The sequence below is a fragment of the Onychomys torridus genome, chromosome 13 (genome assembly GCF_903995425.1).
Source record: "Onychomys torridus chromosome 13, mOncTor1.1, whole genome shotgun sequence".
NCBI classification, from domain to species: Eukaryota; Metazoa; Chordata; class Mammalia; order Rodentia; family Cricetidae; genus Onychomys; species Onychomys torridus.
In genome coordinates, this window is record NC_050455.1 from 14,395,472 (window position 1) to 14,467,560 (window position 72,089).

At 42.3% G+C, this 72,089-nt stretch overlaps 1 protein-coding gene across 2 annotated transcripts; it reads right to left on the minus strand.

Moving 5' to 3' along the window:
- Window positions 1-3,305: 3,305 nt before the first annotated feature.
- Rprd1a (regulation of nuclear pre-mRNA domain containing 1A) lies at window positions 3,306-58,929 on the minus strand. 2 transcript variants are annotated; one of them, XM_036204573.1, is made up of 7 exons: window positions 58,630-58,929; window positions 31,392-31,521; window positions 26,503-26,609; window positions 26,324-26,421; window positions 24,915-25,041; window positions 24,635-24,810; window positions 3,306-6,686 (listed from the first exon to the last, which is right to left on the minus strand). In XM_036204573.1, the coding sequence occupies exons 1-7, from the start codon at window positions 58,778-58,780 to the stop codon at window positions 6,537-6,539; spliced, it is 939 nt and encodes a 312-aa protein (XP_036060466.1). In that variant the 5' UTR covers window positions 58,781-58,929; the 3' UTR covers window positions 3,306-6,536. The 2 variants fall into 2 exon arrangements, with proteins under 2 accessions (XP_036060466.1, XP_036060468.1); XM_036204575.1 differs by lacking the exon at window positions 3,306-6,686 and adding an exon at window positions 23,284-23,498 and having other exon boundaries at window positions 24,631-24,810.
- Between the last annotated feature and the right edge of the window lie 13,160 nt (window positions 58,930-72,089).

Genomic DNA, 72,089 nt, shown 5'->3' on the forward strand with positions numbered 1-72,089 from the left:
TACTATTTAAAAATGGTTTAATTCTGGCACTGCACCATATTATTAAAGTGCTGGTTAGGAGAAAAAACATGTTAATGAACCACTAAGCCCAGTCACTGGAAGTTAGCTTTCTATCAGTTCGTAGTGGGGAATTAGATGACTGGAAAGACACTGTTTTATACTACTGACTTAAAATTTTACTGCAACTATACTTGCAGTAACTTATCTTTTAATGGGCATAAAAGGAAGCAGAGTAAAGTGCTGACGACTGCAGTGTCTTCCTTAATGCTAGTGAAGAAAGTCAGACTAGCACCTCAAACAGTAAGAATGCTAAGCATTTGTTGCTAACTTGGGCATCTAGGCCAAGACAGGACATGGTCATGAAGCTTACCTGAGGTCCCACAACACTCAAATATCAGCTAAAAAACAAGATGAAAAGTGTTAACTGCAGCTCAAATCTGAAAACCACAACCAAAATCCAACTCCTCTATTTATGGCAATATAGTGAATATAGTGAAATCATACAACAAATAGCAGTGTGAGTGATCTAATAGCTTGATCCCAGCAAAAATTTTGCTGAACATGGTGATGCATGCCTATAATCCCTAAACTGTTAATTCAAGGCCAGCCTGAACTGTATAGTGAGGCACTGCCAACAAGCAATAGTAAAAAGAGATCACTGATAGGAGACAAAGGATGACAGTACTGTTTGGGGAAAGCCATATATTAATGTATGACTCTCAAATTCCCCCTCAACTGTACTTCCATAAGGGAAAGTTTTATTCATGGAACAAAGAAACTAGAATACAGCTTGGTGGTAGAGTGAGTGACCATGATGGGCAAGGTACTGGGTTCCACCTTCAACAGCACACACACAGAAGACAGAATTACCTGAATATAACAGTATTCCCAGATGTGTCTGGATTAGCTAATGGTTCTGAATCACATAATTATTAAAATTAATTCAAAATTTTAGTTTTGTATTTTTCCATGAAGCACAGAATTCAAATGTGATAATTCTAAAATTTGTTCCATACCCCACTTTGGCAAGAATTTTCAGCAGCTAGAGACATGGCTCAGCAACTAAGGTGTACTGCTCTTGCTGTGTTCTGAGCACCAACTTCAGACAATTCACACTGCCTCTAACTCCAGCTCTAGGGGTATCCAAAACCTCTGACCTGCAGGTACACGTATACGTACGTGTACACACACACACACACACACACACACACACACACACACGTACGTATGTACGTACATACACACACACAAGATAAAAGAACAAAATATTCTTTTAAAAAATGTTTCTTTAAAAAAATCTTAATTATCTAGGATTTGTTTAAGAAGTACATGTCCCTAACCTTGGATACTGTAACTCTGTAAACCTGGGACCAATAATTTTCGATAAGAACAAGTTCCTGACCAAAGCTAATGGCTCTGATCTAATACACCCCTGGCTTAGAAAAATAAAATTTTGAAAACTGTGTTATTCCATTCCTACTGGTTTTTAGACATTCTGAAGACACCGGTGCAGCTGAGTAATAATCTCTGTGCCTCAAAAGACGCTCCACCAAACATCACTTGAAATCCTTTCCATCAGCAATTCATTCTAGCTGCTGTTCTGGTACACACCTATAATTCCACCCCCCACCCCACCACCTACACACACACAAATTTCAAGTGCCTTTTCAACTTCTCTAACTTGGGAGGGAGTAAAGGAATGTGTATAGTCTCATGTAATCTAAGGTTTAAAGGTGGGGGAAAAAAGGAAATAAACAGAGCAGGTCCAGCAATTAATAATTGGAACTGAGGAGGCAGAAGAAGGAACAGTGAATAGAAAAGGGAAGAGACAAGACAGCACCAGCTAAAAGCAGAATGAACAGGTTAAAGAGTGCAGTCAAGGGGCTGGATAGATGGCTCAGAGGTTAAGAGCACTGACTGTTCTTCCAGAGGTCCTGAATTAAATTCCCAGCAACCACATGGTGGTTCACAACCATCAAGAATGAGATCTGGTGCCCTCTTCTGGACTGCAGAGATACGTGCTGTATACATAATAAATAAATAAATCTAAAAAAAAAAAAAATTTAAAAAAAAAAAAAAGGGCAGTCCAAATCAACACCAGCAGGCCGAGGCCGGGAGACCCCACCCCAGGCCAGCCTACGTTTTTTGGGAAAGCCTATCAGACCAAAAAAAAAAAAAAAAAAAAGCAAAGGCGAAAAGGCGGCAGCAGGGCAAAGCTGGTCTGGGGAACTGAGGGTTACATATTCATCAGGGAAGTGTAAACATGAAGGAGAACTGAGAAGGTTCAGTCGGCATGCAGGCCCTTGGGAGACACTGGGCCTGCCTCTTTGCAGTCTCCTGCATCCTGAGACAATCTGTAGCTACAGAGGAAACCTACACTCTAAAAGAGTAATGCAAATGGGAAGCACATGAATTCAGATGAAGTGGCCAAACGTCATCTAGGAATGGGGGACTGGATGAGGATTGCATCTCCCAAACTTTCCAGATTGCAAGACTCATGACGTTTTGACCTTTTTCAGTATGTGTCCAAGTGGTGTCTGTGTTAGGTCATCTAACCAAGGTCTTAGGCTTCTTCACAAGCATTCTACACCTGAACTACGTTCTCAGCCACAACTGAGGCTTATCAAACTCTAGCCAACAAAGATGTCTAGTATTTCCCAATTTCACTTTAAGCTTCAGGTATTAATTGGATGTGTCCACCTGAAAGCACTTAGCCAATGCTAGGTATGTAACAGGTATCTATTCTCTGCCCCCAAGGAACTATGGAATGAACTGTAAAACCTGTACTTCATTATTGCCCATAATCGCTTAAGTATTTTAGTGGAGGTGGGGGTAATACGTGCCCAAGCTGAGGCTAGACTAGGATGCTGGGTTTCTTCCTGTTTTTCTCTGCCCCATTGCCTTGAGATAGAGTCTCACACTAACCCTGAAGCTATCCTGGCTATTGTACCTGGCCAGGGAGCTTGTAGGCATGCCTAGCTTTTAATACAGGTGCTGGGGAATCAAACTCAGATCCTCATGTTCATACTGCAAGGGTTCTTACCCACTGCGCTGTTTCCCCAGGCCCTGCTTAACTACTTGAGGTAAGAATCCGGGGCTCAGCCATCTGAAGTTTACTAAATGCCATGATGATACTGATCATCCTACATACAAGTCTAGACTACTGGCCAAGTACAGAAACCCCTTTTGGTAGTTTCTGCTTCCCTGACACTTCCAGGTCTTTGCCAACTCTCTCTCCTTAGTCCCATGCCTTCCTGTCCTTTACCCAGTGAATCAAGATTCACAAAAAAAGCACACACAAAAACTCTTCAAAAAGAACATAAAACTTTATTAAGATCTTATACTGTCATCAGATACAGCAAAGGAAAGGGTTTGTAAAAGACAGGGAGAATCCTCTTCCCGTGTGCTCCTGCCACCTCAGACTGGATGGCAGCAAAAGCTCTGTAGAAATAAATCCAGTAATCGACACAACATTCCCTTTCTATACAGAGAGCTGAGTTCACCATTAACAGCTTTGTAGAGCACAACCGGGAAGCCAGGCTCATCTTAGGAGTAACTGCTACCCAGCCAGGAAAGCAGGGCTTTGTGACTTCACATCCTGTCCATCAGAGTGGGAATTCAGGAAGGCCTCCTGCCTCCCAGTCACTGTCCTCCTGTCCAGACTTCTCAGACAGTCCATGACCACACCCGGTGACACTGCTCAGACAGTGGCAGCAGACAACATTCTCTGAACTCTGAAAATCATGATGGCTAGCTCATCTAGCTTTTGTTGATTCTGGGGATTTCTTATGGAGAAGCCCTGACTCAACGCTGTGGAGCGCTATCACACAGCTGCAGGGTGGTTTTCCTCAGGGAAGGCTGGCGCAGAGCACAGCTCGTTTCCAGGCTCCCATCTCCCCCTGTGGTTCTTTTACTTACTGTAGTGTTGCAGGAGCAGAGGGGCACCAGGAAATCTGCTCAAATTGCCACTGCAGACAGCTCTCTGCACTGTTTGTGGAGAGAAGAGGAACGGTGTCCATTCCCAGCACAGGACCTTGCTGCCAATGTGACACACTTTCCCCTGAGGACCAGGACAGGCTGCTCTCACACTCCTAATGTGCCTCAGGTACACAGTGGAGAAAATGCCCATGATTTAGAGTTTTGTATTTTATACCCCTCACCAAAGCCAGGTTCTGTTTCAGGCGGGGTCTCACCATGAAACTAACGGCACGGATCTCACTCTGGAGAATAAGCTGGCCTCAAACTCAGAGATCCCAAGTCTGCCTCCCAAGTACTGTCATTAAAGGTGTGCACCAGCACACCCAGCTTAGACTCTGTTCTAAGGCTTACCATGTTAACTGCTGTAAGGCTGGAAAACTTACTTCTAGAACAGACTGTACAGTTTGTATTCTGTTGGTGAGCTAACCAACAACTGAGGTTTGTGGAATTCGGGTTTTGAGTACTAGCATTTATCAACGATCTCATCAGGCTCTTTAAAAAAATAATACATTTTATCATAAATATTTAGATCAGATACTGGCATCAAAAGAGTATCTAAGTCTGTCTTCATGGTGAAAATATTTCAGCAAACTTCTAAAAGATTTTATATCTTCCCAAGAGTACACCATTTATAAATCAGTTTTAAATGGAAAAAAGTATCTATCTTAGATGGATAAATCACCATGTCAGCAAATCATAAATAAGTTCAAGATACTGAAAATAAGTTAACACACAAAACTTTTGCTTTCAAAAACATCAACAACAAAAAACTAACTTACTTGGCATACTTTCAAACCAGGCATAAGCAGGGTGTGTAATGTGCATCTGTCCACCCTCTGCTGCATCTTTTCTTCGATCCCTACACCTAGGGAAAAGACAGCAGCACTGGCAGACACCCAACTGTGAGCGTCTGGCTGTTACATGCACATAAGCTTGTGACAGACAAATGGTGCTCAGGATGTGCCATGAGCCACTCCTCAGCCACCGTACAAGTTAAGTACATCCGTGGTCAAGTGGATTTGGCTCCCAGCTGAGCTTCAGTGGTGTGCACAGAGAACCTGCCATAGGTTCTATGAGGAAATGTGTCCTAACTCCCAAAAGTTGTCTAAAGCACTGGAAGACAGGACATGCAGGGGATGGATGATGCCATACATGTAACTGTTTTGGAGAGAGGTCAGATTGTTAAAAGCACTGTTTCCCAACCTACTGGCTATTAAAGATAAATTATCTGTCATTCCTTCACATGTAAATTCATTTCAACTATAGTTTCTAATGCTGAGTAAGAAACAGAGTAGCCATTCAGAGAAGCAAGATATAATTGGCCTGTGGAATTTAAAAGGTGTTCTATTAACTAACTAGTTTGACTCTGATTACAATGAGAAATGCAAAACAATGAAGGAGAAAAATAGTCCCCCTCTGTCATTATCAAATACAAACCTGCAGGTTCACAATGTAACTTAAAAGAAAGCTGGAGAGCATGCACCTGCTCTAACACACCAGGATGGAGTAAAGGTACATTTGCTTTGTATTTACATCTGTAAACATACAAGTATAAAATTCACCAGATCTACCCTGTAGTATAGCACTGCTTAATTCCCAAATGTACAGTTATTAAAAAACCTAAAGGAAATAAAATGTTCCAGGCTACTTAAATGAATATTATGGATACTGAGTTCTTGAGCTACTCAAGCTAAGTGCTATTTTACATTATATGGACAAGGGAATAAGCATGTCACTGTCTGACGTTTCCTTTACTCCCCACGGCTGGTGTTTTGTTAAAGGGATCAATGATATAAGATGACTGACCTCACAGAAGCAGTCAGCTGTGCTCTTGGCCTCTTGGTAGGACGTCAACACTTAAAACATTCTCAAAATCATGAAATGCACTTAGTTCTACAGTGTAATCAAGGGAGTCTATTTAACAGGCCTTTTGTTCTGGACTGGCATTTGAGATGGAATTACTCTATAGGGGAAATGCTCCATAGGCTTTAATTTGACCCTCCACGTGGCATCCATGTCTAGTGTTCTTACTGACCTCTAGGGAATAAAAAACTCAAAGGCATGAGGACACACAGAACCACTATTTGGGTGGTAAGAAGGGTAAAGGTGAGGTTGAAACGTTTAGCTTCTTCTATAATCAAGTCCTAACGATACCATAATACAGTCTCATATCAGCTCATGATCAGTTCTTCTCATTAGGAATTAGATAGTGTACAGTGATTAGATACTGAAAAAATAAAGAAAAACAATTGAAAATACATGAAAAAATAGAAACAGAACAAGACCTTGGATCAAAAAACCAAACTTACAAAAAGATCTTTTGAAAATAATCACTATTTTAAGCTCATTAATACACAGAAATCACTTGGTTTTAACTAAGTCATGTTAACTCACTAATAAAATAGTAAACAAACCAACGCTTAAACCATTTTATAATTCCTTGTCATTTCTTGTGTTAGTACCATTCTTTCAACAATGTACAAAAATAACTCTACAGGACTATTCACCTAACCTGTCTCCATGTCTGGCAAAGTCCTGGCCTTGGAGGAGACTGGCCATCAATCTTCACTGTAGATGTCTCCAGCAAAGGGGAGGTGCATGTGACTGCCAGTGACATTGGGCAGTCGAGACAAATCTGGCAGGCTCTGGATCCGGGCTCTGAGTTCTTTGCGAACCAGGGAAACTCTGGCTAGTTTGCGCTTATATTCCTGCAACAACAAATCACTCTTGTTAGACTTCCTGTTGAAAGGGCAGTCTAGTTTTCAACTGATTCTCTGCAGAGAATGTATTATTCAGTTAATGCCAAATAAAAGATCACTCCACTGTTTCAGTCAAAAGAGCTCCAGAGGTAGTGGAGGGGTTGAATAAAGGTGTATTATATCCAGGCATGAAAATATCAGAATGAAACACAGTGCTTTATATTAAAAAATACATATTTCCTTAAACTGAAATTTCAAAGTGTTTTCTGTGACTGCTGGCAATAAACCACTGCAGCATTATCAGTAACTGGGACTTTGTCTCCAATACAAACCAGCTGCTTCATAACACATTATAGTTCTGTTGGTGATGGTAGGTTTGAGATGGGTTCCTGTAACCAAAGCTGGCCTTGATCCAGTATGTGGTTTGTGTCTGCGAGTCTGCTGCCTCCACCTCCTGAGTGCTGGGGTGACAGTCAAGCACCGCCACACTCAGTTTCTGTGGGGCTGGAGACAGAACTCGGCGGGGTTTGGCACATACTAGGCCAGCACTCTACCAGGGAGCACACTCCCAGCCCCTACAGTCTTTTCTTACTATCTCCACTTATTACTACTTTAAGATTAAGGTCATGACTATATCCCCACTGTTACTAATAAATGACAATTATTATACACACTTTGAAATTCTGATAGCCGCATTTGAATGGAACTTACATTTGTAATGGTATGCATTTTCTTTCATGTATTTCAAAACATTTAACTTCAATTCGGTTACACAGATCACCAAACTGGGCACCAAAAGCACAAAAACAGGTTTTAAATGGCTGGCAACCAGTAACCCAAGGAATGAGACTAAAAGTCAATCAAGATCATCTCTGGTTTAGCAGAAAAAGAAAACTATAGAAAAAGCTTTTTCTTACTCTAGAAGAATGCTAGAGATCCTCGGTTAAATCCCCCAAGAGCGCAGGTGGAAATCCCCACGTTTTTTTTAGGCAACAGAGATGAGGCCTGAGGTGGGAGCAAAACCCTTCTTCAGTGTACCTCACTCAGTGCTGGCTGCACACCTCTATCTCCTTAGGCATTTCTAAGGAGGACCCACTTGACTGTTTTAAAAGAGAACTATTGGCCCAAATACTCATCGGTATCTGAGAATATCTGGAAAAGTGTCCAGATCCTATGGATTTTGTAAAAGCCTCCCAAATGATGCTAGCAGCCAGAATTGTGAGCCACTTCTCTATATTTTTGATGCCTAAAACAGTATCAATGATGGAGCAGTCTTCGTACTTCTAAGCCTCTTCTACAGAAGTAGAATTACCTGGCAGGGCGGAGGAGGATCTAAGAGAACTCAGCACATTAGCTGCAAAACACCAGATAGCCACGAACATGAGAATTATCAACAGCCTCACCTTTCCAACCAAATATGATGTCAAGCTGCACTAACAGACTTTTCAAGGACCCTACAGTCTCAAAGGTTGACTCCTTTCTTGCCAGGGACACAGTCTTAGAATACTCAAGGTGTACCTCACCATGGTAGCTGAGTGGTAAACACAATACATTTAGAAGCAGGAGAATAGATTTCTAACTACGCACTTCTAAACATCAATTTTGGAGGTAGCTGAGGGTGTACTTGAGTGTACTTGCTTGCTTTGCATGTACAAAGCCCTGGGTTCACTCATTAGTAATAGGAAAAACACTGTATTTGAAAGAGGGGAGATGTATAATGTACTACTAGAACATCTTGCTGTTTCTGATATAATTTCACTATGTAGCCTAGGCTCCAACCCCCAGAGTGACCTTAACCAAAGGAAAACTTGACTCCTTTTCTCTGCAAATTTTACTCTTTTCCATTTTATCTAATTTTTTTTATCAGGTAGCCAGTTTTAAATACTGAAGTACAGCTAGGTATAGTGGCACCTTTAATCCCTGTGCCCAGGAGGCAGTAGCAGGTGATCTCTGTGAATTCAAGACCAACCTAGCGCACACAGTGAGTTCTAGGCCTGCCAGAGTGACAAAGTAAGAACACTGTTTCAAATAACAAATAAAATTTTAAAAGTATAGCATAACACTATAGACTAGAGCCTATGCTTCAAATAGGATCTGTGTGTGAAAACAAAGGTAAGAATTAGAGGGCAATAATGGTGACATTCTTGTATTTGACATTCTGTGGGTTTTGTAACCCTGTGCATTTAAATTGTTAATGAAAACTGAAAATAACCTCAACCTAACTAGTATAACCAGTTTTTTGTTTTTTTTTTTTTTAATGTGCCATTAAATTACTCTACGGCCTTAGTCTCACACTATTCTGATCTCCACACATGCAACATGGCACAAAAATAGGTGTATACACAGAAGACATTTAGCTTTGAAAAGATACGGGCTTTTTCAGAACCCTAGGCAACTTCCTCACATTTTCCTAATTTTAAATCTCTATCTATCAAACTTTGTGTCATCCTTTATGTCTTTCTCAAAAACAGCACATACCACTATTCACTTCATATAGCTAAACTAACTCACTTAAAAAAAAAAAACAAAAAAAAAAACAAAAACAAAAAAAACTCCACTGAAAGAAATAAACCCTAAGTAATCATGTGTGTTACCCTGAGTTACAACCCCCATAGTAAGAGGACCAGGACTGACACCTCAGATGGCCTATAGCTTGGGAACTAATCCTAACCTTGGTCTTTTGTCTCCAGCAGTTTGCTTATTCACAAAGACCCACATTTCGCATCCCTGCTTACTGATCTCTGGTTCACTTGCCAGTCTCATCCCCACAACCCTCAAGTGCACGGTCTTCTCAGTTCCTGTTCAATACACGTTCACTTGCACTGGTTCAACCCATACCCTCCATCCTTAAAAATCCTACCCATAAACCAGGTGTGCTGCACACCTTTAATCCCAGCAAAGAGTCCGAGGCAGCAGGATCTCTGCATTTGAGACCAGCCTGGTCTATTTGGAGTTCTGGGATAGGCAGAGCTACAGGGACCCTGTCTCAAACAAACCAAGTGCTGAGGGGCTGCAAGATGGCTGACTCAGCCGTTAAAGGCTAGGCCCAAAGGGGGGCGGGTAACTCACCCATATATTATAGAGCTATTTCACTATCTAGAAAATTCCTTTGACCATCTTTCCACCTATGCACTAAGATAGGTCTGGCATCTTCAACAGCAGGAGCCTTCATCTTGCCATGCTTTATCACTGAGTTAAGGTTCAGATTTAGAAGTTTCTAGCATGCCAAAGGCCTGGGCTCAAGCCTAGCACCAAAGGTGGTAACAGGGAAAATACCCATCCCTTTAGTGATGTGATCAACCTTGTAACAAGTGAGTTGGGACTTCAAACTAGACCTCTGTAGTCTACGCTTACTATATCTTGAATATCACAGACAACTTTATAAACTCCATCTTGACCAAATACCACCACCAACACTGTTTACTCTACCCTCAGCTGACTTCCTATGTTTTGTGCTCACTTTTCAAAGCTCATTCTTTCTAACTCTAAATATTGCAGGACTGTTTCCAAGCTTCATTATCTGTACAGGGAGGACAGATCTCCTAAGGTAACTTTTCTCATGTTAACAGCAGAGCACCTAGTCATGAAGCCAGGAGATAAACTACTGCCTCCTTAGACTTCTACCTGGATGACCTCCAACAATGGCTACCTCTGATTATCCAAGTCTCCATGCCTTCTTTAGAAAGGACATCTAGTTTTACAGATCCATGATGCTTAAATAACCTTGAACCTTCAAATCATGATTTGCTATGTTATTATCATTCTGCTGTAGCATCCGAATTAGCTCGAAATAAGCAACTAGATTCACAGTAGTTCTCAACCTACCTAATACTGGACTCTTTGCTGTGGTGACCCCCAAGCATAAAATTATTTTCACTGCTACTTCATAGTTGTAATTTTGCTATTGTTGTGAATCGTAATGTAAATATCTGTTTTTCTGTGAAAGGGTCATTTATTCCCTGGGTTGAGAACCACTGAGCTAGAAAAATAAACTGCACAGGCTGGGTGTGGTCATGCAAACTATAATCCCAGCACTTGGAAGGCACAGGCAAAGTAGCCTAAAGTTCAAAACTAACCTAGTCTATATAGTGAGTACCAGGCCAGCCTGGGCTACAGAGACCCTGTCTTAAGAGGGAAAAAAATTGTTATTTTAGGCCTCATATACTTCTAAAACTCGTATTGATTTAAAGGGGTTTTTTGTTGTTTTGTTTTTCAAGACAGGGTAGGGTTTCTCCGTGTAGCCTAGGCTGCTCTGGAACTCGCTCTGTAGACCAGGCTATCCTCAAACTCACAGAAGTCCACCTGTCTCTGTCTCCCGACTACTAGGATTAAAGGCATGTGCTACCACTGCCTGGCTGATTTAAATGTTTTTAAACCTGTACCTTTACTCTTTTCTTAAAGATGCTCCTCTCCTGCCCTCCCTCTCCATAGACAATTGTGACAAAAACAAACAAAAAACCCACAAGGGAACTGAGTGTGGTGCATGCCTGGACTTTCAGTACTTGGTAGGAATGAGGAAGGATTGTAAATTGAAGCCAGCCTGAACTGTGATATCTGGTCTCAAAACCTAACTAAATAAAATACATATTTTTCTTTTCTTTTTTTTTTTCAACCAGTTTTCTTTTAATTGTTTTCCCCCCCTAGAGCTAAGGACCAAACTTGCCGCTCTATCACTGAGCTAAATCTCCAACCCCATATTTTTCTTAAAAACACAAATGAAAAACTTGCCAAAACAAAGGTGGGGAATTTCCACTGCATCCCCACACGCCAAGGCTCGGCAATGAGAAGGACCTGCTAATTAACATGTTATTAATGCCCAACCACTTCCTGGGTATAGAATACTATACCAAACCAGGAACCCCAAGGCTGATTCCTGTGAGCTGCTTTTGTGACTTCAGCAGATTTCAGGACGCTATGAAAACAGGCTTAGATAAGTCACTCCCTCTCTTTGCAACAGCTATCCCCAGGGCTCTCTAAGTCTAACATGACTAGGCAATATTCAACATCAACATCTGTACTCTTTCAGAACAGTGACATCCTAGCACCACCGTCATCAAAGACTTTCTCTCCACAAAAATTCTTAAGATGGAGAAAATGGAATATTATTTCCATAGAATTCCACAAGTTGCATCTACATAAATATCCAAGTAGTTCATCTTTGTAAATTTCTGTGAATGTATCATTAAGCTGGTATCTGATCACTTAAATTCTGCTATGAACTCAAGATATTTCATCTAGCACACTAGAACCCAAACCAAAAATATCAGTCATTATTCTAAACACTCCATTTAATCTCTAATGTAGAGACTACATGTTATACATGATGAAGCTAAGGCACAACCATTAAGAACTTTCACTCAAAGTTGACAGAAAAACAAAAAACAGAGGCTCAAACCTATATAGACTGGTTCAGTCCCTGTGCTTGCCCAATATGCCAACATGTTTCTTGAGTCCTGGGATTAATTTGATGGGTATTCTGAATGTTAGCCAACTGAAAATCACCTACAGGGTCACTGAAAAAGGGTTGGCAGTCATGACTCCCAACTCAAGACCCAAGGAGACAATGGTGACTTGGACTGACAGCTTGTCATTAAACACCTCTGGCTTTTCCAGTAGTAGTCACCATTTTCTCCAATGTAGACATTAAACACCCCTGGCTTTTCCAGTAGTACAGAGTCACCATTTTCTCCGATGTAGACATTAAGTAACAGGAAAAGAGTAAATGAGGTGGCCAGGGGCTAGTTCACCCAGAAATGATGCCCAGCACTCTAGGAAACTCAATCTGCTGGGAAGATTCAGGTAGAGGAACAAGGTGCTGCCAAGTCAGGAGCTGATAGACAGCATACAACACTGAGGACTTCTTCAGTAATCAGGCAACCTCAAAAGCAAGATGCAACTTAAAGAACCTGCTTCTACCCATACTGATGGCTGAATGAAGCTGACACAATCAGCTTGAAGTTTTACTTTTGTGTCTCTCTTTAATCTCTTCCTTAGTACACTTTCTGGTTGCTATTTTATCACATTACCTTGGGGTTTTAAAATGTCATATAATGACACCTAAATGGGATGTCTCCTAGAACTTTGTTTCACAGCTTTTAACAAAGATGCCATAAAGAGAAGTCTGAGCTCGTGTTTGGAATAAAAATTTTGTATAGTGGTCTACACTACATCCCTGTTGTATCCTCTACAGGCTGATACCCTGAGATAAATAAGCTGTCCTTAGAGTGTTATACAGATTTCACCGAACCCAAATTTCCCCCAGTCCTTGTCACTTAATCCTATCACTTCATCACCTCTAAAAGGATACCACTACTTTCATTGCTTTCAAATGTCTGACATAAAACCCCAGGTTAGTAGGTCTTGACACTTTTTACCATAGCTTGCCTGCAAATATTAGGCATCATTACTGACTGAATTCCCTTTCCACTTTCTTGCCTGCACAACTCTGGTAAGTTTATTTTAGTTCTTTGTTGCACTGCAGGTGTTTTGTGATGTGAGCATGAGCATGATTTGCCTAGGTTTAGACTGCATTTTGTTTCCTTAATCTTGCCTTCTAGTTTCCCCAGATCAGGAGTTTGGTTTCTACCACTCATTCTGGAAATTGCTAGTCATTGTGGCTTCACATTTCTTCTGTTTCTCTCTTCTGGTATTCCAGGCACAAAACAAGACTGTCTCAATTCTTGGATGTATTATTTATGGGTTTCACTTCTGTGTCTTCCTGTTCATTTCCTACTATGTTTGTTTAGGAAATTGTCACTGGCCTCTCATAAGCTCACCAATTACCCATGGCTATCCTCTACTGAGTTAGGTGCCTGTCAAAAGCACTAGGTGAATTTTTGTTTTTTGTTTTTCTTTAGGACATTTTTTACCTCTTACATTGCCTGCCCAATATGGCATGGTGTCTGCTTTACCCATTAGACCCTAGTGTATCAATCATTTGTTAAATTCCTGGCCTGTGGTCATTTAAACAACAGTCACAGGTTAAGTTTGGTTCTAATGCTTGCTTTGTCTCTCTGGGCTGCCTTTCAGTGATCAGTGTGTTTTGTTGTTTTTTAAATTGATGTTGAAACAATGTATTGGGCAACACTGAAGCAGATATGCTTGGGTGTGAAGTACTATGTTAATCCCATGAGAATTAGGCTGTTTAAGGTAGAAGGAGATGTTAAGTGTCAGACCAAAAACACCAACAATAGTACTGCTCCTGGTTGTGCCCATGGAAGTAAACCAAATTCTTCTCTTCCCATAGTCTCCAAAGCACCTCAAGACAAGTACCCACACACATGCCTTCAGTCCCCAGCTCTCTCCTACTCTAAGGAACTGTTTGCACTCCCTCTGGTGCCCTGGCACTGGCTCCTCTTGCCTCCAGATGAACTGTGAACAGACAGTTCAGTCCTGTTGCTTAGGTAGTATCCCACTGTTTACTAGTTTAGCTCAATACCATCCTAGCTACATCACCTAGCTCATAGCTATATCTGATCAGTGATTTCCCCTACTTGATATTACCTAGTAAATAGCAAATCTTAACCATGGGTCAAGCTAATTGATCTGGGGTGTTTTCAGAGGCAGCTCTAAGCAATTTACTGTGGAAGCAAACATGCATATATGCATTTTTCAAAACTGTTGGGGGAAAACAAAACAAAACAAAACAAAACCTACCTATCTCCTCGTCCTAAGCAAAAACCTACCTACCTATCTCCTCTTCCTAATTATTTGATAATATGCTTTTGATGTTGCTTGGGTACATATTTTTTTTAATCCAGAAAAACTAAACACAATGTTATTTTCACAAGAGTTCATTAACTAAAATATTCTTTAGAATTAAAACACTGTCACACAATAAACACTAAATTTCTATCACAACCAGCCTCTACTTAGTTCTGCACTGTGACGTAGAAATTCTGGTTATTCCTATAAACTTCCAAGTATGTTATCCTATGTTGGAGCAAGACTCACAGAAGCTTCATGAGTGAAACAGACTTTGTTCCACAGCAGTTAGGGGCTCCTCACCATGACCTAAAACATGAGACTTTGGGGCTGTTCTACAGAGACTGACTATATGCCAATAAGCCTGATCAAATTCTATCTATGAGATTACATCACTCTACACACCATCAGGCTGGCCTTAAATGTCTAACCATTACTCACTGTTCAAGAGGTTCACGCTTTATCTCAGCCAGCTCTGGCATACCTCCCCATGAGTTACTTACTGGTCAAGAGAGCTCCTCAAGCACCACAGCTACTGTCATCAGTCTTGAATGCCTACTAGAACCAGACCAGAAAGCCTATTGCTGAAGACACCACACACTTCTGTTTATACAACAGAAGAAAACTGCGCTGTTAATTGTTGTTACTGTTTCGTTCCCTTGCCTCGGCCTAGTTCTACTACCGACCTTCAAATTTTCCTGTCCACGCCCCACTTCCACACAAAGTTCATGTACTGCAGTATGTATATCCAACGGCTTCTTGTTCCTGTCAACTGCATTCTACAATCCACGTCTCGGTTTTGTGCAGCAGGCTCTATGGAGTAATTCAGTGCTGACTCTTGTGAAGGACAGAAAGCAGACACCAGGAGTGGCAGGTGTTAGCCCAGTCACACTTTCAGCTGCTGACACTGTGTGCCACACCACAGGAAAATAAGATGTGATACTCCCGAACTGGATGAAATTCAGCAACAAAAAATTCCAGTGATACAAAAGCAAGGTTTCTTGGATTCAAAAAGAATCAAGAAATGATTTCTGCACATCTTTTGTTTGGCAGACTTGAGAATCAGCATGCCTAGCAATATCAGCACCCAGAAATATTTAATCCATTAAAAACTAAATCCTTCCAAACTTGACCTTCTTTAGCTCCAAGGGCTAACATTTAAACTACATTTTCTAGATTTTATAATTTACTTATTATGAGTATATAAATTTTATACCTTGAATACTAAAGGACTTTTAAGCCAAACTGTAAAGAAATTTTTAATTAACACCCCCCTAACCCAACCCTGTGTAACACAAACGTTGGTACACTGTATTTCTTAGAAGCTGTCTCATACAGCTCAGGCTGGCTTCCAACTCACTAAGCATGACCTGGAGCTTCTGATCCTCCTGCCCCGACCCCATAAAAGTGCTGGTACTACTCAAAGCTCCATGCATGCTAGGCACCACTCTACCAACTAAGCTACACCCCCATCCTAATCATTCACCCACCCATCCATCCAGAAGGAGATATGCATGTACAAGGACACAAGTATAGAGGTCATAGGATAACTTGAAGGAGTCAGCTCTTGCTTTCTTCCACATCAGCTGTGAGGATCAAACTCAGGTCAAGCTTGGAAGCAAGTGCCTTCATCTGCTGAGTCATCTCACTGGTCTCCCAATACTTTGTTTTATACATTTTTTTAGTAAGTTTTTTCCTTAATGTATTCTGTACATACACTTGTGGAGATTAGAGGACAACTTGTAAGAGTCAGTTCTCTCCTTTCTACCTTGTGGGTCCCAGGAACTGAACTCAGGTCAGACTTGGCAGCAAGCACCTTATGAACTAAGTCATCTTGACAGCTCTTTCTAAACACTTTTACAACTGTATCTTGTTCACCTGTAAAGCACTACCACAACACTTTAAATTTAAATTACAATCTCAACCTAGTGCCTCACTTTGTTGCACCATGACCTTAGGTCATAGCCATTATGACTTTGATGCTGTTGCTTATATTCTTTCTTGCCTTGTCTACAATTCCTCAATACTCCTCCTTTGATTAAAAAAAAAAAAAAAAAAACAGATTTCTCATACATCGCACCTATAGTACAGGTCATATGATAGACACCAACTAGTTAGGGCATGTTCAAGAGTTAACTCTACTGTGACCATTTTTCCTCTCCACACACCCCTATCTTACCCACTCTTTTTTGTTTGTTTGTTTGGTTGGTTGGTTTTTCAAGACAGGGTTTCTCTGTGTAGCTTTGCACCTTTCCTGGAACTCGCTTTGGAGACTAGGTTGGCCTCGAACTCACAGAGATCCGCCTGCCTCTGCCTCCTGAGTGCTGGGATTAAAGGCGTGTGCCATCACCACTTGTCCATCTTACCCACTCTTATAGTGCTAAGATAGCAGTGGACCAGTCCCAGGGCCTCATGCATGTTAGGCAAGTACTCTACCACTGTGCTACAAACAACTCAGTGCCCAGTTAATTGCTGCCAAGGAAGACACAGATTCTTCAGTGTGAGAAGGGAAAGAGGATAACAGGGATGAGTATGATCAAAATAATTGTATACATGTATGAAATTGTCATGATAAAACTCTAACAAAAAACTTTTTTAAAAAGTGTCTGCTTAGAAGAAAAAAAATGCCATAAGTTGTGTCATAAAAAAGATTTGTTTTTATTGGAATTCATTTGAATGTTTTCTAAAGACTAGAAATGAAAGATTCATTATATATTTTGCAAATTTACTTTGCTTAAATCATCCTCAGATTTTTTTTTTCCTTAAAGACTATAACTTGTCTACCAACCAAATACTTTAAAGGGTTGAATTCTCTAATTCTTCAATCCATAGATTAGGAAAGTAAAATTGGTACTTAGGAACAGAAGCAGATGGATCAAGGCCAGCCTGGTATACATAGTGAGTTCCAGCAAAATCAAGAAGGGGAGGAGAAGGAAGGGGAAGAGAAGGGAGGGGAAGAGAGGGGAAGAGAGAGGAGGGGAAGGGAGGGGAGGGGAGCAAAGGCTTTAAGCAAGTATACTGGTAGCAATCAAACCTACAGAATTACCTAACTAAGCAAGAAGCACATATTCATTCATTTTTGTAGAAAATACACAGGATCTAATTAAACAGTATTTTACATTCACGTTGAACAGGTCTGACACTGCTGTGGTCTCTTCAAGCTCTGAAGGCATGAATATTTTAGAGCCATTATAGACATTCACAATCCTTGCTACCTTATTGCCAATCATTCTTAAAAGGAAGCCTGTGTTTAAAAGGAAGCAAGGTTTAAAAACAACAAACAACAACAAGAAGAAAAAAACCCCACAGGCCATGACAACAGCAGGCATCCAAGACAATAGTCAACAAACATTGGGAAAATCAACTTCAACTCAGGTCTAGGTGAAACCAGAAATCCACTTTTAAAATGGATCTCCTGATTTTTGTTTTGTTTTGTTTTGTTTTTCGAGACAGGCTTTCTCTGTGTAGCTTTGGAGCCTGTCCTGGAACTCACTCTGTAGCCCAGGCTGGCCTCAAACTCAGAGATCCACCAGCCTCTGCCTCCCAAAGATGTGCGCCACCACTGCCGATGCATCTCCTGACTTTTGATTCCCTCTCCACTCATCCTAAGTAACAGTTGTGCAAACTAGTTAAGCAACAATGACAGTAAATCCCTTTCTTCAACAAACACCTAAAACAGTATGACAAAACCAACTCTGCTCAATATTAATCTGGGCATGGCGGGAAATGCCTGTAATTCCAGTACTTGCAAGACTGCGCCAGGAAGCTCTCCAGTTTAAGGCCAGCCTATATTACAGAGAGAGATCTTATCTCAGTGAACAATAACAAAATGACCACGACACAGCCACCACCACTAATGTTAGACAAGCCAAGACTGCATTCTAGAAGAACAAAACAAACCAAAACCAGCAACAGTGACAGAATATAGTGGAAACATTCTAGAAATGGTTAAAACAGGAGAAAAGATGAGCAAGATGGAGGAACAATTGTGAACATTTAATGTATGTAATAAGAATATAATGAAAAGCTCTAAGTAATTCAGAAGAAAAACTAAAATTCAACTAAGGTCTTCCAGCAAAAAGAACAAGCCTTCAAAACCAATGGGACCAACATCCAGGTGTGTGCACAATAAACTCCAGCTTCTAATGGGGGAGGGAGAGGAGTTACTCAACCAAGCTACTCTTTCCTGAAGGAATTTAGACACAGTTGACCAGAGTAACTTTTCTTTCTTCCTTCTCCCCACCCCCGTCTCTCTTTCTTATGTAGATGAACTCAGAGATCTGTCTGGCTCTGCTCAGAGCAGCTTTTCAATTCAATCAATGAAACAATAGAAACTCTGAAAATGGATCCATTAAAGACCAATAGAAAGAACCAGACTGTTTTTGACAACAGAAGCTACAGCATGGATGGACCTAGAAGCTGTAATGCAAATTAGACAAATATGTCACTATTGCAGTAGTCAAGATCACAGACCATGGCACTGCTGGCTAGGTAAAAGGAAAGCATGGAACACTTGTTTCCGGGTGAAGAGCATCAGCTTTGCAAAAGGAAGAATTCCAGAAGCAGGACATACAACAGAATGTACTTCAACACTACCCAAAAGGCTGTGAAGATGGGAGGCCTTGCAAGCATGAAGAATTGGATTTGGTTCCCAGAACCCATGAAAGATAAGCTCCGTGTGGTGAGGCACACTTGTAATCCCAGCACTGAGGAATCAGAGACAGGGAGACAGATCTCTGAGGCTCATGAGCCACCTAGCCTAGGCTATTTGGCAAGAACAAGACTAATAAGAGACCCTGTCTCAAAAACACCAGGTCTAGTGCTTGAGAAGCAGCAGCTGATGGCTGCACATAAATAAAAACCATGCATCTCCTGCTGGTCTAATTTTTTTTTCCTCCTAAGAACTTAAAACTATCACAAATAAGCAAAGATTTAACTTGAAAGAGATTCAGAGCAATATTTTCCAACAGCAAGAAGTTAAATGTAATAGACACACCAAAATGTTATTTAAGCCAATAATTTAACAGTAAGAAACTGAAAGAACCAAGCAGTGGTGGTACACTCCTTTAATCCCAGCACTCAGGAGGCAGAGGCAGGCGGATCTCTGTGAGTTCCTTGTCTACAGAGGTAGGTCTGTGACATCCAAGGCTACACTGTTGGTTATGCGGCGGCACACATGGCTGGCCACCGCCCTCGGCAGCAATGTCGACAGATGTGAGTGCTGGATATATGAGTGACGGAAGAGTCACGAACCATGGTTACCTTGAGAGAGAGAGAGAGAGATAGACAGACACCCCGCACAGAGAGGGGAGAAATACGGAAGGAGAGAGTGCGGAAAGAGAACACAGAGCACTGCCGCTTTTTAGGCTGGGACACCAGGACATAATTAAGGACATAATCCTTACATACACAAAGAAACTTTGTCTCTGAAAAGCAAAACAACAAACAACGTAGGTAGATAAATACTATTCTGTAACAGGCTATAACTTGGTTATTAAAGTCAGATTGGTAATTAAGGTAAGAGTAGATGACAGAGAGCTTGGTTGGCATGGGCAAAGTTCAAGGTGCCATCCCAAAAAACAAAAGGGGCTGGGCAGTGGTAGTGCACACCTTTAATCCCAGCACTTGGGAGGCAGAGGCAGGCAGATCTCTGTGAGTTCGAGGCCAGCCTGGTCTACAGAGTGAGTTCCAGGACAGCCAGGACCGTTACAGAGAAACCCTGCTTCGAAAAACCAAAGGGGGGGAGGGGAAGGGGTGATATTATATGGAAATGTTTGCAGTAAATGTGCAAAATAAGACAGCATACAAAAATAGTTGTAGGTACAACAATCTCATCCTTCAAATCCTGTTAAAAATTAAGGAATAATGGAATTGTAGGTAACATCTATGACTTTAGCAATGGGTGCAAAACTATAATGAACACACACTACCTTTACAGTATTAACAAAATTTCACCTGACATAGGCATGGTGGTGCACACTTGTAAGCCCAGCAACAGGGAAGTCAGCCTGGACATGCGAGCAAGAAAGAACCCATGCAACCCCTCCACTGATACTACCTGGGCAGCTCAGACCAGCACTGCCAACACACTGTTTAAACGAAGTCCTGACCACCTTCACTCTCTAGTTCACTCAGCACCACTGCTCCTTCTTAAGCTTTGGAAATTCAAAGGCTTCCCTCATCGTGGTTCGGAGCTACTACTCTGCATTTCCTCTCACTCCTAAGAACCCTCAGCTGCTACAGTAACAAACTAAGTGGTGCTGAGCAACTAAGGCCTCTGCCTCTGCAGGCAGCACACCTGTTCATCCACACACACTCTCCCCCATCAGGAAGGGACAGAGGGGAATCCAGCCCACCTGGCACTTGGCACTGTCCCTTTTCAGCCTCAGCACTGTTCACTCTATTCGTGCAGTCACAGACAAACAGGACAATCTCAGAATGTCAAAAAGGCTCTTTTCTCTTTGCTCACATTGCTGAGCCCCATCTAGCCACTGTACACCCTGAACTGAGGTCTTTCTGTAAGAGTTCTCCTCCAGCTTTCTCTCCACTGTCGGTCACTCTCAGTCACCACGGCCCACCAATTTCACCACAGCGAACGGAGATGTGAAAGAAACTACATCTCAGATGCTTATCATCATGCTGTGATTAATTCCTTATTATATCTACCTTTAAATTAAACTATCTTAGGTATAAATGACAGGAAAAAATGACCCATGTGATGATAAAAGAATGAGCACTCTCAACTGAAATACAAAGTACTAAAATGAGGGAAAAAACACAATTGCATACACAGAGTAACCATAATTAGTTGAAATGGCAAACATGAACGATATTAGAAAGCAATCAAAGTCACAATCTGTACAATTAAATGTAAAACTTATAGGTCAGTATGCACATATAGGAATTAAGCTTGGCGGAAATAACATTTCACAACACTAGTAAAAAAGTCATTAATTTTGGATTTTAGGAGAGAAGGTTGGGGCAGAATCTCACCATGCAGCAGAGGTCAGTCTGGAACTTCCTACAAAGACCATGCTGGCCTCCAACTCCTGCTTCTCCTGCTTCAGTGTACAGTGGTCTAAGACTAAGACATGAGCCACTATACCTGTCCTATTATTAATCAGTAAAGGAACCATTAATTATCACTTTCAATCTATTTCATCTCTGTATCATATGCAAAACAAATTCCAATAAAATTATTTGGAAATAATACAGAACATCACAGGATCCACAAAGATTAGCAAGCACTGACATTATGTATTTGCTTGTTTACTCACTTATTTCGGCTCTTGTGTACCCCTGGCTGGTCTTGAACTCAGAGATCTGCCAGCTTCTGCCTCCTGAGTGCTGGGACTAAAGGCAGGAAGCACTGACTTTATAAAAGCATGCTTCCTTCCACAGACCATACTGTGGAATCCCACACTAGTTTGTGGAAATTAAACAACTGGGGATCTCGTTGATACAGAAGAATTTCTCATCTTCCTTCCCCCGAAACATCCAAGTGTCACTTTAAGCCCTCCTATGGGGCAGACACATGCAATGCCAGCAGCACTAGGAAGGCTGAGGCAGGGAGTTCTAGGTTCCAAATCAAGTCCGTCCATCCATCCACCACCCCCGTCAGATTATTGCTGGCCTTAATCTCAGGAACTCTTTGCCTCAACCTCACTAGCACTAGGATTACAGGCAAGTTCAATAGCCTAGATTAATAATCTATTATCTGTTTACTAATCAAAGTTAATCAAAAGGGATTATCTAAACTGTTAGAAGCACTTCATGTTTTCATTGAAATGTCTTAAGAGTGGCTTCCTCAAGATATTAAACATTCATTTAAAAAAAAATACTTAGTATGTATACAGTGTTCTGCCTGCATGTGTCCCTTCACGCCAGAAGAGGGCACCAGATCCCATTATAGGTGGTTGTGAGCCACCATATGGTTGCTGGGAATTGAACTCAGAACCTCTGAAAGAACAGTCAGTGCTCTTAACTGCCAAGCCATCTCTCCAGCCCCAAACATCCACTTAAACTGATAAGTTTTGTTCCATTTTCTTACAATGGTGACTAAGCTTTTAGTCCTAGTCTCTACTTCAGGGTGATGCTGCCTACTAACACAAAGCCTGTTTAAATATCAAGTCATTGTCACATCATATGACCAAAAAAAAGCTTATTTCTCAATGATATTTACAGTGAGATCTTGCCATGTAACTTCCTAGTTTATGTAAACAGTAGCTTTAAAAATATGATTATGAGCTGGGCATGGTGTCACACACCTTTAATCCCAGAACTCAGGAAGCAGAGGCAGACAGATCTCTGAGTCCAAAGCCAGCCTGGATTATAGAGTGAGTTCGAGGACAGCCAGGGGTACACAGAGAGACCCTGTCTTAAAAAAAACAGAAAGACTTAAAAATAGAAAAACAAAATAAAAAAAAAATCCTGATCATAACTGAAGTCGTTTCTTCAATATAAAATCAGCCATACTAAATGAACAACAATCAAACTCCCTAGAAGACTTTATTTCAAGCCAGAGATTACTTGGAAAGGGAAGGGTTAAGAGTTGGAGAAAGAGAACTTCTGATTTTGCCAAGGGGGGTATACTTCTTTCTGTAACAACAGGAACCAACATGGCCTTGGAGTGAATGCACTGTTGCTGGAAGCATTGCTCTAAACATTTGTGAAAAACATGGGAGCTACTTTATCTCCTTGTACCTTATTCTGTGACTATAAAGTGCAGATAATAATGTACCCTGAGTAAGATTGAATGAGGTGATTTTGAAGAGGCTAGAACAGTACCCCTGAGACATGGTAAGTGTTAGTGTTACCATCATCAGCTCTGTGTATTAACTAGAAAATCTGGCTAGAATGCACCAGCAAATGGGGGCAGAGGTGGGGGTGGGAGTGATCTATTTTCTACAGTTACATGTCAAATATAAATTGTATTTTTGAAACCAGTAATAGTCAACACCAAAAGTGAGAATGCAGGTATAAATAGAATAATAAAACTTTGTTCTTCAATTTTCAAAAACATGAGACAATACAGGCTTTGGAGTTTGATGTTTATTTTTAGCCGGAAGAACACGCTAATGGTGATGACATCATTAGACGACACGCCGTGTCCAACACCTGCAACAGAAGCTCGACAGAAGTTAAAGAAACCGTACCAAAAGGTGAAGACAAAAACTGCTGACATACTCACCCGTAATGCTGCGAACGTGAAACAAGACTGAGGGCCACTACAACATCACAAACAGCTAAGTTAACTCCCCAACTCATGCTCTAAGAAACTCCACTGCATCTTTTCCATTCCAAGTGGGCAACCTCTTCAAGGACAGAGCAAAGTGCCAATGACTAGGTGAGTTTGTGTGAGCAGAGAGGGAGCAAACTGAGAAAGGACCGTGTAAAATTAAGAGTTGAACATCCGGGTGTCAAATAATCAAGGAGCTCTCAGAACTGCAAGAGCAAGCCAGTCCAAGTACTCCCAGGGCTTACTAAGAAAGAAACTGCTGAGCCAAGAATTAGACAACAATAAGTCAACTAAGAGGCAGTACCATGATACACCTACAAATTTAGAAAGAGCTATCTGTAAGTAAAGGAACTCAAACAGGACATTCTTACATGGTACTGAAATTAAGAACAACTCAAGTAAGAACTAGTTGATCGAATGGTCTTTTAAATAAAGCCAAAACCGGCTCCCCTATGCTGACAATGACTACTCTGCTCAAAATAAATGAGACTGCTTCTACACTACCTCCTGAGCCCCAGACTTATCAGCACCAGTAACAACCATATGTAATCCATCAACAACCTTTTCTGGAACAGTATTGTATAAGCCCAGAGAGTGTGAGTGAGGGGAATATGTTAAATGTGAGAATCAGAGGTGGGGAAATAATGTGGATATTCAATGATAGACCTAAAAGACAGTATGTGCTAAGAATAGGAGGAATTCAATAAACTGAACAATTTACTGCCATTAACACAAGACTTATTAGACTTGTTATTTTCCTATTATGCTTGTGCTTGAAGGGTTTACATTTCTATTAAATGGAATTTCACATAGATGATTTCGAATGTAACAAATTCTGTTAAGACCAAAATCCCAGATTTGTTTAGTCAATCTGTAGGGAAAAAATGACAGCAAGAAGCAGCTTACCTGGACCACTGCCTAACAGTCCATGATGCAAGAACTCTAAAGATGCACAGATATATTAAGGTATAACAAATTAAATCAACACGCACTAAAGAAGGAAAAGGTTACGCACTTCCAATTTATGTTCTTTCTCTGCGAGGGCTTCCTTTTGACAACGAAGAAAATCTGCTAACATTCGAGTGAGCTGCTTCCTATCATCTATTTCTGCCGCCAGTCTGCCATTATAGTCTGCCAGCAACATACAAGCATCCTCTACCATTTTAGAAAGCCTTTCTCCAGATTCTTTATCTAAGAAAAGCAAGGGTATTACAATTAATCCACAACAAAACAATGACAACTGCTCCCACACACTGCCTCCCAACAACACCTTGAACCTGACTTTCTTTTCTTACCTGTTATTTTCTCAAGCAGGGACACTTCTTGAACTTCCACAGGCAAAGAAGCTATCCTTTGATGGACTGCTGCATCACCTGAGGCTGCATTTTCTAAATCTTGTAATGCTCTAACAAGGTCGAGAGTCTAAAAAATTACACAACTTCAGAACCAGAAGAAATAAAGCTCTAACAAATATAGAGGATTTGACATCTTTTTCTGTTTACCTAATCTTTAGAAGTATTCACTAGCAAAAAGTCTGCAACATTTAACATTTCTTAAGACACCTTTTTAAAAATACATTTAGACTAATTTTTTTCATGTGTTTTGCCTCTGTCTGTGAAACGTGATCACAGCCGGAGTCACAGAGGCCACAAAAAGTTGCCAGACCCCTTGGAACTGGAGTAACAGATAGTTGTGAGCTGCCTAATGGGTGCTGGGACCAAAGCAAACCTAGGTTCTCAGGTTAAGAGCTTAACTGAGGATAAGGATAGCAGTGCTCTTAACCAATGAGCCATTTCTCCTGCCCCCAACCTTTTTTTAATACGTTAAGTAAAAGAAACTATGGTAAGTGTTGAACGCGAGACAGTAGCACGTTAGACCGTGAGGTATTCACCCCCCCAGTGTTCGTGAAGACAAGGAGTGCAAAACTTACCTAACTAGTTCATATGGCACATACTTCAGAGGTAAGAAGAAGGAGCTATTAACTCAGACCTAGTGTAGTAACCTGGAAAATTTTTATTTTCCTGAAAAGTTTGATGCATGATATATTGGGTTACCACATATTTTGTTATCATTCTAACAATGATTTTTACATGTTTGAAAATAAAAATATTTAAAGGGAGCAGTGTTTATCTCTAAGGGTAGAATTTTAGTTTGTCATATAACAAATGTGTTGGTCGTGTTTTATGTCAAAAATAATCTCTTTAAATAGTGGATGTTTCACTACATCTAACCAGACTTAGCAACTAGAAATGCATTCCCTATATAAAGCAAACAACAGAGCACCTGAGATAGCACATTAGTTAAGAGCATTAAGAGCATGAACTGCTCTTGCAGAAGGCTTCCGTTTTCAGGACCATGACAGGTAGCCTGTGACTGCTCAAACTCCAGTCAGGGAAACAGACATCTCTGGACTCCTTGAGTACTCAAGGGCAACTCACGGACACACACATTAACTAAAGAAACAAAATCTCTCTCCCCATCCCTCCCTCCCTCCCTCCCTCCCTCCCTCCCTCTCTCCCTCCCTCCCTCTCTTTCTCTCTCTCTCACACACACACACAGAGCATACTTCTTCAAACAAAAGCAATTTGTTACCAGAATGCAAGAGAAATTAATTTAGTTCCTTTCTTATACCCAGAACACTGAAAAGATCAAAGCCCAAGAGGTCATATGGAGTAAAAACCCCACAGGCATCTTGAAGTTTTACCTGCGGTGGTTCACTCGGGGACCCTAAAGAAGAACAATTTTCATTCTCATCCACCTTTATTTGTTCATAAGTCCGCTTCCTCGTCTTCTTATCTCCATCTGATTAAAAAAACATTAAGTTTTATGTAAGATATGCTTTCCTCAGAGGACCACAGAAAGAGACGGAGATCCTGTACTTACACAGAGCATGCTTAAGTTGCTCTAACACATCGTTTTCATACACAGATCGCTCCTCCCAAATAGACAACACTCTGCCAAGGTGCTTCTTACAACTTTCATCAGTTTCACTAAATTAAAAAAAAAAAAAGTTAAAACACTGACAATAAAAATGTATAGTGAGTGCTACCAACAAAGTAATGGTGACTTAAAATGGGAGCAAAGACTGGCTCCCAGCAAGAGCTACTCAGGCGTGCTGAGCACCACTAGCAGCGGCTCAGGTAAGGTATGACAGAAACATCAACCTTGCTTCCCTTAAGAACTCAGTAACAACCACACAGAGAAAGCCTATCTCGAAAAACAAGCAAGGAAGCAAAAGAACAACCACACCCAAAAGAACAACCACACCCAAAAGAACAACCACACCCAAAAGAACAACCACACCCCAAAGAACAAAACCCAGTAACAGAACAGTGAGTCAAAACGGTTTTCAGAGTCAAAGTTTTAGGAGCAGACACAGCTTACAAGGATGATGCTCCCAAGTGAAAGGCGCTGAAGAGCAGTCCCAGGGCACTTTTTATACTTGCTGAGCCCACCACTACCTTCGGCACAGAGATCAGGTGGGGCTTTACAGCAGCCGCTATTCACATAGGAATGACAACAGGGTGCTACAGACAGCACCCTGAGAGCTCTAGCCCAGTTAGAGGCCAGAGTGCCATCTGAGAAACAAAATCTGAAGACTGGTTCTACAGGAAAACGGGACATGGTGACTTCCAACAATCTGCCACTTCCTTCAGCACTACCTTAAGTGTGTGTGTGTGTGTGTGTGTGTGTGTGTGTGAGAGAGAGAGAGAGAGAGAGAGAGAGAGAGAGAGAGAGAGAACCTGGAACTGGAGTTACAGACAGCTGTGAACTCCCAGGTGGGGGCTGAGAACCTAGTCCACCTCCTCTAAGAGCTGTGCATGCTCCTAACTGCTGAGCCGTCACTCTAGCCCCTTGCCTGGGTTTTTATACCATTATTCACTTATCTCCAGTCTCAACTCCCTCACTTTCAAAAGCATCCACCCTATATCAAATCAGAGCAAGTTCTTTTCAACCGGCTCTGAAACTCAGATCCTCAGCCCACATAGTCCCACAGCCTCTGCTTCTGGCAAACTCTTCATACCTCCTAACACTTTCTCTCTTTTAAATCTCCTCACTGCTCTTTAAACTTGCCCAGACCACTACTCTTCACTCTTTCTAGACTTTCCCATAGGCAGATTTTTTCTCTTGGCCACCATCTCACAAAAAACGACACAGAGACTTCTTACTAATTATGAAAATTCGGTCTTAGCTCAGGCTTGCTTCTAACTAGCTCTGTAACTTAAATTAACCCATTTCTATTAATTACAGCTTTATTACTTCACCTCTGTACCGCCCGTCCTGCTTATCTGGTGACTCTGCCTTTCTTCTTCCCAGTGCTCTCTCTGTCCAGAAGCCCCTGCTCTACCTCCTGCCTACCTATTGGGCATTGAGCTTTTTATTAAGCCGGTCACAGTGACACACCTCCACAAGTGTAAAGGAACATCCTACAACACGTTCCCCTTAGACAAATGGTTCTCAACCCTCCTAATGTTGTGACCCTTTAATTCAGTTCCTCATATTGCGGTAACCCCCAACCATAAAATTATTTTTGTTGCTACTTCAAAACTGTAATTTTGCTACTGTTATGAACCGTAATGTAAATATTTTCAGAGACAGAGGTTCCATCTCTGAAAGAGATATGACCCACAAGTTGAGAATCATTGCTTTAAGCACTGGTTCAAATCTACCCTCCCAAAGAGTTCTTTGCCCCTTCATATAGTTCAGCACCTCCATACCCTCTCATTCTTTCTTTCCCCATTCATTTTCCTTTAGACCATGTTATCTGTCATTACAACAGTATATTGTATGTCATTACAACATACATACATCTGTCTAGTTATTACCACCTTTAATATACTCCAAATCTAAGACCAACTAAACAGAACGCTATCACCACATAGTATGAGGTCAACATGGATTCTAGTAAATTCTAGAAAGGAACATATATAAAAGCATAAGATAGGGGCTTGAAATACAGCTCAGTTGAGAGAGTACTTGCCTAGCATGTATGAAACCTTGGTTTGATCTCTAGCACCACATAAACCAGGCATGGTGGTACCTGTCTGTAATCCCAGCAGCACTTGGGAAGGACAGGTAGGAGGATAAGAAATTCATGGTCAATATAAAAATAAAGAAAAAAAGAAATTCATCCATTCTTGACTACATACCAAGTTCAGGGCCAGCTTGGGATATATGAGATCCTATCTCAAAAATAGAAGTATCTACAGTAGGAGTTTTAGGATAGCCAGGACTACATAGAGAAACCCTGTCTTGAAAAACAAAAGTTATTTATTTTGCAAGGTCCTGGTGTGTGCTTTAATCCCAGCAATCTGAGAGGCAGAGGTAGGCAGATCTCTGTGAGTTCAAGGCCAGTCTGGTCAACAGAGCTAGCTCTAGAAGAGCATACACCATACACAAAGAAACCCTATCTTGAAAACGCCAAGCAACCAAACAAACAAAAAGATAGCAGAGAGTACACAGAACTTAAAAGGGTGTATTAGTTTAAAATGCAGACTGCAGGCTGGAAAAAAAAAACAAAAACAACAACTCAACACACATAAGTCCAGAAAGGAGCACCTTAAGTTCCTTAAGTCTTGCTCAGAGACAAGGGAACCTTATGAGTACTCCGCCACTCTGCCTACAGCTTCCCCAGAGGACCAAGCCATACGAGGGGAGTGGCTACTGCAATCGCCCAGAAAAAGATACTATGGCAACTAGACAGGAAAGTGGCACCAGTGGCCGAGTGCTCCATGGAGCACATAGTCAGGGAGAAGGAAGCACGGACGACACCCGTCTCTTGCCGTCGTCATTCACTGAGGTAAGGAGACCTAGAGGAGGAGCAGACCTGGCAGGAACATGGACATAGTTCAAGTTTAGACAGTGAGCTTGACACACTTAAGCAGAACATCAACAACTAACTGGCCACACAGCTCTGGGACAGACACAAAGACAGAGAATCTCTGAGTTCAAGGCTAGCCAGTATACACAGAGTTCCAGGCCAGCCAGGGCTACACAGTGACATCCTGCCTCAAAAAGAGAAGAGAAAAAAAAAAAAAAAGGTTTGGACTATATAGTAGGATTCTAAGTTGTCATAGTATGGACAACAATTAAACTCAGTGCAGTAAACAAACCACCAAAAGTAAGAGAAGAACACGGCCACAGAAGAAGGTGTAGCACTAACTCTACGCGCACACCAGGAACAGGTAGAAGGCAAAGTGGAAACTGCGGGTCACAGGATATTTAGAAAGCAAGTAACAGCAACACCTGACATGGCGATTCTTTCACCCAATAGCACTTCCTGTATGTGATCACCACGTACCATCATAGGCTGAAGTGCAGCCTGATTTATTATCTTATTTAGCACTGCTTGCCCGGGAAATCTATTCTATACCAGCATATAATATTTGGAAACAAGTTTATAAGACAGGCCAGCCAGATGGCTCAGTAAATAAAGGCATTTGTCTCACAAGCCTAGGGATCTGAGTCCAATCCCTGGGACCTACATTACAGAAGGAAAGAACCAACTCTAACCTCCACCTGTGTGCAATGGTATATGTGCACACACACAAATAAATGAAATAGAAATAAGAGTGCATGAACTAAGATTTCCACATACAAATTACCTGAAGAAAATCTGATAGTTTGTGACTATTTAAAATATTCTTTATTTCTTTTTAAAATTTTTTACTTATGCGCATTAGTGTTTTATCTGCATGTATATCTGCATAAAGGTATTAGATCCACTGGAACTTGTGTTACAGACAGCTGTGAGCTGCCATGTGGGTGCTGGGAACTGAACCTAGATCCTCTAGAAGAGCAGCTAGTGCTCTTAAGCCATCTCTCCAGCCCCATATGCACTTTACAATGGTAGGAAATACACACACACACACACACACACACACACACACACACACACACACTTTACAATGGTAGGAAACACACACACACACACACACACACACACACACACACACACACACGAAAACTCACTGTAGTATGAAGTAGGTTCATAAATAGTAAATGTAAGGTGGAGTTCTACAAGCATACATTTTCAGTTCAGTTCCTTTTTTTACTCTCAGTGACGTCCATCCCAACAAACAGGACTTCTGGTTGTTGTTTGTTTTTGCTCTTTTGGAGGCCCTACTACCCAGCTTCCAAATAAATCACACATAGAGGCTTATTCTTAATTATAAATGTCCATCCTTAGCTCGGCTTGTTTCTTGCCAGCTTTCCTTAACTTAAATTAACCCGGCTATCTTTTGCTTCTGGGCTTTTACCTTTCTCTATTTTTGTATACCTTTCTTTGTTTCTTATTCTGTGGCTTACTGGGTGTGTAGCTGGGTGGCTGGCCCCTGATGCCCTCCTCCTCCTCCTCCTCCTCCTCCTCCTCCTCCTCCTCCTCTTCTTACTACTTCTCCCAGATTTCTCCTATATATTCTCTCTGCCTGCCAGCCCCACCTATCCTTCCTCCTGCCTTGCTATTGACCATTCAGTTCTTTATTAGACCATCAGGTGTTTTTAGATACAGCTTCACACAGCTTAGCAACACAGCTTCACAGAGTTAAACAAATGCAACATAAACAAAAGTAACACACCTTAAAATAATATTCTACAACATCTAGTCTCTTCTAGGAAAGCCATGAATCAAGTATTCCAAATGCCCCTCAGCAGCAGACCAAATTCTCACAGAAAGCAAAAACCATCAAATTCCAAATGAAAGCTTCAAACAAACGCATTCCATTTTTTCTTGCTGATTCTAAACCTTACCTCCTGTACAGAAAGGATCCTACCTTGAAACATGCTTGAATGCCTCCACTATGACTGGTGCAAAGTCTTTTGTGAACTCTGGTCCTTTCCTTTTGCTGTTCTGAATGACATCATTGGCCAAGTAGAGAAAAGTAAGCTTCCTGTTGGGTTTGGCTAAAAAATGAGAAAAGGAAAAAAGTTAAGAACATTCTCACTGAACGTAGACAACACTTCTTCCTACTGGACCGGCTCCAGCTTCCCCTACAAACTCATCTATCCCTGCTGCTGACACCAACCAGGACAGCCATTTGACCACTTCTCAAATGGTCACCTGTGGGAAAACTAGACTCTCAGAGGAGGCACACAGAGGGCAGTAATGGATCTTGCTGTCCTCCTGCAGGCTTATCATGGCACCTGAGCCACTAGTATCCTTCATTCTTGGTCTCACCATCACTCCCAAGCTAAATAAATTTTATATATAGACATCCTCACACATGCACAAAACTACATCTCTGAGATTCTATCACGCATTAAGCTTTACAAAAAGTTGACTATTTATTAAGGTGGTGATGAGTCACATTACTAAGACAATATTTTAAATCTTGAGTTGAATTTAATATTGTTTTAATGGACTCAAAATGATTATGCGGGGTTGGGGATTTAGCTTAGTGGTAGAGCGCTTGCCTAGCAAGCGCAAGGCCCAGGGTTCGATCCTCAGCTCCAAAAAAAAAAAAAAAAAAGATTATGCTCTTGTGAAACAGAGTACAAAATATAGAACAGGTTACAACAAAACATATCACTCAGTTATCTATGTTCACCCTATGCAATCAATATCTGCCATTTAAACATCGAAGAGACTAAATGATCCAAGATTTTTCCTCTTATCTTATATTATCTTAAACCACTGAGTCCATCTTCATGAAATATCCCCTAATTCCTATACTCCGAGGTATACTCAGTCCTTCTAGGGAAGCCACAAGATTTCAAAACAGTGGTCACAGTATGTTTTTACCAGTACTGCATCAGAGCACAATGGTTATGACTCAAAATTCATACAGGGTAGCTAGGGCTGTGGTTCAGAAACAGGTTCTGGCATGTGACTCAATCCTCAGCAATGAGAAGAATTACAAGCCGAAGGAAAATGTAATGCCCAAATATGCTTCCACCCGAATTTAGTGTGAAGCTCTAAGGGAAGCGCAATTACACACAGAGGCAGCACCCTGCCATGGCTGCAGGACACCAGTTGGGAAATGTGGTGGGTTCGCTAACCAGATTTCAGGCAGTATCTTCATCAAGCTGCTCTGACTAGTTTTGTAAGTGTAAGCATATATTCAACACCATTTCTCAGGTCCCATCTTTAAGAGGAGCTAGAAGCCCGTCTTCTTCTATTACATAAAATAGAGAGATGGGTGGTTAGACGATAAGCTGACCCACTCTGCTCTCCAGCCTTCTGCCTGCACCTTTTCCTGATGTTAAAAGGTGCTGGTGTGGAGCAATGTAAAAACGGCACTAACAATCACTAGTATCAAGTTCACTTGTCTGGTTACACGATATGGCCAATGAAGACATCAAGACCCTCTCTCTCTGAAAAGAGGGATATAAGGGCAATTTTCCCAGTACTCTGCCTTCTCTTTTTACTTATGAGCACTCTCTCAATCTCATCCATAGGACAGGCTGATTGAGTTATCAATTCAAGTTTTCACTTTCTCTCCCATCATCCCAAACCCATGGAAAAGGCTGATTGTTAGCAAGTTTTTGTTTTGTTTCATCATATTATTTTTCTAACTTTTAAGTTTTACTTATGTGTATATATGCATGTTATTTGTCTAGTCACTAAGTGCTGTGGATATCACTCTGTATAAATAAAGTGCTGAATGGCCAGTAGCCAGGCAGGAAGGATAGGGTAGGCAGGACAAGGAAGAGGAGAAGGCTGGAAACAGGAAGGTTGGGAGGAGAAACTGCCAGCCGCTGCCATGAGAAGCAACATATAAAGACAACGGTAAGCCACAAGCCACGAGGCAAAGTATAGACTAACAGAAATGGGTTAATTTAAGATAGAGGAAGTAGATAACAAGAAGCCTGCCATGGCCATACAGTTTATAAGCAATATAAGTTTCTGTGTGTGCTTTCTTGGTTGGGTCTGAGCGACTGTGGGACTGGCGGGTAAGAGAGATTTGTCCTAGCCACCTCTCCAGCCCAATTTGACAGTGTCTCTCTATATAATCCTGGATTTTGCTACGTAGACCAGACTGACCTCGAACTCTGAATGGGGGCTTGAGCCAATAAATGGGGTCCTTTCTTAGATATGACAACACTTTTTGAACTTTTACTATGTGCTACACTGCAGGGCGTATACCCACCAACCCCACAGCTCCCCAGAGTTTTCTTGAGTGTGAGCAGCAGGAAATATTAGATAGAAGGATTTATAGTGCAGAGATAAACAGATAGAAAATACAGGACAGCCTTGAGAGGGCCTGGAACCTATTCCAACGGCCCTGATTGTCTCTGCTCCAGGGTATTTATAGAGATGCCAAGGGGTGGAGCAAAAGACCTCCCCGGAGCACAGCCAAGTGCAGACCATCTCAGACACCTGCACTCAGGCCTGTGGTCCAATCATCCTCTCTATGCAGACCTGCTGGGTAAAGCCATGAGGAACCTGAAAATAGGCTCCCACACTACACATTACTCTAAGCAATGTCTATATTATCTAATTTAACCCAAAGAATGTAAGAAATTGTTATAGCTATTTGGTATTGAACAAAGAAATATCAAAAAGGCTGTTTACCCATAGTGAAAGAGGGAGGCATGAAATCAGCCAAGATCTAACATCCCACATATTCACTAATAGATAAAATGTGCTGTTCGCCCCTTCTGAATGCTATTCAGCCTGACAAAGGAAGAAAATTCTGACAGTCTACAACACAGATGAACTCTGAGGACATCATGCCAAGTAGAAAGATCCAGCCACAAACAGATAAGCACTATTCTTCTTACGCAGTACCCAAAGTCAAACCACAGAGCCAGACACAGAAGGGCATAGTTGCTAAGGTTCAGAAGCCAAAGATACTGTTTCATTTACCATGAGATATTCTTCCATGTTCACAAGCTGAAGAGTCCCAAGGACTGGGAATACAGCTCCATGGAAGAACACTGACTTGGTATGTACAAGGCCTTGGAGGGAGACAGGTAGAAAGAGAAAAGTAGAGGGAGGGAGGGAGGGAGGGAGGGAGGGAGGAAGGAAGGAAGGAAGGAAGGAAGGAAGGAAGGAGGGAGCGAGAGAAGAGAAAGGAGGGAAAGAGAGACAAAGGGAAGACAGAAAGAGATAATATGAATTGGCTGGGTAACTGTGAACAAGAATTCCTGGAAAGAAGCTATGTCTGCAAAGGAGAGCTATGGAGGGGCTGGGATGTTGCAGGCCCCGAACTTAATGACAATTTAGCTAATTTTAACTCCCTGAACAGCCATTTCTTGACCATCTCTGAGCCAGACCTAATATCCTGTGACTAATAGATAAAAATCCTTTAAAATATATAGAGAGACCACAGACACCCCTCCTTTCCAACAATTAAAGAGCTAAGAAAGAAGCCATAGGTGATGGTGCATGCCTTTAATCCCACCACCTGGGAGGCAGAGACAGGCAGATCTACATGAGTTTGAGGGCAACCTGGTTTAACAGCCAGGGATACACAGAAAAATCCTGTCTTGAAAAACAAACAAACAAACAAAAGAGCTAAGGAAGAATGCTGTCAGGTAGCAACAAAGTCCTATAGCAGAGTTCTCCTAGTTCTGCTATAATCTGCTTACCTGATGTACTCACCAATGTATTTGAAAAATGTCTTAACTTTATAGCTTTCTTTGTTCTGTTACTATAGAAGTCCATAAAATTAGGCCAGGCACAGTGGCACTTGCCTTTAATCTCCATACTGAGGAGGCAGAGGCAAGCAGATCTCTGTGAGTTCCAGGCCATCCTTGTCTATATAGTAAGAACCCATCTCAAAAAACAGACCCCAAAATAGTTGTGCGGAGGTAGATCCCCTGGGCTTGCCGGCCACATAGCCTAGCCTGATCAGCAAGCCCCGAAGGTCCCAGTGAGAGGATCTGTCTTTTTTTTTAAAAAAGGAGGCCACAGACAGCTGTAGAAGAGGTTTTGCCCTGGTTTCTACCCACACACTGCATTCCAGAAGATTGCTGGGGTCCCAACATCAATGTACTATTTTCAACTTTTGCTCTTTTGGAACCAAGGTTAAAATATGAGACATTTTGAGAACTCCTTATAATCCTCTCACTCAAATTAAAAAAAAAGAAATCAAGTATTTCCATTACAAATGATGTATATTTCATAAAGCAAACAACCAGTGGAAAAAATCCTGACAACCTGGACATACAAGTGCTGGATTACCCAGCACTCGGGAGGCAGAGGCAGGCAGATCATTGTGAGTTCGAGGCCAACCTGGTCTACAATCAGTTCCAGGACAGCCAGGGATGTTACTGAGAACCCGGTCTCAGAGGAGGGAGGGGGGGAGAGGGAGGGAGGGAGGGATGTAAAGAGAAAGAAAAGAAAAGAAAAGAAAAGAAAAGAAAAGAAAAGAAAAGAAAAGAAAAGAAAAGAAAGAATGAATGAACTCACAACAATGTCAGGAGGAAATTGCAAAAATGATTTACAAACTAATTCAGACAGTTTTGAAAATAACAGCCAGTTAATGCTTTCACCAGGCCTGTAAGAGCAGGTGGGAGGATGCCACAGAAGACGGAGTTGAAGGCCAGACTAAGTCGCAGAGTAAGACCCAGTCTCAAAATCCCAAACAAAACAATAGGCTAGGGATGTGGTTCAGCAGCAGACCTTAAGTAGCATGCATTAAGACCTGGGTTTCAGTCTCAAACTCCTAATTCCCTACACAAAGACCTCTGGCACAACAGGTCATCAGGCTAGGCCATGAGTCTGACCTAGTCAGTTCCTAAACTTCTGCTGTTCACAAGATTCCCTGAAGATAACTAGTTTCCACATCTCCCATTCAATTTAAACAATTTTTATTTAATATTTGTTGTGTGCCTATTCATCAGTAATCATTTTTGCAAACTACATACACTGGCAGATTATATACCCAACAACAAAATGCAAGCTCTTTTTTCCTTTATTTCTTCTCTCCATAGATACAATCACACCAACATGAAAGCAAACATAAACATTACACCGTTTTTATGTATTCTGTTATATTTCTATCAATAAAGTATAAGCCAAGTAAGTGCCATTTAATATTCCAATCATGAAGTACTGTACATGCAACTTACTTCCCTGAGGTAAATCTTAGGCTGCACTGGATGTAAAAGTATAGACTCCTCCTAGAGCCTGTACACACACACACACACACACACACACACACACACACACACACACAGAGAGAGAGAGAGAGAGAGAGAGAGAGAGAGAGAGAGAGAGAGAGAGCGAGCACACTTTAGGTCTTACAGAAGATCAGGAGAAAAGTTATTATCTTGTAACAAAAATCTATTACAAAGAAAAGTTTGCCATAGCCATGCTTAGTAATCCCACATTCAGAAGGCTTAAGGCAAGAGGACCACAAGTTTGAGATCAGTGTGGGGTATATTATGGGATTCAATCATTAAAAAAAAAAAAAAAAAGTTCTAGCTGGGCGATGGTGGCGCATGCCTTTAATCCCAGCACTCGGGAGGCAGAGGCAGGCAGATCTCTGTGAGTTTGAGGCCAGCCTGGGCTACAGAGTGAGTTCCAGGAAAGGAGCAAATCTACACAGAGAAACCCTGTCTCAAAGAAAAAAAAAAAAAAAGTTCTATACTAAGTTGCAGGATGGGTCAACAGGTAAAAACAATTGTTGACAAGCCTGACTACCTGAGTTTGATCCCCAGGACCCTCGTAGTAAAGGAGTAAGTTGATGTCTCTTAGTTGTCCACGGGCCTCTAAAGGTGGGATATGCCCAGTACATAAACGTAGTGGTTTTGTTGTTGTTGTTGTTTTAAAACAGCTCTATTAAGTCAGGTAAGATAGTGCTGCTGAACTGCAAGACTAGTTGTTAGGAGGTAGATGGCAGAATCATCTGACTCAAGACCTGTCCACTAAACAGCAAGTGTGAGAGCAATCTGAGCTATAGAAACCTGTCTCCAAAGACCAGGACAACCAAACAAAAAGCATTAACAATCACTACTAGAGCTAAGGGAGTGGCGAAGAGACCGGGTTTGTCTAGCACATGCTGAGGCCCTGGTTACATCTCCAGTATTTTCCTCCCCGACAAACTCAACTGCTATGGACAAGGAAAGATTACAGTAGGAATACATTAAATCTTAATAATTTTATTTGTTTGTTGACACAGGGTCTCACTGTGTAGCTCTGGATGACCCAGAACTAGCACTCACAGAGATCTGCATGCCTCTGCTGGAAATAAAAGCCCACACCACTACTCCCAGTTTAAATCTTCTAATTTTAAGGGCAGTTTAATTAGTTTTCTGAATCAATTTTGTCAAAGGATTAATTATAAATGATGAAGATCTCATGCCATTTCTTCCTTCATTAACTCAGGTAATTACTTAGTATTTACCAAATTCACAGGCACTAGGAAAAAACAACTTTCAGTCAGGCACACACAACACACACACACACACACACACACACACACACACACACACACACACACAAATAAATAAAAATGTAGTACCATTTTAAAAAGAAAATGCCAGACTAACAAAGGTTTAAAAAAGTGGCGCACAGTGGTTCTGTAAGTGGGTGGTGGGTGGGCAGGGGACACAGAGGCACCTTCTGGAACATTAGGAAAGCTCAAACAGAAAAGATTGGCATTATCATTTTATCTGGTGTGTCACTTGGGGGCTCGGGTGGAGGAAGAGAGGCAGTGCTGGGAGGTGGTAGAAACTTCAGAAGGCGGGGTCTCATGGGAAGGCTGCTGGAGGGTATGCCCCCTCGCCTTCCTTGCTTCCTGACAGCTGAGGCAAGCAGATGTGCAACCTCACACTCATCACAATGCTGCTTCTCCACAGCGCCAAAACCAAAGGAGCCAGCCAACCATGGACTGAAGGAACCGAGTAAAAGACAAGCCTCCTCTACTTCTGGCTTTGGTGTGTGGGTGCTGATGAGGCAAGGCCTCACTGTGCATCTTGGTCAGCCCTGAACTTGGCGCTGTCTTGCCTCCACTTGCCAAGTGCATGTCTTTCCTCCTTTTAAGTTGATTTTCTAAAGTATCGTGTCACAGTAGCTGCAGGTTACAACTGGACATTGAGAATACCGCAAAAGGCCAGAAAAGGGCATTTCAAACTGGAGGTGGGATTTCTGTCTTTTGTTCTCCTCGCCCATATTAACCACCTGTAACAACTTCTCTGTTTTCCAGAGGGGTGTTTACATAGAAGGAAAGGTCTTTTCTTCACTGCCATGATGCTCTGCCTCATCTGAGGGCCAAAACAATGGGACAGGGACCAAGAACAAAAAACTGTGAAGGCATGAGCCAAAAACTTTTCTCAGACATCGTTACTGTGAGGGATTCTGTGGCAGTGATAAGAAAGGCAACTAATACAGATTGAGCCCCAATACTAGGGGGAGGCTTTCAAAAAACCATTCTGCTTTTTCTTTAAATTAATTATTTGGTTTTCTTTTTTATGATTTATTTATTTATATTTCATATGCATTGGTGTTTTGCCTGCATGTATGTCTGCATGAGGGTATCAGATTCCCTGGAACTGGAGTTACAGCTGTGAGCTGCCATGTGGGTGCTGGGAATTGAACCCAGATCCTCTGGAAGAGCAGACAGTGCTCTTAACCACTCACTGAGCCATCTCTCTAGCCCCTGTTGTGTCCTGTTCCTCCGCCATCTCCCCCGCCCCATGAATTATATTTCAGTAAAGCAATAGTTGATGAAGAGGAAGTTTTTTGCAGATCAGGTATCCAAACATGAGTATACCCAGGATCACCTAGAAGGCTTACTAAACTCAAACTGGATTTTGGTTGACAGATCTTTTCAAAGTTTTACATAGGTCTTAATGTTTGGTAAATACATCCTTTATGATAAATGGCTGATATCTGCTTTAAATAACCAGGGAGAAGAAGCAAAGAGCAAACTGGAGAAGCAGCAAGCATGAAATAGAGAGGACACGATGTCACTAATGCTGAAACCACGGCTGGGCTCCACAGGGCTGGGATGAAGCTGCTACCCAGCTGGATGGTACTTGCCTACCATGCACAAACTTTGGTTTCAATCCCCACTACTGCATAAACCAGGAAGTAGTGGTGCACATTTATAATCCCAGCACTTGGGAGGTGGAGTTAGGAGAATCATATGTTCAAGATCATGTTTGACTAAACAATGAGTTGAAGGCAAGCCCTGAGTACATGAAAGCCTATCTCAAAAAAGAAAAAGGGGGGGGGGGGGGCTGGAGAGATGGCTCAAAGGTTAAGAACTGACTGCTCTTCCAGAGGTCCTGAGTTCAATTCCCAGCAACCACATGGGGGCTCAACAACCATCTGTAATGAAATCTGGTGCCCTCTACTGGCCATACATGCTGTATACATAATAAATAAATCTTTAAAAAAAAAAAAAGCTGAAAGTGGATGGTGTTCATGAAGTATCAAGCTACTCCTTATTTTGTGGGTGAGGTTTTTAGTTTTTTTTTTTCCTTTTGGCTTTTTGAGACAGGTTCTCACTATGTAGACCAGGCTAGCTCAAACTTGGAGATCCATCCGCCTCTGCTGGGGTTAAAGGTGTGTGCCACTACCACCCTTCCAGGCTGATTCTTCATGTTTTTATAGTCCCTTTTTTTGTGAACTTCCCATTCATATCATGTTGCCTGGTTTCAACTGAAATATTTGCTTTTCTTATTAATTTATGTTTATGAATGTCTTTTCATGCTTTAGATATCGTCTCTGGAGCAGCTGCTTAAAATTGAAATTTAGCATTTTCTATACTCACAACCTTTAAGAGATTTATGTAGTCAAATCTATTTCCTACATGAATCTTGGCCGACAGCCTGTTTAGAAAAGCATTTGACACACCAAGTAGTGGTAAATGTACATGCTTTCATGTTTGCACAATTGCTTTTTTTTAACGCAGGTGAAACAAGCCTTCTCTATGGCACTGGGAGGAATGAGGACTACTTGCTGACACTCCATTGGTTTTCATGGGTCTGAGTGTCTAAAAGGCAAAAGCCTTCCATGCAACGAGCATCCTCGTCACCACTGTTCTGTAAACACCTAACTCTTGTGACAGCATCCCTGTTTAGAGTAAAATGAGTTTACTGTCTACCTAGAAACTTACAATGGGTACTACCTCCACTTCTTCCAAGCATGCTTTTCTCAATATTTAGTCTAATTTTCTTGCTTAAAAAAAAAATCCTGGAGTCAGCAAAATGTGGGGTCAATGTATGAGAGTGATGATCTCTGAATTTGACAACCACAATTACAGAACCTGTATGGCAAAAGAAAACAGATTTCCATATGTGGTCCTCCGATACATACACACACACACACACACACACACACACACACACACACACACACACATCTCTCTCTCTCTCTCTCTCTCTCTCTTCCTAAGCAGGTAGTATATCCCATAATCTCAGTACCAAGAGGCTCAGGCAACAAAATCACAATTCAAGATTCAAGGCCAGTCTGGGCTACTTAAAAAAAAAAAAAAAAAAGATTTCTCTGGATTTTCAAATTATTTTGGAGATCACTATACTGACCCCTCCTTACAATTTTACATACTACTTTGTTATTCTAAATTTCAAAGCGAGAATTTTAGGGCAATAAAAAGTGACAGTTGGTGTTTAGCATAGCATTACATTAAATTAAATGTATTACAAGTACTAACACACCTGGCCACAGACAGATGATACAGCAGGTAAAGATGCTTGCAATGCAAACCTGATGACCTGAGCTCCACCCCAGAACCATGTAAAGTGGGAGGACAGAACCAACTCCAGAGTTGTCCTCTGACCTGTAGCAGGATGCCCCAGGGCATGCAACCCCCACCCCACCCTGACATCATATACGCATACACATGATAATAAATGTAAATGTTACAATTTTAGAAAGTACTAATACAGCATGAAACCAGAAAGTATCCTCTACTAGCAAATATAGGAAAACACTAGTCTGGCTGAATGTGATGACTCACTTGTCCCACCAGCACTCAGGAAACTGAGGATTATTTTGATGCCAGCCTATGCTACACAGTGATACCCTGGTTTGTTGTTAAAAGAAGAGGCGGAGGAGGGAGAGGAGGATGAGGAGGACGAGGAGGAAAAGAAGGGGAAGGGGAAGAAGAAGGGCAAGTACAGGAAGAGGAAGAAGGAGGAGAGGGGAAGGAAGGTAGGAAGGAACAAGGGAAGGAAAAGGAGAGAGACAGAGAAAGAAAGAAACAGGGCCTGGAGTGGTGGCATACACCTTTCTTAATACCAAACCTTGGGAGGCTGAGTCAAGCAGGCCAGCCTACGTCAATGAAACTCTGCCCAAACATGATGTACCCTCCAAACAGTAACAGAAAGAGTAGTATTCTAAGAGTTCCAAATACTAGATCCAATCGCAGCCTTCTGCAGTCCTGCTGCTGGAACAGCCATGACTAAAACCATCAAGAGATAAATGAGGGGCTGACTTTGAGACCTAGGAACTCAGCAAGCAGCATGATACAGACCCCAGTTTCTATGTAGCTAAAGGACAGAAACTTTAACAAATGCTGACATAAAAACTACTAAAAGGTTAATCTGGTTCACTAGCCAAAACACTAGGGATAAGAGGACCTAGCAAAAGAGAAAACTTCCTGTGTGTACATGTGGAGGGAGGGGTGTTTGCAAGTATATGTGTATACTACATGCATGCCTGGTGCCCACAAAGGCCTGAAGTGGGCACTGGATCCCCTGGAACTGGAGTTGGCAGCTGCCATGCAGGTGCTGGGAATGGCACAGGACCTGGAATAGCAGTCAGTGCTCTGAATCACTGAACCAGCTCTCCAGACCTAGTAACTGCCACCCTCCTGCCAAATACTACAGAACTAACCTGTAGCCACATTCCAACAGCAAAGGTCAGATGGGAAATCTGGAATTCCACCTTCACAGGACCCTGACACAAAGTCCTACAGCTTCTCGATAGCAAGGAAGCAGCACTTCCCAGAAGCAGCGTGTCATAGGAGACCTGCTCTCACAAAAGCCCAGCAGTAACCAGCAATACACTCATTCCCTTCCTCCCTGTGATGTCAGTGAAGACCTAGTGAATCCCCACCGGCCCCAACAGCCACCATACCTCCCTCCTATGCTGTGCTGTGTCTGAGATCCAGCTGAAACAAGACTGAGTTTAATAACTTTATGCAGTGAATCTGAATCAAAGCCAGACCTAGTGGTACTTACCTTCAAACCCAGTGGGATGCAGAGGCAGGGAAGATCTGTGAGTTCAGCTTGGTGTACACAATGAATTCCAGGACAGATAGGGCTACACCGTGAAACTGGTCTCAAAAACAAAACAAAATATGCATCAACTTCTTGGCGGGGGGGGGGGGGGGGGTTATCTGTTGTTTTCTGAGACAGGTTCTCACTGTTCTTAGAACTTGGGAGTGGTGTTTCTGGTTCCCAAGTGCTGATGGCACTTAGTTTTTATTCACCACAACTAAAGACAAGGTCTCAAACAGAATGAAATAACACAGCTGGGTGGTGGTGGTGCACACCTTTAATCCCAGTACTTGAGAGACAGAGGCAGGTGACTCTCTGTGAGTTCCAGGCCAGCCTGGTCTACAAAGTGAGTTCCAGGACAGGCTCCAAAAGCTACAGAAAAACCCTGTCTCAACCCCTCCCCCAAAATAAATACGTGCCAACACCAAGGAGATATGATAATCATCTTCATCTGACAAAAAACCTTAAGGCAGCCATCATAAAAACGCATGAAAATATGTTTAAAAATACATTTCAAATCTATGGGACAAGAAGCAAAGTAGTGCCAAGAAAGGAATCCAAACACCATAAATACACACCGTAGAAAAAAAATGTCTCAAATCAATAATGCAAGCTCAGAGCTCCAAAATCTAGGAAGGCATATAGGTACCACAAAATAAACCTAAGCAAGCAGAAGGGAAGAAATAGTGAAGAGATCAATTAAATTGAAAAGGAGGAAGGGGCGCTGGAGAGATAGCTCAGTGGTTAAGAGCACTGGCTGCTCTTCCAGATGACCCGGGTTCAATTCCCAGCACCCACATGGCAGCTCACAACTGTAACTCTAGTTCCAGTGAATCTGACACCTTCACACCAATGCACACAAAATAAATTTAAATAAATCATTTAAAATTAAAAAAACAAAAACAAAAACAAAAAAACAAGGGTGGCAGTGGCGCACGCCTTTAATCTCAGCACTCGGGAGGCAGAGGCAAGTGGATCTCTGTGAGTTCGAGGCCAGCCTGGTCTACAGAGCAAGATCCAGGACAGGCACCAAAACCATACAGAGAAACCCTGTCTGGGGGGTGGGGGGAAAAGAGGAAGGAATTGAACAAAGCCCACTCTTGGAAAAGATCAATGCAACTGAAAACTCCTAGCTCTGGCTAGCCCAAAACTCAATGCACACCATGTTGGCCTTGAGCTAAAACAGATCCACCTGCCTTTGCCTCCCTAGTAATGGGGTCAAAGGTGTGCACCAACACGCTGGCCAACTAAAAACTCTTTCGCATGAGTGGCCAAGGAAAGCAGGAAGAAAGGGGCCGGTCATCAGTATTAGGAACTATGCAAGGATGTCATTCTCTGAAGAGGTCACAAGTTTCTAATGGGACCTTTACTTTTAAAATGAAAAGCAAAATATTGTACAACTCTCCTTTTATTTTCTGAGAGCCGATCAATAATTCATTTACTACATACCTATAAAATGTCTACTGAGCTGTTCCGGAGGAAAAAAAACTGGGCAAAAGGATGTCTTCCAGTAATAAAAAATTCAACACAGACATGTTAAAAACATATGTAATAAATGCTATAATAACAATGCCAGAAAGAACTAGGAAAGTGAAACCCTCCTCTTAATAAGAAAAACAAATGATATACTCAAGTTACATGGTTAGCATCAGAGACAGATCTGCTACTCTGGAGTTTTAAGGCAAAAAGAAATGTGTGTTAGTTTTGCTGTGACACTTTAAAGGGTATGTGCAGTGGAACAATCCTGTCTACACTGTGAAGATTTATCACTCAAGTTAGTTTAATAAAATGCTGATTAGCCAGTAGCCAGGTAGGAAGTACAGTCAAGGCGACCAAACTAAGGGTGATGGGAAGGAGGGCGGAGTCAGAGGGTCGCCAGTGAACAGAGAAGCAAGATGAGAATGCCATACTGAGAAAAGGAACCAAGACACATGGCTAAACATAGATAAGAATTATGAGTTAATTTAGATTTAAGAGTTAGCTAGTAGCAAGTCTGAGCTATCTGGCCCAACATTTATAATATAAACCTCTGTGTAGTAATTTGGGAAGCAGCTGCCAGGTACTTGGGAACAGGTGGTTGGAATGAGAACCATCTGCTTATAGGTAATGGTATGAGCACAGTGTCTGACACGTGCTTTGCTAAGATGGAAAATCCATTAAATCTGTGTTCAAGTGGAAAACAGTGAGAACAGGATTCAGTGCTACCTGTGGTTTGGGGAGTCATGAGTTGAGAGTTGGAACACATGCCCTGTGGGAGAGTAGGACTACTGTAATGGTTGAAAACTCTAAAACATGCCAGGCGGTGGTGGCGCACACCTTTAATCCCAGCACTCGGGAGGTAGAGGCAAGCGAATCTCTGTGAGTTCCAGGCCAGCCTGGGATACAGAGTGAGATCCTGGACAGGCTCCAAAGCTACACAGAGAAACCCTGTCCTCGAGAAAAAAAAGAAAAGAAAAAGAAGAAAGAAAATAAAAAGAAAACTCTAAAACTTGAGCAAAAAATGGGAATCTACAAACACAATCTTAGTGAATTAAAAGTAGGATAAACTCAAAAGGACTTACACAGAGACAGCTACACTCAAACTATGGAAATGACAACAGTGAGCTCTGAAAAGCATAACAAGTAACTGTTCTCTGTACAAGGAAACTAAAAGCCAATTTCTCTCAGAAACAATGGGCATTAGAAGGCAGAGACAACATCAAGTCCTGAAATGGGTGGAATTAACCAACAATTGTGAGTGGGCACAACTGTTTCTGCCTGTAATCGCAGCACACAGGAGCCTATGGTGGGATTACATGAGTTCAGGCACAGACTGAGCTATGAAACAACCCTTAAAAACGGGTTTTTATTTTTTGCCTGTATGGGTGTTTTGCTTGCATATATGTCTGTACCACTTGGGTGTCTGGTGCCTAGAGTCCAAAAGATCCCCTAGAACTGGAGATACAGTTGTGAGATGCTCTATGGGTGCTGAGAATTGAATCCAGGTCCTCTGGGAATAGCCAGTGTTCTTGAGTACTGTACCATTTTTCCAGCCCCCAGAAGACTGCCCTTTAAAGCTGAAAGAAAGCCTAAGGTTACTGTGTAATATTCTTTTATACTGAAGATGTGTCAGTGTGACTGGTTTAATAAAGAGCTCAATGGCCAATAGCAAGACAGGAAGAAGTTAGGCAGGACTTCTGGGGGCAGAGAGGTCTCAGGGAAGAAGAAAGGCAGAGTGGCCAGCCAGATGGAGAAGAAGCAAGATGGTCAGTACAGAGTATAACCAAGCCATGTAAAAGAACACAGATTAAAAACATGGGTTAATTTAAGTTATAAGAGCTATTGGGTAGCTTATAATAAGTTTTGGTTTTACTCGATCACTGGGCAAGCTTCAGTGTAACATTTCACTAATAGGAAAAGAATTTGTACTGTATCAAGCTGATAACAAAAAAAAATTTTAATAAATTAATTGTTTTTAAAAAAGAGCTATTGGGGCAAGCCTAAGCTATAGGCCGAGCTTTCATAATTAATAAGTCTCTATGTTGTTTTTTGTGAGCTGGCAGCCCAAAGAAAAATCTGCCTGCATAAGACCTTTCAAACTAAGGCAAGTTAGTTCAACACTAGTAGACCTAACATATAAGGCATACTAAAAGGACTCCTTAAAGCTAATCTGAAAAACACTAGATAATAATTAAAAGTCCTAAGAAATAATACTCAACAGAAAGGGTAAGTATGAAGACAAACACAAAAGCCAGGATTACTCTCTTTTTTATTTGTAACTGTTACATGGTTCAGCAGGACGATCCAGTCACTGACTTAGCTTATTTAATTTTATTTCTAAATCCGGCCAACCCCTTCCTGTAATCTCTTCCAACCCTTCTCCCCTCCAGTTACCTTAGCTCCCAGTCATTTACTTGGGGAGGGGAGGGACAAAGAGAGGTGCAGGTTTGGAGGTCAGGACAATTGCAGGAGTCTCCTTGCATCATGTGGGTTCAGGGGCTCAAACTAAGGTTGTCAGTCTTGGCGAGTGCCTTTACCTACTGAGATACCTCAGTGGCCTCTTACTGAGGTCTTTAAGACAAAGAATGGGCACCACCTTCTATGGAACAGAGACAATGGCACTAATGATGGCCTGCATGGCAGAACTTTCAGAGTAAGGCCTATAGTAATGGACAACTGGATGACTACTGTGGAACCCTCAATCCTGGCCTTCCTGACTGCTTTAAGCATTCTGGTGTGATCACATCCCTAATTCTTTGGATTTTTGGAGCCTATCTCATGGGGACAATCAGTGCACTCACTGATTCACCCCTGACAGTCTAGGGAGGTAGTGGGAGTTTTAGGAAGTGAGGCCTAACTGCAGTGAGCCAGGTTAGACTTGGAGAGTATACCTTGTCTTTAGCCAGTCACTTAAGTCCTCTTTCTGCTTCTTGGCCACCATGAACCAAGCTTTGCTCTACTACATACATGCCCCTTGCCCTGATATTCTTCCTTATGTTAGGTCCAAAAGCAATGGACCTACTGATCAAGGATGAAACCTCTGAAACCATGGGCTTTTGTTTGTTTCTGTTTATTTGAGACAGTGTGTCTTTGTGTAGCCTTGACTATCTTGGAACTCACTCTGTGGACCAGGCACCATGCTGTCAAGGGTATTTTATTTGGTTGGTAAACTGGAGTCCATCTTACTATGTAGACAAGACTAACCTTGAATTTGTGTCTCTGTTTCCAGAATGCTTTGATTAAAGTTGTGCAACCTCATACTTGAAAATAAAAATCAAAATGCAAAAAAAAAGTACACATTTATTCATTAGTGCCTATGATAGTTTGAATGTATGTAATTGGCCCCCAAAAGCTCATAGGGAGTGGCACTAACAGGAGGTTGTGGCTTTGTTGGAGTAGGTATTGACCTTGTTGGAGGAAGTGTATCATTATGGAGGTGAGCTCTGAGGTCTCATATATGCTCAAGCCATGTCCAGTGTCTCAGTTCACTTCCTGGTGCCTTTAGATCAACATGTAGAATTCTCAGCTCCTTCTCCAGCACTATGTCTGCTGCCATGCCCCATCATCATGATAATGGACTAAACCTCTGAACTGTAAGCCACCTCATTAAATGTTTCCTTTATAAAAGTTGCCACAGTCATGGTGTCTCTTCACAGCAATCAATAGAAACCCTAAGACAGAAAGATGGGAAACAGAAAAAACAGGAAAGAGAAAGAACATACAAGTACACACAAAAAGTACAAAGTGGTAGTACTATTTTTATTAAGATAAAACTCACTTAACAAAATAACCACATTAAGGCAGACAATTATTCAGGAGTGCTTAGCACATTTGTGAGATTATGTAACCATACTCTATGTAGTTCCAATACATTTTCAGTTCCTCACAGACCCATCATATCATTAAACATGCATTCCTACTTCCCTCCTTCCTCCCTTCCCTCCCCTCTGAACTACCACTTTCTATTCTATGATTTTTCTCTAATTTATGTATTTCATATAACAGAATTATACAGTATATGACCTTCTATGTAAGGCTTTTTGCTTTCTATGATGTGTATAAGGTTTGTCCACCCTGCTATATATATCAGCACTTTCTTTCTTTTTGTGGTTGAGTATTACTCTAGTATATGGAAAGATCACATTTGTTTAACTATTCATCTGGTGGTGGAAATTCAAGTCCATGATTAAGAAAATCATTGAGTTTGGGGTTAGAGGCTCAGAAATTAAGAGTACTTGCTGCTCTTGCAGAGGACCAAGGACCAGTTCCCAGAACCAACAATGGGCAGCCCACAATTGCCTGTAATTCCAGCACCAGAGGATCTGATGTTCTCTTCAGGCCTCCAAAGGAATCTGCACTCACAGGAATACATTCCCCAACACATACACACATAATTTGTTTTTGGTTTTTTTGTTTCTTTTTTCAAGACAGGGTTTCTCTATGGAGCCTTGGCTGTCCTGGAACTCACTCTGTAGACCAGGTTGGCCCCAAACTTAGAGATCCACCTGCCTCTGCCTTCTGAGGGCTGAGATTAAAGGCATGAATCACCACCACTCAGCTCATAATTTTTTTTAAAAAAAAATCTAAAAATTCAGGCTGGAGAGATGGCTCAGCGGTTAAGCAGACTGGCTGCTCTTCCAGAGGCCCTGAGTTCAATTCCCAATAACCACAAATTGGCTCACAACCATCTCTAGTGGGATTTGCTGCTCTCTTCTGGCATAAAGGCATACATGCAGATAGGGCACTCATACATAAAATAAATAAATCTTTTTAAAAATGTTAAAATATCTAAAAGTTCAACTAGTCATGAGTGTGTTGAGGTATACAGCAGAATTAATACCATCTAAACCATCAGCTGTAAACATATCAGCGGACTCAGTGTTCATAAATGTAAAATGCCCAGGCAACTCTGAGTCAGAGTAACACTAAGTAAGACCTAACACACAGCATGTGTTCAGAGAAAGACATAGTATTTGTTATGAGAAATCAGCTCATGGGGTTAGGGAGGCTGTTAGGTCCCCAGATCCACAGGACAAACTAGAAATTCAACAAAACCGATAGTGTGGCTCTAGTTGAATCCCTGATCAGGAGTGCCAACAGAGTTCTGAAGGCTGTGTAGGCTGGAGACTCAGGTTGAGCACCAGATATTTCTGTTAAAGTTGGTAAGTGGGGGGAAAGCACTGCCTGGGGGCTGGAAGGATGTCTCAGTGGGTAAGAGCGTATGTTCCTGCAAGACTAGGGATCAGTTCCCAGCACCCACACAGTGGCTTCACAACCATTCATAATGCCAGTTCCAGGAGATCAAACGCCCTGTTGACATTCATGGGCACCAAACACACATGTGATACACAGACACATGCAGGCAAAACACTCACACGTAGATCTTTAAAAAAAAAAAAAAAAAAATGCAGGGAGACCTTGCCCCTCCCCCCCCCAAAAAAAAGAGACTACCTTGTACCAGACACTCTGAAGACTGTAGCATGAGGACTGACAAGAATCAAGTCAAGTACCAGCATGAGCTATACAGCACATACCAAGACAGGACCACATTTCAGCAAGACTCTTAACTCAAAAAAACAACCAAACAAAAAGCAATACTTTATAATATACTGCTAAGACAATTGGAGGATCTGGTAGTTTGGCTGGAATACAGTCCTTGACTACTCAAATTAAATTTGTTTTTTAAGAATAATCTATAAAATTGCTCTGAAGAGGTAGAGACAGGTGGTGTTAGTATTCTACTCTTTTGTGGGGGGGGGGGGGCTTGCCACCCAACTCCCAAATAAACCACACATAGAGGCTTATTCTTAATTATGAATGCCCAGCCTTAGCTTGGCTTCTTTCTTGCCGGCTTTCCTTATCTTAAATTATCCCTTCTACCTTTTGCCTCTGGGCTTTTCCTGTTCTCTTACACCGAGGCTTGCTGCTTGTATAGCTGGGTGGCTGGGCCCTGGAGTCCTCCTCCTTCTCTGGCTCCAGTGTCTCCTCCCAGATTTCTCTCTATATATATTCTCTCTGCCTGCCAGCCCACCTATCCTTTTTCCTGCCTTGCTATTGGCCAGTTCTTTATTAGACCATCAGGTTTTTAGACAGGCTCAGTAACACAGCTTCACAGAGTTAAACAAATGCAACATAAAAGTAACACACCTTAAAATAATAAGATGCAGAGCAAGTAAGTCAAAGCCGGCCTAAGTTACATAAGACCCTGACTATAAGTAAATAAGAAATGAGTAAACTCAAAATCACAACCTAGGAACAAAAACTAGTATTACTCAGGATGTTTGCAAATACTAAAGATGAAGGTAACATGTTGAGTGAAATGGTGAGCTTTACTTCAACTGTCTCTGAATAAGAACTATGTTCCCTAAAACTGGACCAAAGTGCCACAGGATAAACATCTCAACAATACAGATCATTTTCTTAATCTACAAAAACACAACTGACTTTTTTCGGTTGAGTCTTTTTTCACAAGGAAGACAGAAAGGGAGGGAGGATAGTGAACAAGTTTGAGAACCACTTATAACCACGACACACGCAGACTAAGACTAGTTAGACTAAAAAGGTTGCTGTCACAAAGATTAGGAGAGTAAGAGATTGAAATGATGCCCTCCCAAATACCAAAATGCCTTTTTCTTGCAACCTGTAAGCTGATTTAACAGCTAATACAGAAAAACAAGAACACACAAGAAAATTCTGAAGAAGGAAAGAGCTGTGGGGCAGGAGCAGTGGGTGATGCCCTGCAGCCATGGAATCAGAGTAGCAACAGTACCTGAGGACACAGACCAGCAGGGCCAAACAATGAGGAGCCACCAAAGGTTATCTCAGAGGCTACTTCCCTCCCTTCCTCCAAGACAAAATCAGTTAGAAATGTTCCATGAAAATGCCAGGGCAAGTGCCCACATTCAAATGATCAGAGCAGCTGAGAACGCAGCTCAGTACAGTTGTCTAAGAAATTCTACTTACTAATGAACTTTAAAGGTCTTCCCTAAACTAAGCTAGGTCCCCTGTAGAGTTACGCAGTAGCAGAATCCATTCCCTGGCTGCCATGTAAGCTCCGAGAAAAGGAAGAAAGTTGAGTCATTTTATCTGCTAAATCATCTTAGTCCATTAAGAGGAATGCAACACTCTCTTCCTGATAAAGCAACAGATCATTTGAAATGTACACATTTCAAATGAATATTCATTTTATTAAAACAAACAAAAACAAATACCTTGGGCTGGGGAAATAAATGGTTCGTGCCTGGTGCACAACCTGAATTCAATTCAATTCCCAGAACCCATAAAAGTCAGGCAGTGCATTCCAGCAATGAGGAGGCAGAGACAGGCAGATCCCTGGGACACACTGGCTAGCCAGCTTACCCTAATCAGTAAGCCCTAGAGAAGAGACCCTATCTCAAAACACCAGGTACTTTCTGAGGAAAGACATCATCCACAACCTCTGGCACTGACATATACATAAATATAGGTTACACTCACATCCATGCATAGAAACACACATAAGAAACTTCTTTTATATTATGTACATGGCATGTGTGTCCTTTGGTAGGCATGGGGAGGTCAAAGGACAACTCTTTTCACCATGGAGGTAGCAGGAAAAGAACTCAAATCATCAGGCCTGGCAGCAAACACCTTTACAAACTGAACCATCTTACACACCGGTTCCTCTAATTCTTTTTAAACCTGTAAAATTATACTTGTTTGTTTAATGTAAGAGCACATGTTTATTTTATTAGAAATTAAAGGTAAGTTGCTTAACTAGGAACAACAACAAAAGTCGCCACTTTTTTTAAAAATGTACATCACAGGAAAGAAAACCTAAAGATTATATTACAAGGCAGGGGGAATTTCAATTCAGAGGAATTGGTATTTTAGAAGGACCATGTCTGCCTATGGCACAGCAACACATCTTCTGCTTCTTATCTAACTACCAATTCATAGGAAATATAAATATCCCTTAGAATCTAGCCTGTGGGTCCCCTGGGACCCTCAAAACCACCTCCTGGAGTCCATGGAATTAGAATTACCTCTACAACAATGCTCAATTATTCTCCATCTTTTCCTGCTCCTCTCACACATCAGTGGGGCCTTACAGCAGTCAGGAGATGTGTGATGTAAGAGACTGAATTCAGAAACAAACATGAAAGTTCATTTCCCACTAAGGCACTCTAAAGATCCGCAGGGGCTGAGGTAGTGGTAGAGTGCTTACTCACTTAGAGACCCAAAACTCTACCCACAGCACCACAAACAATGTAAAAATAGCCATTCCTCTTCCTAACATTCTTTTAGGTAACATACTTTGATCAAAACATTCAAGTTGATGCCGGGCAGTGGTGGTGCACGCTTTTAATCCCAGCACTCTGGGAGGCAGAGGCAGGCGGATCTCTGTGAGTTCGAGGCTAGCCTGGGGTCTACCAAGTGAGATCCAGGAAAGGTGCAAAGCTACACAGAGAAACCCTGTCTTGGAAAACCAAAAAAAAAAAAAAAAAAAAAAAAAAAAAAAGGGGCTGGAGAAATGGCTCAGAGGTTAAGAGCACTGACTGCTCTTCCAGAGGTCCTGAGTTCAATTCCCAGCAACCACATGGTGGCTCACAACCACTTGTAATGAGATCTGGTGCCCTCTTCTGGCCTGCAAGGGACACATGCAGGAAGCGTACTGTGTACATAATAAATAAATCTTAAAAAAAAAAAAAAAAATCAACGTTGCATGAAGTTAACTTAGTAATACTTAACAAATGTAGTAAATGCAAATAAACATCACAAATTTTAAAAAAAGATGAAGAAAGAAAAAAGAAGCTAACATGTTTTAGGTATTAATAATTACCTGCTGAAGATGGGAGACAACTACATGATGTTTATATTTGACATGTTTCATGATTTGTTTTTCTTGATTGGCCTACCAACTGATAATTTAAATTTTCTATCCAAAAAAATGATACAAAATCACTTTCTACTGCAAGTATTATTCCTGGAAAGGGATGTGAAAAAAAAAAAATCTATGAAAACGAGGAAAAAGTGATGCAGCTACAATTCAATTACCTTCAAAGACACAGTTGGTATTGGTTTGAGAAGAACAATTCTTTTGTTGTTACTGTTGTTTTGTTTGAGACAAGGGTTTCTCTGTGTAGCCCTGGCTGTCCTGGAACTCCCTCTGTAGACCAGGCTGGCCTCAAAATTCAGAGATCTACCTGCCTCTGCTTCCCTGGTGCTAGAATTAAAAGGTGTGTGCTACCACCGCCCAGCCTATCAATTCTTTTCAACTATGAAAACAGTATTACACAACATAAGAAATTGTCAATTTATAACAGAATCTCAAGGACATATTATATATTGCTTTTTTATTTTTTGTTTTGTCTTTTTTTTCTTTTTTTTTGGGGGGGGGGTTTCAAGACAGGGTTTCTCTGTGTAGCTTTGCACCTTCCCTGGAACTCACTTGGTAGCCCAGGCTGGCCTCAAACTCACAGAGATCCTCCTGCCTCTGTCTCCCGAGTACTGGGATTAAAGGCATGTGCCACTAACGCACGGCATTTGTTTGTTTTTTTGAGACAGGGTTTCTCTGTGTAGTTTTGGTGCCTGTCCTGGATCTCTCTCTGGTGACCAGGCTGGCCTTGAACTCACAGAGATTCGCCTGGCTCTGCCTCCTGAGTGCTGGGATTACAGGTGTGCACCGCCACCGCCAGGCCTATATTGCTGTTTTTAAAGCAAATGTTCTAAAACCAAACAAATTAGAGCAGGTAATATATAGTACTTACTTTATTGTTTTATTAACATCATCTCTTACTAATCTAAAGCATTATCAGTGAATACAAATTCAACAAATGCCTAAGAATTTTCATCAAAGGTAATCAATCAACTGAGCTAAAACAACGAAAAACTGAAATAAGAAAACCCACAGGAGCCCATTATCTGCTTCAGACATGCCACACCACTACCACCACACCCCACTTACAACACAATATAGAATGATAGTTTCCTAGCACATGACCACGGTGCTGAATGGGATGAAGATCCTGAACACCACCAATGAGCAAAAGCACAGGGAAGTGGAAGAGCACTCAGGTGAGGCCCTACACAGTACCGCCTGTGATGAGGAACGGAATGTGGGGGCAGACTGATGCAGACCATGTGAGGTCTGTGCAGAAGCAAGCTCACCACCACCACCACCAGCAGCACGGTCTTCACAGTCATTCAAACATCTATTTACATGTCGTTCTTTTTTTCTAAGTATAAAGCATTTCACCATGTACCGGCACCCCTGAGCCCCGCTCATAGCACACCTTACATTTGCCCACACACTTACACCACTATCTTTTTAATATATTGAACATTTCCTAACACAGATCTCATTCCTTCCTTTTCATTCCATAATGGTAATCATTATGTTGGAATACAGTGCTCAATCACTGCTTTTCACATGGCTTTTGTTTTGTTGAGGTGGTTTGTTTTGAGGCAAGGTCTATGTAGCCCAAACTAGAGTTGAACTTTAATCTGCCTGCCTCAGCCTCCAAGTTGGAATTGTAGGTAGACCAGAGCTATACGTACATTCTTTGTAACTGCAGCTTGCATAAACACTAGATTTTGAGAGTTTTCTAACTTTTCTAAATGCAAACTGGTCCTGATTGTTGTAACCAAGATTTGGTTGTTCCTTAATTCAGTTATGCTGTTTCACATAGCTCTATCAGGAGTGCCCAATCTTTTGACAACACACTGTCACCCTTAAAACTCACAGTCAAGAAAGAACCATGCAAAGAGGGCTGCAAAGACGGCTCAACAGGTAAGAACAATTGTTCTTGCAGAGGACTGGAGTTGGGCTCTGGGCACAGCCAGTTTCAGAGGTTTCAACACCCTCTTCGGGACTCCTCAGGCACACAAATGGTGCACAAACATACATATGCACCTTACACATAAATAAAATTTAAAAAACATTTTCTGTGCAACAGAATGACCAAAGAACAACAAAAAACACACATTTAAAAAAAAAATCACGCTGGGTGGTGGTGGCGGCGCACGCCTGTAATCCCAGCACTCGGGAGGCAGAGGCAAGCGGATCTCTGTGAGTCAGAAGCCAGCCTGGGCTACAGAGCTAGTCCCGGACAGGCTCCAAAGCTACAGAGAAAGGGGGGGAGGGGATCACATACTGTCATGTTCAGACTCTGTTGGGCAGCATTTATATGGGCTGCATGGAGCCCGGCAGCTGCAGATGCACACACTGTCTAGTTTACTGACTAAAAATTAAAGCAACAACGAAACTGCTGGAAATGACTAACTTGTGTGAATATCACAATTTAAAGGCCATTTTTACAAGCTGTAAATGTAACTCAACGGTCTTCTTTCCTTACCACACAGGACCTAGACCATGTGCCCTCTTCACATCCCTACAGTTTTATCAACTTCATGTCTTATAGAAATCAATCATTTAACTACTGCGAACCAGGAGACTATCACTATATAGAAAATTGTAAGGCTGGGGGTTATGAGAATACAGTACTGTGGTGTACAAGGCCTCGGGTTCAATCCCCAGTACTACACCCCCACCCCCCAAAAGTAAGTTATTTTCATTTTTCTGATAAGGTTGCAATACACCACTCTGTACCCATGTGCTCTATTTCAGGACATATTCCTAGCAAGAGGACATTGATGTCAACAGGCATATATATATATTTCATTAGAGGTCAAGTTCATCTCTAAAGCAGGTATACCACTTTAACTCTTCCACCAAGCAGTGTTGTTAATGTTTCTCTTTATACTCAACAATTCTTGATATTATCATGATCTTTTACTTACTTATGGGGACAGCATCTATGTAGCCCTATCTGTCCTGGAACATTATATCCACCAACTTCTGTCTCCCAAGTGCTGGGGACTAAGGGTATGTGCCACCACACCTGGCTTATCATATTTTTTAACTGCCAAACTAATCAACCATTGATATCATTGGTCTCTTTTTTTCCTAATTACTAAGTGTCACTTATTGACCTTTTCGGGTCTCTTCAGGCAAAAAGTGCAGAAAGGTGCTGTCATTTTTATGATGGGTTCCTACTGTCCTGACCCTGTGTTGGCTGCATGTTTGTAAATGCTTTCCTGCCTGCTGACTTTGAAATTCACAGCTACTTTCCAAGCTCCCACTATTAGTGTTTCTCAGAGCTTTTTGCTTTTCCGAGACAGGGTCCACTCTGTGTAGCCCTGGCTGTCCTGGAACTCGATTTGTAGACCAGGCTGGTCTTGAACTCACAGAGATCTGCCTGCCTCTACCTTCAGAGTGCTGGGATTAAAGGCTTGTGCCGCCACCGCTACCACCACACCACCGGAATTCTCAAAGCTTTTGATCCCCTCAACTGAAACCCAACCCAAGTAATCAAACTGAAAATCTGAACAGTAGCTCAATTTCTCGCTCTGTAGACCAGACTGGCCTTGAATTCACACAGATCCGCCTGGCTCTGCCTCCCAAGTGCTGGGATTAAAGGCATGCACCACTGCCGCCAGGAGCTCAATTTCTTTTAAAAGCGATCTTCTTAACCACAGCAAACACACAAGACAATCTGACCTCCACATGTACCCACATGCAAGTAAGTACACACAAACAGTAAGTGTAATACGAAAGGCGGCTGGAGAAATGGCTCAGAAGTTATGAGCACTTGCTCTTGCAGAGGAGCGGGGTTCAGTTCCCAATACCCACATCCAGTCAAAACACATCTACTTGTAACTTCAGTTTCAGCGAACCCAATGCCCTCTTCTGGGATCCATGGGCACCAGGTACAGCAAGAAGAGAACATACATAATTAAGGCATACATCATACACATAAAACTAATTTTATTAATGTAATTAAAAAGAAAAAAGAGTTGTCTGGCGGTGGTGGCGCACACCTTTAATCCCAGTACCTGGGAGGCAGAGGCAGGCAGATTTCTGAGTTTGAGACCAGCCTGGTCTACAGAGGGAGTTCCAGTACAGCCAGGGATACACAGAGAAACCCTGTCTAGAAACACACACATACATACTTACATACACACACACACACACACACACACACACACACACACACTCCATCAAAAAAAAGTTAAAGCCCAGACACTTCATATGAAATCTATGCAAATGTCTGAAACAATAAAGAACAGCACCACTGTATTCAATGACTTAAAAATTAAAGGTACAATTCAGATTAAGCCAATGAAAAAAGACAGCATCTCACTGTGTACTATATAGCCCTGGCTGACCTGGAGCTCCCTTACCTCAAATACAAGAGAGCCTCTGACTCCTGTGTGCTAAGATTAAAGGTGTGTGCCACCACACCGGGCCACCAATACCTATTTTATTTTCTGTGGGTCTAACACAAACTAGCTCTTTACACATAAAGTTACTCAGCAGAAATGAACTGAATGTTTGCGTTGTCAGTGAGCAAAAGACATCCGTTTAAAAGGGTTCGCTTTGCTATGGGTATCACTATTAAATATTCTGTAAAATGAAGACGCTGAACTTTGGGTCCTTAGATTAATGTCATTTTCAGGTAAGGCATCTACAATCCAAAACTAAAAAATTCGCCAGACAAGATCCTTTTTCCTACCAAACAATCACTGTATACTCCGCATTACGTGGAGTAAACTCGCGGTTCAAAAACTGCCATACCTGTATTAGTTATGCGTGAGCAAACTGATAGATCATAGAAAGAACACAACTACCAACCCTACATTTTTTTTTTCCTTTCAACTTCTTGATTTTTTTTCCTACTCTTATCCTCCATGAAAAACTACAGGATGAGAAAAATGCCGACTGCGTGAGTTTCGGGCTCTAACCGGGTGCTGGGCCCAAACCTCTCGATACTGACCCAATTCTTGGTTGTGGGATTTTTTTGATTATTTACTCTTTTAGTCTGTCACCGAGGACCAAGCACCGGTTCTCACGGAGGCGTGGTGAACGAAGAGAGGGACACGCTACTCCCCCGCCCGCAGACCCCGGGAAAGTACTCGCGAGCCCTGGCGGGGACTCAGGAGAGCCCGGGTGGGACACGCAGAGCCAGGGCTAAAAGCCGAGTCCCAGGGAGTCGGGGTGGTTCACGGAGTGCCAGGGGCAAGATGCCGGGACCCACGGAAAGGACGCGGGATCCAAGAAACTGGGGTGCGGCGCGGGATGCTAGGAGCCCGGCGCAGGGCGCGGGATCAGAGAACCCGGGACTGGATCACCAAGAACCTGGGTTAGGTCGCAGGGAGGCGGCGCGGGAAGCTTTCCGGGACCGAATTACCAGGAACCTGGGAAAAACTAGGGAGCCCGGGCGGAACTCAGGGAGCCGGCGCGGGGAGTTCGGGGTGGCAAGCTAGGAACCTGGGGAGAGACGGGGAGCCTGGAGCAGGACCGCGGATCCAGGAAGCCGGGAAGCCCGGGGCGGGACGCGCCTGGCCGCTCACCTTTGCGAAGCTCCCGCTCCCACACCGTGACGATGGGCCGCGAGTGTTTGCGATGGTGGATGAGCCACAGGGACAGGGTCTGCACGCTCTGCTGCGAGTTGCTCAACTCGGACAGCTTCTTCTCCAGCGCCGCCTCAGAGAAGGCGGACATCCCTCCGAAACCACGTTCGCGCCGTCCCACGCCGTGGAGCCGAGGGGAGGAGAGTGTCGCCGCCCTCGTCGCCGCCTCGCCCCCACACCCCACCCTTCCCCACGCCCTCACCACCGCCACCCCCGAGTCCGAGGCCGGCCGCAACCTAGCAAGATGGCGCCCGGCCGGCAGTGACGTCATGCGCCGGGCCCCGCCCCTCGCGCTGCTCATCCTGGGAAAGGAGACGCCGCGGCCGGGAGGCGGGAGTGGAAGAGGGCTCTGAGCGGAAGAGGCGGGAACTAAGCGAGTGAAGGGAAAAGGGGCGGGGCGGGGCGGGGGCGGGCCTCCTGGGGCGTGGCCAGGCCTCCGGTGAGCGGTACTGGGCTTTCAGAGTCCTTGTTCCTAGGGAAAACTGGTCTGCTACGTTAATAGTGATGACAGATCTCTGAGTAGCTTTGTCCGTTGATATAAATTGGTGCAGCCACTTTGGAGGACAATAGGCATGATCGATTACATTAAATACCACATAATCCTGATGGTGACAACCGCCGAGTGTTGGGGGTCCGCATAGGTACTATATATAGTATGACCCTGTCTAAAATCAAACAGGGCTGGGGGTGTAGCTCCGCGGTACACTGCTTGCCTAGCATACACGAGGCCCTGGCTCAAACCTCAGTCCCGTAATTAAATAAGCGAACATACAAATGTGGGCTGGGTAGCTGGGTAGCGTTCTTGCCGAGCAGGAAGTTCTGTGCTCCTTCCCCAGCAAAGCATTAAAAAACCTGGCCTGAGCCGGGTTGTGGTGGTGCACGCCTGTAATACCAGCAATAGGGAGGCAGAGTCAGGCCGATCTCTGTGGTGGGTTCGAGGCCAGCCTGGTCTACAGATCTAGTCCAGGACAGGCTCCAAAGCTACATAGAAACACTGTCTCTGAAACAAAAAAACAAAAACAAAAAAACAGCAACAACAACAACAACAACAACAAAATCTGGCCTGCTAGTGCATGCCTGCAATACCAGCACTTGGAAAGAATCAGAAATTTGAGTCTTGGCTATATGGCAAATTTGAGACCAACTTAAGACAGTGAGAACCTGTATCAAAAAAAGGTGGGGGACTGGAGAGGTGGCTCAGGTACTGAGAGTGTTTATTGCTCTTGCAGAGGACCTGATTTCAATTCCCAGCACCCACATAGGGCAGGTCACAACCACTTGTAACCCCAAATCCAGGGACTCTAACACCCTTTTCTTGGCACCTGCTTACATACATGCACAACACATAAAAATAAAATAAATACTTATTTTTAAAAAAAGCAAAGCAAGAACCAAGGGGTCACCAAGGTTTGGCTTGTTTTTTTTTTTTTTTTCCAGACTCAGCTATTGCCAACTGAGTATGATTGTTAACGTTCAAGTCAATGGACACCAGTCATCATTGCTCTGTGGCCTGCTGGGCCAAGCCCGATCCTCGGTACTTGCTTTTCCTGCTCCTCCAGGTGTGTCTTGAATTCCATCCAGAAGCCTAGGAACTGAAAGGTGCTTTGTGTCCTCGATGCTAACTGCTCATCTCCTACGAGTTACTCCTGTTTCCAATGAAGAGTATACAAAAGGAGGCCACAGTGTGCCACCAGAAGCACAGGGTCATGACTTTTCTAACTTCTTTGTTGTACTCTGCATACAAGTAAGGGTACCCAGACCCTGAAGGCTTAGACTACATGAGTTACAGTCACCAAGCTGTTCACCATGTGTTTGTGTGTGTTGGGGGTGGGGGGTGGGGGGAGGCGCTCAGAGGGGTTGGGGGTGAGACAGGGTTTCTCTATGTAACAGCCCAGGCTGTCCTGGGATTCGCTTTGTAGACCAGGCTGGCCTTGAACTCACAAAGATCCAACTGTCTTTGCCTGCCCCTCCGCCCCAAGTCCTGGGATTAAACACCTGTGCCACCTTGCCTGATGTGTGTGTGTGTGTCGTGTGTGTGTGTGTGTGTGTGTGTGTGTGTGTGTGCGCGCGTGCGCGCGCTTTGTGTTTGTTTTTATATATATATATATATATATATGGGTGTTGTGTGTATACTGTATAGGGTGTGTATGCAGCCTGTCCACACACATGCAGATGGGATCCATCCTTCTGCAAAACTCCCTGAAGAAGGAATGGGTGCTGGCTACCTCCAGATACTTTTCTTACCCTCAGAAAGCTGGCCAATATTTCTGTGCAACATCTTCAACCTCAACAGAAAAGTTTATTATCAGCTGTTTTACATCATATTCAAGACCAAGAATTCCATTAAAAAAAAAAAAAAAGACACAATTCACTGAAAACTTGAGGACTATGAAAAAAAAAAATGCATCCTCGGTGCTTGCGGTGACTACTGCCAACAGCAGAGCCCCTAGAGCAACAGTAATCTGCACCAGGAGCTAAAGTTCAAGCTGGTCTGTTCCTTGGAACAGTGGAACTTTGGCACAGCAGGTAAACAGCTCAATTGTGAAGCATACACATCACCACATGCACATAGCGATTTGAAAGACAGAGTTAGTGGATTTGTTTGTTTGTTTGTTTGTTTGTTTTAAGGTATGAAAACAAAATTACAATTTAGCACTTTTTATTGTTTTGTCATTTGAGATAGGATCTCATTATGTATCTCTAGCTGTCCTGAAACATGCTACCTAAACCAGACTAGCTTTGAACTCAGAGAGATCCGTCTATCTCTGCCTTCTGAGTGCTAGATTAAAAGTGTGCACCACTGTTTTGGGATCTTTGATCGCACTGTGAAACTCCGAGACCATGTTAATAAAATTAACCTTAGATCAAGGGGAAGAGCAGCAACTAGTTGGCCACAGAGGGGATGTAAGGACAGAGAGACGCACAGGAAGGAGAAGGGATTCAAGGTCTTGGGACAAGTGCAGAGACACTTCTCTTGCTAGGTCTCCGGCCAAAAAGGAAAGTTGGCTGATTGCTTCTCGGCATCCCTCATCTAGCAACTTTTCACTCCAACATCTGATTCCCAAGTCTTTATTGGGAAACACAATGATAGAGATTTAATTAAAACCTACATTTGGCAGCTGAGCCAATGTCAGCGGTGTGCTGACTTCAGGACCACAGAGCACTGATGGTAATTAAAATATTTGTAGATTCAGGTGTGGCAGCTAGGCTGACAGGAAAAAAAAAAAAAAACCACCACCATACCCAGATATTTTTTAAGTATGTATTTTATATGAATTGAGAAGTACTTAAGTGTGACAGATGGTCTGGAAGAAAACACAACATATTCCACAGTTGAATTGGGAAAGGATTCAAGTTGGATCCTTAAACTGCTTTTATATCTTCATCCTTACCACAGTTATAAGTTTATGCATTATTTATGTGGTATTATTAATGTAAGTGAGTCTACATATAGATGTGTCTCAGTAAAATGTGTGAGTTTGTATTATTACCACTGTATGTGTGTATCGTGGGGAGCATGCACAGGTGGTGGTCAGGAAACAACTCTGTGCTGGTGGTTTTCTCCTGTGACGTCACCTTTATTTGAGTTCCAGAGATTGAACTCAGGTTGTCTGGCTCATGTGGGAAGCCCCTTTACCTGCTGAACCATCTCACTAGACTGGTGGTTTGTTGCTACTGTTGTTGTTTCTAGAGACAGAGTGTGATGGTTTGAAAGAAAATGTCCCCCAAAGGGAGTGGCACTAATGGGAGGTATGACCTTGTTGGAGTAGGTGTGGCCTCGTTGGAGGAATTGTGACTGTGGAGATGGGCTTTGAGGTCTCCTATGCTCAAGCTACACCCAGTGAGACAGTTCCCTTCCTGTTGCCTTTGAATCAAGATGTAAGGACTCAGCTCCAACACCATGTCTGCCTGCATGCTGCCTTGCTTCCCATGGTGATGATAATGGACTAAACCTCCGAATTGCAAGCAAGCCCCAATTAAATGATTTCCCTATAAGAGTTGCTGTGGTCATGGTGTCTCTTCACAGCAATAGAAACCCTAACTAAGACACAGAGTCTCTTGTCTCTTAGGCTGGGCTCGGAGTTGCTGTGGATATAGTGCAAACTAGGCAAACACTCTACCAATTACATGACATCCCCAGCTCCAGGTTTGCTTTGTAATGCACTCAACTCCAAGTTCAATCTCCAGAACTTCAATTTTTCTCAGTTTACTTCAGTGATCTCAGAACCAATCCAGCACATTTTAATACCACAGGATGCAAAAGAGGCCATTGCCATGTACTGAATATTAATATAAGAAATTTTCGGCCAGGCGGTGGTAGCATGAGCCTTTAATCCCAGCACCCAGCACTCATGAGGTTGAGGCAGGAGGATCTCTGTGAGTTTTGAGACCAGCCTGATCTACAGAATGAGTTCCAGGACATTCAGAGCTGTTACACAGAGAAACCCTGTCTCAAAAAACCAAATCAAAGAAAGAAAGAAAGAGAGAGAGAGAGAGAGAGAGAGAGAGAGAGAGAAGGAAGGAAGGAAGGAAGGAAGGAAGGAAGGAAGGAAGGAAGGAAGGAAGGACAAAAGGAAAGAAGGAAGAGAAACTTTAACAGCCAACTGTTGGTGCAGTCCTGTAATCTCAGTACTTGAGATGCCGAGGCAGACAGACTTCTATGAACTCAAAGCCAGTTTTGAGAAAGATATATAAGAACAGAAATTCCTAAAGCATCTTTTGAGAATCACAGTGGCTCAAGAACTCTAACAAAGTTAAATATAGTTGCACACACCTATATACTCACACTTGGGAAATGAAATCAGGATCAGAGTTCAAGGTCTTATGCTAAATAGATGGTTGGAGGCCAGCCTGGACTGCAAGAGTTCCTGTCTCAAACAAACCAACAACAAAGAACTATGTACTAGCTGGGCGCACACCTTCAATCCCAGCACTCAGGAGACAGAGGCAGGTAGATCTCTTTGAGTTCAAAGTCACCCTGGTCTACAAAGTGAGTTCCAGGACAACCAGAGCTGTTACACAGAGAAACCCTGTTTTGAAAAGCCAAAAAAGATGGGGGGGGGGGGAGAAAAGAAAAATGAATCATGTGCTCTCAGAAGGCATCAAGTGGTAGCCAGATGTGGTAATGTGTGGTTTGTTTGTTTGTTTAAGCTTTATTTTATGTGTATGGTTGTGAAAGTGCAGATTGCTTGGAAGTGGAGTTACAGACAGCTGTGAACTGCCATGTGGATGGATGCTGGATGCTGGGAATTGAACCCAGGTCCTCTGGAAGAGCAGTCAGTGCTCTTAACCACTGAGCCATCTCTCCAGCCCCGTGTGTGGTTGTTATCTCAGCAGTTGGCAGGTTCAGGCCAATGTAAGCAGCATGGAGAGTTCAAGACTGGCCTGGAAATTAGAATAAGACTCTGTGTCAAGAAGAAGAACATTTTAAATCTGACTTAAGCACAGTCTATCCCCTTTTTCATAGTATGACATCTTGAAGCTTGGAGAGTGTTTAAGAGGGAATTCCCCTCCACCTCTTCTGCAGTGTCCTCTCCTGTATCCACTATCTTCATTGTCTTCCTGGCCCGCCCTGCTATTTATCCAGTTCCTTGGACCTAATTCCCAGCCCTTCACGTAGTTTAAACCTGCAGACCTTCCAAGAACCACATGGATCTTTAATGCTGCTCTCTTTGCATCTCTCGGTCTCAGTGTTCACTGGGGACTCCATCTGGCTGCTTCCTGCAGTCTTTCCTCGTCTTTCCAAACCACTTTATTCCAGCCTTCTTTTCTTCCCTCCCAATCTAACATGTACAATTTCTTTCCTACCCACATTGTTCTGTGTCTTGGGAGCCTTGTTCAGCACTGGTGCTATTAGTTGTTTCTAATTTAATATGCATGCTGTCTTGCCAACTAGGTTTTACTCTCAGTGAACCTTGTTTCTGTTGGTCCTAAGTCCTACTCATCTGTGACTGCCCTAAACCTAAACGTTGGGGAATGTATTCTGCTCTTAAGTACCTGCTTCTACTTCAGCCTGTTGGAGCCATACTTAGAAACATTATGCCAGACAGTGGTGGTACACGCCTTTAATCCCAGCACTCGGGAGGCAGAGGCAGGTGGATCTCTGTGAGTTCAAGACCAGCCTGGTCTACAGAGTGAGATTCAGGACAGTCACCAAAACTACACAGAGAAACCCTGTCTCAAAAAAAAAAAAGAAAAGAAAAGAAAAAACAAAAAACAAAAACAAAAACAACAACAACAAAAGAAACATTGTTACTGTTGTTTTCACAATATCGGTAATAATAATAATAATAATAATAATAATAATGTGTCTCATACTTATGATTTATTTTCATTTATCTCTCTTATCTTAGACAATGTTTCTCTATGAAGCCCTGTTATCTCCCAGCACTCAGGAGGTAGAGGCAGGCGGATCTTTGTGAGTTCGAGGCCAGCCTGGTCTACTGAGCAAGATCCAGGAAAGGCGCAAAGCTACACAGAGAAACCCTGTCTCGAAAAACGGGGGCGGGGGGGGGGGGGAGCCCTGTTATCCTAGAACTCACTATGTAGACTAGGCTGGCCTTGAACTTACAGAGATCTACGTGCCTCTGCCCTCTGAGTGCTGAGATTAAAGGAGTGTGCTATATTTCCCTCTCTTAACCACAAATTAGAAAGGAAGAGGTAAAATTATCTCTCTTCATAGAAATCTTGCTGAGTGTGGTGGCAGGGTGGAGTATCCACCAGAGAAGACTACTCAAACATGGTTTTAAACCAACTGAAAGTCTTTATTAGCCAGCCAGTACTGGGATTAAAGGTGTGTGTCACCACCGCCCGGCAGGGTGAACTTTTAAGCACACAAAAAAATAACCTGGGTTGACATCCTTCAGTTACCAAGAGCAGATGGCCAGAGGCAGAACTGCAGAAGCCAAGCCAAAGAAGCAAGCTTAGCACACTTAGAGACTCTCCCAGAACTGTGGACTTTGGTGGATTAGGTCTTCTTTTCATTTTGGCAGATGATGCTGTCTACGTGTTGATTTTTATGGCCCAGATGACATGTTCATCATGGAGTCAGTTGTGCTAAGGCATGTGTTCCAAGTATTTAGGCTGCTGGGGTGAGAGGATCATGAGTTTAAGAACACTCTGGGCTGTGTGATAAATTACAGGTCAAGCTAGACTACAAAGTAAGACCATGTCTCAGAAAAAAAAAGTAAAACAAAAAACATAAGCAGGGAGTAGTGGTGCATGCCTTTAATCCCAGCACTTGGGAGGCAGAGGCAGGAAGATCTCTGTGAATTCCTGTCCAAGCAAGGATACACAGTGAGATCCTGTTTCAAAACAAAACAAAACAAAACAAAAAACCCATAATTCTAACTAAAAGAAGGCAGACACAAAAGACTGTATGTTTTGTGATTCCATTTATATGAAATATCCAGACTGGGCTAGTCCAAAAATAGAAAGAGGTTGCCATAGGGACTAGGGGAATGGGTGGCTATTTAACGGGAGTTTCTTTTTGGAGTGATGAGAATATTCTAAAACTAGATAGAGTTGATGACTGCATTGGAGTATTGATATACTAAATACCAGTGGCTTGTATGCTTAAAAATGGTTAATTCAAAAATGAAAAATCAGCCAGGCAAGGGTGGTACACGCCTTTAATCCCAGCACTCGGGAGGCAGAGGCAGGCAAATCTGTGAGTTCGAGATTAGCCTGGTCTACAAAGTGAGTTCCAGGACAGGTTCCAAAGCTACACAGAGAAACCCTGTCTTGGAAAAAAAAAATTAAAAATTAAAGTGAGATGATTAATTAATTCCCCATTGTGTGGATTTTGCCTCAGTACAAAGGAGGAAGAAGGCGATAGGAAAAGTAAGTTTATTCCCAATTTTATCAATTATTCGTATTTATTTATTGGTGTTGGGTTTTAAAGCCAAGAGTTCTACATGTGTATGAGCAGGCAGCAGGAAGAAAGAGGGCCACTGGGCCTGGCTTGGGCTTCGGAAACTCCAAAACCTGCCCCTAGTGACACACTTCCTCCAACAAGGCCACACCTTCTAATCCTGACACTCCCTATAAGCCCATGGGGGCCATTTTCGTTCACATCACCATGAAGAAGTTTGCCTAGCATGCAGGAAGCCCTGGGCTCAACCCTCAACATCACACACATGGGGCATGGTGGTGCACACTTGTAATTCCAGCACCAGGAAATGGAGGTAGAAGAATCTTCCAAGATCTCCTTTGGCTACATAAAGTGTTGGAGGCCAAGTTGGGACACGTGAGAGCTATCCACATAAATAACAAAAATAAGAAAGGAGAAGAAAGAAGAAACTGCAAGCTGAAGTAAGTCCAGTTTTTTCAAATTAAGTAAAGAATAAGTATATAAATTGGGGGGGGGGGCAATGAGATGCTCGGCAGGTGAAGGTGCTTGCTAACACCCTGCAAGCCCGAGTTCAACCTCTAAACCCACGGAAACGTCACTAAGCTGTCTTCTGATCTTTGCCCCATTTCTCTCTCTCTTTCTCCCTCCTTCTTTCACACACACTACACTAACACACTACACTAACACACTACACTAACACACTACACTAACACACTACACTAACACACTACACTAACACACACTACACTAACACACACTACACTAACACACACTACACTAACACACTACACTAACACACACTACACTAACACACACTACACTAACACACACTACGCTAACACACACTACACTAACACACACTACACTAACACACTACACTAACACACTACACTAACACACACTACACTAACACACTACACTAACACACTACACTAACACACTACACTAACACACTACACTAACACACACTACACTAACACACTACACTAACACACTACACTAACACACTACACTAACACACTACACTAACACACACTACACTAACACACACTACACTAACACACACTACACTAACACACTACACTAACACACTACACTAACACACTACACTAACACACACTACACTAACACACACTACACTAACACACACTACACTAACACACACTACACTAACACACTACACTAACACACTACACTAACACACACTACACTAACACACACTACACTAACCACACTACACTAAACACAACTACACTAACACACACTCACTAACAAAACACACACTACACTAACACACTACCACTAACACACACGACACTAACACACACGACACTACACCACTACACTAACACAGTACACTAACACAACACGACACTAACACACACTACACTAACACACTACACTAACACACTACACTAACACACTACACTAACACACTACACTAACACACACTACACTAACACACTACACTAACACACACTACACTAACACACTACACTAACACACTACACTAACACACACTACACTAACACACACGACACTAACACACACGACACTAACACACACTACACTAACACACACACTACACACACTACACTAACACACTACACTAACACACACGACACTAACACACACTACACTAACACACTACACTAACACACTACACTAACACACACTACACTAACACACTACACTAACACACACTACACTAACACACACTACACTAACACACACTACACTAACACACACTACACTAACACACTACACTAACACACACTACACTAACACACTACACTAACACACTACACTAACACACTACACTAACACACACTACACTAACACACTACACTAACACACACTACACTAACACACACTACACTAACACACACTACACTAACACACTACACTAACACACACTACACTAACACACACTACACTAACACACTACACTAACACACTACACTAACACACTACACTAACACACACTACACTAACACACACTACACTAACACACACTACACTAACACACTACACTAACACACTACACTAACACACACTACACTACACACTACACTAACACACTACACTAACACACACTACACTAACACACTACACTAACACACTACACTAACACACTACACTAACACACTACACTAACACACTACACTAACACACACTACGCTAACACACACTACACTAACACACACTACACTAACACACTACACTAACACACACTACACTAACACACACTACACTAACACACTACACTAACACACACTACACTAACACACACTACACTAACACACTACACTAACACACACTACACTAACACACTACACTAACACACACTACACTAACACACTACACTAACACACACTACACTAACACACTACACTAACACACTACACTAACACACACTACACTAACACACTACACTAACACACACTACACTAACACACTACGCTAACACACTACACTAACACACTACACTAACACACACTACACTAACACACTACACTAACACACTACACTAACACACACTACACTAACACACACTACACTAACACACTACACTAACACACACTACACTAACACACTACACTAACACACACTACACTAACACACACTACACTAACACACTACACTAACACACTACACTAACACACACTACACTAACACACACTACACTAACACACTACACTAACACACTACACTAACACACACTACACTAACACACACTACACTAACACACTACACTAACACACTACACTAACACACACTACACTAACACACTACACTAACACACACTACACTAACACACTACACTAACACACACTACACTAACACACTACACTAACACACTACACTAACACACACTACACTAACACACACTACACTAACACACACTACACTAACACACTACACTAACACACTACACTAACACACACTACACTAACACACACTACACTAACACACTACACTAACACTACACTAACACACACTACACTAACACACACTACGCTCACACACTACACTAACACACACTACACTAACACATACTACACTAACACACACTACACTAACACACACTATACTTTCCCTCACAAGTCACACACACAGAAAATGTTTCTTATAATTAAAAACAAATGGTTCAACGATTCTGTCCTTGCCAGAGTTAAAGAATCCTACAAATGTTCAGCTACAAAGACTACAAGTGAAAACCCACAGAAGATGACATCACAGGTTTCCAGGTTTCAATATCCTTGTCAACTGATATCATATTTGTATATTTTATGAACTAAATTAAAAGCGTTGGAATTAAAAATAATCTTACTATCTACAATATAGCAATATTCTTAGGATAAATTGGTCTTTTCTCCTCTGTTTTGATAATGTGCTGATACAATAAATTGGAGAAAGAAATTCAGCCTGAGCATCAGTAGATACAAACTGCCGAGGTCCTCACCGGTCACTTAATCGGTTTCACCAGGAGCCTCCAGTTCTAAAGGCGATCAGAGAAGACCCACAGTAGAAAGGGCTTGAGCAAGTGTTACACACTTACACGACGGGAGATTCCAGGGTGTTGATAAAATGTTGGTGTCTAAAGATGGAACTTGTGTGTGAGGCTGGAGAAATAACTAATCAGTTAAGAGTGCTTACTGCTCCCAGTGGTGGTGGCGGCTGTGACGGTGCAGAGGCAGGTGGATCTCTGTGAGTTTGAGGCCAGCCTGGTCTACAGAGCGAGTTCCAGGACAGCCAGGGCTGTTCCACAAAGAAACCCTGGTGGGCAGGGGGAAGAGTGCCTACTGTTCTTGTAGAAAACCAGTTCAATTTCCAGCACCCATAACAGCAAAGCTCACAACCAACTTTTATTTTCTAGCTCCAGGGGATCTGATGGCTTCTTCAGGCCTTCTCAGGCACCTGCATGCCCATGTACACATGTTTACTAGTTAAAACTAGTAAAAATTAAAAATAAATCTTCTTTTTTAAAAAAAGATGAAACACTTGCCATCTTAAAAAAAGAAATCCGACTGGGCAGTGGCGGCGAACACCTTTAATTCCAGTACTCAGGAAGCAGAGTCACATGGATCTCTACAAGTTCAAGGCCAGCCTGGTCTACAGCTTGTGTTCCAGGACAGCTAGGGCTACAACGAGAAACCCCATCTTGGAAAAATAACAACAACAGCAACAACAACAAATAGAAGTCTGTCATGCTTCCATCCCCACAGTGTCTCCAGAATCTTCAGTACTACTAAACAAGTCCCAGGAAACAAAGAAAATGGAGATGAGATGCTTTGGTTGAACCCCCTGTTCACACAAATGCTGTGGCACAGCCAGGGTGACACCAGGTGACTTCTTCCAACAAAAGGACCATGACACGCTGTGTTTGTTTGTTTGTTTGTTTGTTTGTTTGTTTTGGCTTTTCAAAACAGGGTTTCTCTGTGTAGCTTTGTGCCTTTCCTGGAACTTGCTTTGTAGACCAAGCTGGCCTTAACTCACAGAGATCTGCCTGCCTCTGCCTCCCGAGTACTGGGACTAAAGGTGTGCGCCTCCGGTATGTGCCACCACTGCCTGGTGATATGCTATCTTTAGTTGAGTAATACATGTTTTCTACACAACCTTCTGATGGTTGGACCCTTGACAAGGAACCAGGGAGTACAAAGATAGCCTTGGTTGCTCCAACTAAGCTGGTGTACCCCTAACAAAATGTGTTCTCAAAGGATATAAACTATAGGCAAGTTCATTCTGCAACTGTCCTGAAGTCAACTTTCAAAATGGAAGCTGCTAACGTCATCCTAAAATGAGTAGGAATAGTTGCAGCTCCTTTACCTGGACATCCTCACGCCAACTTTTACTGTCTAGTACCCAAAAGTGACCGGCTCTCTCCCCAGTCACCTGCCCCTGCTTCTGTAGAACTGATACTGTTGTTCCAAACCGCACTAGGCAGTTCTCACAGTGGCAGCCCACAGCTCCTTAAGCCATTCCTGAGCCTCTGGCTGGAACAAATCCCTCCACTTCCCAAATCCATTTTCCACTTCTTTCATCCATAAAATATCCAAACAACATGTATAAAGACCCTTCTCTTATCTCCATGACTTAGAAGTTCCAAAGCTGAGATCTGGAGAGCCTGCCTAAGTGACTGAAAGGGACAGCGTAGTTCATGTCTACCTTGGCCACACTAAATTGTTTCCCCTGATTTATCAGCAGAGGAATGAAAGAACATGTAAGGACTAACATGATTATTCCAAGAATATTGATACAGCACACCTGCTCAAATCCTTTTTAGAATAGTTCTGTGTGTGTGTGAGTGTATATGTGAAGGTATGTGTGTGTGAGAGAGTGTATGAGTGTGGATATGAGTGTGTGTGTGTGTGTGTGTGTGTGTGAGAGAGAGAGAGAGAGAGAGAGAGAGAGAGTAGATATGAGGGCATGTATATGAGATAGAGTGTGTGTGTGTATGATTGTGTATGGGAAGGTATGTGTGTGTGAGTGAGTGTGGATATGAGTTGTGTGTGAGAGAGAGTGTATCTGTGAGTGTGTGAATGTG

Coding starts and splice junctions, on each gene's coding strand:
- Rprd1a (XM_036204575.1), bottom strand. CDS start 58,780: ATGTCCGCCTTCTCTGAGGCGGCGCTGGAGAAGAAGCTGTCCGAGTTG. Junction 31,522..58,629: donor GGAGCGGGAGCTTCGCAAAG/GTGAGCGGCCAG, acceptor CTCATTTTTTAG/CCAAACCCAACAGGAAGCTT. Junction 26,610..31,391: donor GCATTCAAGCATGTTTCAAG/GTAGGATCCTTT, acceptor TTTTTAATTTAG/TGAAACTGATGAAAGTTGTA.